At 40.5% G+C, this 72,089-nt stretch overlaps 2 protein-coding genes and 1 long non-coding RNA gene across 6 annotated transcripts; 1 reads left to right on the top strand and 2 right to left on the bottom strand.

Annotated features, from left to right (window-relative positions):
• Positions 1 to 3,219: 3,219 nt before the first annotated feature.
• Positions 3,220 to 9,112, bottom strand: LOC306663220 (nucleolar RNA helicase 2-like). The gene is given in 2 exon segments (XM_079143623.1): positions 3,220 to 7,935; positions 7,937 to 9,112. Coding segments are annotated over 2 exon segments (2,355 nt in total). The 5' UTR covers positions 9,062 to 9,112; the 3' UTR covers positions 3,220 to 6,705.
• A 19,879-nt stretch (positions 9,113 to 28,991) lies between these two features.
• On the top strand, positions 28,992 to 35,424 carry LOC306663298. The gene is made up of 2 exons (XR_013764442.1): positions 28,992 to 33,044; positions 34,933 to 35,424. It is a non-coding gene; the product is annotated as an uncharacterized lncRNA (long non-coding RNA).
• A 7,026-nt stretch (positions 35,425 to 42,450) lies between these two features.
• On the bottom strand, positions 42,451 to 58,112 carry LOC306663218 (putative KRAB domain-containing protein ZNF788). 4 transcript variants are annotated; one of them, XM_079143614.1, is made up of 5 exons: positions 57,491 to 58,011; positions 55,562 to 55,624; positions 46,120 to 46,246; positions 45,795 to 45,855; positions 42,451 to 45,247 (listed from the first exon to the last, which is right to left on the bottom strand). In XM_079143614.1, exons 1-5 carry the CDS (start codon positions 57,518 to 57,520, stop codon positions 42,913 to 42,915), a joined length of 2,616 nt encoding a protein of 871 aa, XP_078999740.1. In that variant the 5' UTR covers positions 57,521 to 58,011; the 3' UTR covers positions 42,451 to 42,912. The 4 variants fall into 4 exon arrangements, with proteins under 4 accessions (XP_078999740.1, XP_078999742.1, XP_078999741.1 ...); XM_079143617.1 differs by having other exon boundaries at positions 45,091 to 45,189; positions 45,767 to 45,855; positions 57,491 to 58,112; XM_079143616.1 differs by lacking the exon at positions 55,562 to 55,624 and having other exon boundaries at positions 46,120 to 46,385; positions 57,491 to 58,006.
• Positions 58,113 to 72,089: the final 13,977 nt, after the last annotated feature.

The following is a 72,089-nucleotide window of genomic DNA, read 5'->3' as shown; positions in this document are numbered from 1 at the left end:
GATAAAGGCTCCTCTTTTAGACTCTTGTGCATCTGGGTCCACAGGCAGGCCCAGCCATGCTGGTAGCAGAAGTGGCCATGTCAGGAGGCCTCACGAGTTACTTCTGCTTGTACCAGCCCCAGTGAAATCTCTGCCTCACAAGCGAGGTTTGAAGCCATGCCAAAGGGAGCTGCATATCACTCCTTCTTTCACTCAGGAAGTGGGCCCCTGAGGTGCCACGATTGGTTAACAAGACAAGGGCTCCCCAGGGCTTTGGGTGGCAGCACTTTGCTTCTTGATTAATGTAGAAGGATCTGAGAACTGGTCTGGAAGTATCCCCAGAAATTCATGTCTACCCACAAACATTCCTCCCAAGCTGTCAGAAGCATATGTCCCAGTTAATAGGGCACCAGGGTAAGAACTCTATAATGGATTGAACAGCACTGTGAGAAGAGGTACAATGGGGAATCAGCAAGCACACACATCTCCAGGCGACTCACAAGGCTGTGTGGTAGATTCGATCACCTAGGCCCTGGGAGGCCTGTGTACCCCAACCCATGGCACAGGCAGGGTGCCCCTGCACCTGGATGGCAGTGCAGGCAGTCACAGGGTAGGTACCTGACATCTGGAAGTCTTGCTGGGTCATTTGCAGAGGGAAGGAAGACCTACTTACCACAGCCAATCAAGTTGCTAGAGGAGCTGTGTGGCCACAGGACGGCCACCAGTCTTGGAGTTACCTGCCCAGCAAACTTGACAGCGGTCCAGCATGAATACACCCCATCCCAGGCCTTCTGCCCTCTAACACTCCCACTGACTGAGGGACAAACAGATCTCTCTTTCTGTTCGTGCAGACGATACACCTACACTTGTTAAACTTTCAGTGAGAAGAAAAAAAAAAACTGGCTGAACCGCGGACCCCCTTCAAACCTCACCTTCTCCTTCCCTACCAAACCCTTCATACCTTCCCTTCTCCAGCTTCCACTTTACCCAGATGAGCAGGCTCAAGCTTGGTGCATGCCATTCTCACACAGATCTCGAAATTTGGGAAGATTATCTTTTGAAAGGTGAAGTGAGGAAGGATAAATTGGAAATAATAGAGAAGTGTGTGAGTACTAATCACCTTCCCTGTTTTTCATTTTTTGGCACTGGGGGATCAAACCCAGTGATGCTTGACTACCTTTTTATTTCTTTTTCTTTTTTTCCTATATTTTTTAAACTGGGGCAATATATTTGTGCATAATGGTGGAAACTGTTAAATATTCATACATGCATACAATCTAAAGATGTAATTGGGCAAATATCTTTCCCCAATAGTTCCCCTTTCCCTCCCACCTCTCCTCCCTGGTCCCCTTCCTCTACTCTTCTGATTTCCCTTTGATATCCATGGGATCCCCCAACCCTTTTTCCACTCTTTAGCTTCCACGTGAGAAAAAAACATACAGATGGTCGATTTTCTGAGTTTGGCTTATTTTGCTTAACATGATGTTCCATTCATTCATTCTCAATTTCCATTCATTTTCCTGTAAATGGCATAATTTCAGTTTCCTTTATGGCTGAATAAAATTCCATTGTGTATGTACCACATTTTCTTTCTTCATTTATCTGTTGATGGGCACCTGGGCTGGTTTCATAACTTGGATATTGTGAATTGTGCTGCTATAAATACTGATGTGGCTATATCACTACAGAATGCTGCTTTTAGATCTTTTGGATAAATACAAAGGAGTAGGATAGCTGGGTCATATGATGGTTCTATTGCTAGTGTTTTGAGGCATCTCCATACTGTTTTCCAGAGTGGTCTATTAATTTGCAGTCCAACCAACAATGTATGAGTGTACCTTTTTCCCCACATCCTCACCTGCATTTATTATTTGTATTATTTTCTTTAAGTTTGAATCAGTTTTTTTAAGTGTTGAAATAAAGCTACACATAGTAGAACATTTCAGAGACTACATAAAACTCATCTTTCAGTCTGACTGATGAAATGCAGCCCATCCTCTTAGAAGCTCTAATCTTATTTTATCTGTCACACTATCATGTAGGCAGCTTATGGCAGCTGTATTCCACAACTGTTAAAGTGCTTTGGGTTCAGGATTGTTTCTGATACCAAGTGCATAGACAGAACTTGATCGTTTCCAAATACAGGATGTATTATTGACAATTACTAGTCTGACTGGAGTGAGATGAAATCTCAATGTAGTTTTGATTTCCATTTCCCCGATTCCTAGGGTTGAACATTTTTTCATACATCTGTTGGCCATTATATTTCTTCTCTTGAGAAATGTCTGTTTAGTTCATTTGCCCATTTATTAATGAAGGTTGTTTTTTGGTTTTAAGTTTTTCTTTGTGTGTGTGTGTTTTATATATTATGGATATTAATCCCTGGTGAAGGAGCATCTGGCGAAGATCTCCCATTCTGTAGGCTCTCTCAAAACATTCTTAATTATTTTCTTTGCTGTGTAGAAGTCTTTTGACTTGATGTTGTCCTACTTATTGGTTCTAGGTTTTTATTATGCTTTAGAAGTCTTACTAAGAAAGTTGGTGCATGGGCCAATGTGTACAGGTGTTAAGCCTGATTTCTTCAAAAAGTTGGCAAGTTGCTCAGTAATTCCTAGGTTTTTGACTCACTTTGATTTTTGTGCAGGGATCAAGTTTCATTCTTTTACACATGGATTTCCAGTTTTCCCTGCACAATTTGTTTAAAATGCTATCTTTTCTCCAATGTATGATTATTGCCTCTGTCAAATATCAGATATCTATGTAGATTTGTTTGTGTCTTCAATTCTTTTCCATTGGTCCCCATGTCCTTTCTTGTGCCAACACCATGCTGTTTGTGCTACTGGAGCTCTGTAGTATGATTTGAAGTCTGGTAATATGATGCCTCCTGCATGTCTTCTTGCTCAGGATTGCATTAGCTATTTTAGTTCTCTTATTCCAAAGCCAGTCTCAGCAATTTGGCAAGGCCCTAAGCAACTCAGCAAGATTCTGTCTCTAAATAAAATACAAATAAGGGCTGTGGCTGTAGCTCAGTGATTATGTGCCCCTGGGTTTAATGTCCAGCACCAAAAAGCAAACAAAAAACTATTTTGAATAAAGTGGTGAGTGGATATCCTTGTCTTGTTCCTTTAGAGGAATTGCTTTCGTTTTTTTCCCTCTATTCAGTATGATGTTGGCCTTGTGTTTGTCTTACATAGTCCTTATAATGTTGAGGTAAGTTCCTTCTTTTTTTTTTTTTCAATTATGAGCAAGTGAAGCTAGAGGGTTTATTTAGGCATTTTCTTGGTAATAAAAACAATAAAAGACTGGTTACATTAGCATAAAAACAAAGTTCCGTGTAAAAACACTTCAGTTAAAATACAAATGAAAATCTGAAAATGGTATGTTACATGTTAATAATAAAGAATTCTTATCAAGAAGACAGCTCCCAATTTAAGTGTATAATACAAATTATAGCCATTGTGAGATGTTAATCCTTAATTAAAAGACACAAAAACAATGCAATTTTACTTGGTGCCTTGCAAACCGAGAAAGACAAGATAAAATTCAGTTGTGCAGTGCTGTGGAGAACCAGGTTCTCAGAGACAATGGTTGAAGTGTAAATTGATACTAATTTGGAGAGCAGTTTACACCAAAATCTCACGTACATTCACTTTCATTCTGCAATTCTTTTAGAAAACATATCCTAAAATGACAGCCAAGTATACAGATATAAAGGAGGATATTAACTTTAGGGTTGCTATGATATTGAAAAATGAGGAAAAACCAATGTGGCTAGCCAGTCTGAGTTAAATGTATAGTGGCATTATCTATTTGAGACAAGTTTTCAAAAATATCACAGGAGTAGGGAAGGGTGGCACATATCTGTAATCCCAGCTACTTGAGAGACTAAGGTAGGAGGAGCCCAAGTTTGAGGACAGGCTCAGCAATGCAGTAAGACCACCACAAATTAAAAACATTAAAAAAATAAAGGCTGGGGATATATAGCTCAGAGGTAAAGGTAAAGTACTCAAGTTCAATCCCCTGTGCCAAAAAACTAAAAAACAGTCATTGTAGATCTGTATTTACAGAAAGGTATATATAGAATGTTGGGGGTAAGGGAACAATTCCAGATGAGTCACAAAACAGGATGAGTCTAATTTTATAAATGAATATATGGAAAATTGCTCACCAAAATATTAGATATGGGGTGACTTTGTTTTATTCAAGATTTGGGGGTATTTTCATTTTAGAAAACAAAGTCACCCAAACCATATAGTACTAACATCTTTTTTTATTATGGCTTAAAGCAGCATGTTATATCAATTAATTTACAGTAAAAACATAAATTTTATGTACAGTGCAGAGGAAATAACACAGGGCTCAAACACAAAAATGGGTTGTAATTTTTAAGTCCATTGAATTATTTGACACATAGCTCTGAAAATATTTTCTTTGTAGAAAATAGTAAAAATGGTAACATTTCCCAGGCTAGCCCAACAAGTTCATTTAAACCGAATAATAGCTCAATTATACATTTACAAATATGATTTGAACTCTGGAATCCAAAAAAAAATGTTAGCTTTGTTTATTGAAAGAGCCATGCTTTTCTTAAAATTAAGTTGTATAGAGTGAAATTTCTAGTAATCTTCCTTTTCATTCTTGATTTATGCCTGATCATTTTTCTAATTCAGGCTAACCCATAATAAAAAGTTTTAGCTGTTACTTCCTGAAAGACAGCTACCATATTTTTTTAGTACTGGGATAAAACCCAAGGTCTCACACAAGCTAGACAAGTGCTCTACCACTAAACTACACTCCAGCTACTTTTATTTTAATTTTATTTTGAACAAGTATTACTAATTTGTCCAGGCTGGTCTCAAACTTGTGATACTCCTGCCTTAGCTCCAGTGTAATTGGGATTACAGATGTGTACCACTATGCAGTTACTATATTCTTTGAAACTGCCTGATATCCATTTGTATCCAAATTGTGAAATGTTTAGTTGTTTTTTTAAGCATGTTCAGTATATGGACAAAACCAGAATCTAATAAATTATAACCCTCAAGGCACATGTGGACTGTCATCAAATACCTTCTAATTCTCTGTGGCTTAATAGAAATTCAGGAATATAAACAAAGGAATATAAACAAAGTGATAAAAGTTGACAAATGGTTCAAAGAATAAAAGTCAAGAGAATTCTGAGACAGCAAGAAACACCTGGTCCCAGGCTTAAGGATAAAACTGAAGCTCAAACAGAAGAAGGATGTTTTCAGTGGTCAGGAGCTGAAGTTAAAGAGTAAGAGGCAGTCAGAGGAAAAAAAACATATCAAAGATAATTTCTGGAAATTAATGCAAGAGGACAATGCCACTCTTAAGCTCCCATGTTAAGTAGATGTTTCCAACAAATACTGGAGTTCTCAGGTATAGTTATCTGATGAGGAGCAATATTAAGAATTCAGTTCCCACAAAGGAACAACTTAAAAATAACCATACAATTTATCTTAAAAGGAAGTCTCTAAACAGTGAAAACGTTTCAACAGATAATCAGTTTTACAGAAACAGGTCCTACTTTGTGGTTTTAAAATCTAGGCCATTGAGAAACTAAATTGGACCATTCTCCCTAAAAACCCTAGCTTGCCCATTAGAAGTTAACCTCTTGAAATACTCATGAATCATTAAATTGTCACCATTAAAATAATGCTTTATCATGCATCTTCACTTGTTCTCTTTGCTTTCCAGTTAATTTCCTTCTCACATGTGAAGAATATTTTCATTGAGAATTTTTTAGACATACTCCACACAAACCTGTGCCCCCTACTCCCTTAATTTCTTCTTGAAAAATAATGTTGATCTTCCAATAGGAAGAAGTGGCATACAATCATTTAAACAGTATTTATCCAGCCTCCTTATCACAAGGAAAGATATGGAGCCATTTTATACATTTGGAATTCCTTAAAGACACTACCTTTCTATCAAAATGTACTTCTATATATATATATCTGTGAAGAATTTACTGAAGCATGACTCACCTTATGTGAGAAGCTAAAAGCGTTTAAAAATGAACACAGTCATGGGTAATCTATATTGAATGTATTTCATCCTCCAAATCTACAGCATATACACAGGCATAAACCATCACAACCCAGCTAAGTTTGAAACCTCATTTTAAAACATTGTTCAGTATAAATTCTCAGAAGACAAGTTATAGGACCACACAAGTAAATGTCTGGCAGAAGGCTGAAAAATGCCAATCACGAAACGAAGCTTTCACTTTTGAAGGCTAACATGGTCCTCCAGAGATTGCTGCATTCCCTTAGGTATTTACTTTAGGGAAACATACTATTAAGAGACACTTTCGGGGACTGGGGATGTAGCTTAGTGATAGAGCACATGCTTAGCATGTGGAAGGCCCTGGGTTCAATCCCTAACACACACACAAAAAAAGATAGATCAAGTTACAAGTATAGACATACATGCTTGATTTTATCTTGTATCTACAGAAAGTATATCAGAATAAAAGTGTAATGAATTCTTTACTTTTCAAAAGGAAAACCCAATAAAAGCAATAAAATTAGAAATTATAATGATCAGATGAAATAATTTAGATTAAGCCTGTCTCTTTTCAAGGAATGAGAACTGGCCAAGTGGTCAAAAGAATACAACAAGCTTTCAATTTTGTGTGAAAAATACCACTCAGTTCCATGGTGCCACAGTCCTGTTTCTGCCATATAAATCCTTTATTTCTAATCACTGACCGAATGCTTTACTAAAACTCCGCTTTTGGCCTTTGTTTTGGGATCTGTTGCTTTTGTTTCCACCTCCTGATCCTCCTCTGAAGTTTCTATTTCCTCCTCGCTGGCCCCTAAAGCCTCTTTTTCCTTCCCGCTGTCCTCTGAAACCACGGTTGCCTTCTCGCTGACCCCTGAAGCCTCGATATCCTTCCCGTGGTCCTTCCAGCTCAGGTTGCTCTGTGGCTACAGTGAGCTGCCAGCGACGTGAATCATGCCATTTCTCCTGTATGTCTGTGACTGCTGCAGTAGGGACATCAAAACAAACACCCAGCTTTCCTTTGAGAAAGACCATTCCCTTCACTTTGGAATCAATATCTTCGCCCAGTTGCTCTTTAAGTTCTTTCCAAGCATAACTAATGTTCGGCATTTCAATTGAGCACCGCAAGATCATGGTCACAAAACCCGCTTCTAAGTTGATCAAGGAGCATTGATCTACCGATGTGGCACCTGAAATATGAGCCAACGCAGCTGCTAAGGCCTTCACGGCTCCCTTCTCCTCTATCAGCTTCTCGGCTGACTCCTTGAAGTGGTTAATGGCAGTGGGAGGCACAGAGTCCAAAAGCCTGATGGCATCTTTGCTGGAAGCTTTTATTATTTCTGTTGCAGAAGGAACACCTATTCGTTTAAATTTAATTCCCGCTTTTTGCTCCACTTGTGCTAACTGGTATTCTTCCTTGTGCTGATAAAAGCAGATGCAAACCCCTGTCCTTCCAGCTCTACCCGTCCGCCCGGAACGATGAATGTAAGACTCTACATCCTTTGGTGGAGAGCTTTGTACAACCAAATCAACCTCAGGGATGTCTAACCCACGTGCAGCAACATTGGTTGCCACTAAAACTCCAAAATCACCATTTCTAAAACCCTTCAGGGTGATTTCCCTTTGCTTCTGTGGAATGTCTCCATGCAATGACTGGGCATCCTGCTTTATAGATGCATTCTGTGACAGCTCCTGGGCTTCTTTCTTGGTTTCACAAAAGATGATAGTACGCCCTTGGTGACCACTATACACTCGGATGACATCCCCAATAACTGCTGCCCTCTGAGTCCAGTGGCACTTGATGGCCAGATGCTCCACAGTTATTGCTGTTTTCTGAGTCTTTTTACCAATCAGGTCCACCTGTTCATATGTAGATTTCATGTATTTCTTAGCAACATTAAATACCCAATGAGGGCAAGTTGCAGAAAAAAAGCAATGTTTGGGGATTGTCTTCAGAATCTTTCTTGTATGCCACACATAAAATCTCTTCTACTTCATCAGCAAAACCCATATCCAACATCTGGTCAACTTCATCCAGGACAACATGTTTAAGTTTGGAGAGATCTAGCTTGCCATTCTGTAGGTGGTCTTTGATACGACCTGGCGTCCCAAACAGGATATCAATCCCATTCCGCATTCTTTCAATTTGACCTCCATAGGGAGTTCCACCATAAAAACAAGCCACTGCCAGCTTTTTCGTGATGTCACTGAAGTCTCTGCTTACTTGACTTGCCAACTCCCTTGTAGGTGCAAGAACCAGTACCTGAGGGGGACGGCCTCTCTTCCTATCTTGCAGCTCACCCTGAAGTTTCTCAATCAAAGGGATGGCAAAGGAGAATGTCTTCCCAGTTCCTGTCCGTGCCTGTGCAATTAAGTCCTTCCCACTATAGACATGGTGAAATGTCTTTGCTTGTATAGGAAACAGGAAGGTCACTCCACGGGCTTTGAGAAGTTTAATAGTCTCTTCAGATATGGGGAAATTAGAGAAAGCGCCTTCTTTTTGTTCCACAGGTATTTCCTGCTCTATTTCACTGTTACTTTCTTCACTGGCTGCTTCATTGGAGTTAGAGTCAGGTTCAGAATGAGAGAATCCATTCTTTAGTTTGGGACTCTTCTCTCCAATATCTCCGTTCACTTCCTTCTCTTTTTTCATCTTCTTGGGTTTAGGAGCATCCACATCTTCTTCAGAAGGTTCCTCATTTTTTATTGATTTTTTGGTTTTAGGAGAGACAACTTTCTTTTCAAGGGGTTCCTTTTTCTTTCTGGCACTTTTGGTTTTAGGAGAAATAATGCCATCTTGAGTAGGTTCCTCTTGCTTTTTTGCCTTTTTGGATTTAGGAGAATTTGTGTCAGCTTCAGAAGGCCCTGCTTTCTTTTTAACATTTTTAGTTTTGGAAGAAATAGTTTCTTCCTTTCCTTCTGCAGATTCTTCAGTCTTATTAGACTTTGGCTTCTCTTTTCTATCTTTCTTCACGTTTTGCTTTCGCAGGGTCTCCAACTTTTCCATGGCCGCGTCTGATTCCAAACTGGCGTCACTACGGAGTTTTCCCGGCATTATTCGGCACACCTTGCCTAGGCCTACCGGTCTCCTCAACCGCGTGCAGAGGAAGAGCGAGGTAAGTTCCTTCTATCTCTAGTTTCTCATTTGAAAGATGAATGGGTGCTGGATTTTGTCAAATGCTTTTCCTGCATCTATTGAGATAATAATGTGATTCCCATTCTAACACTATTTATGTGACAAATTACATTTATTGACTTACGCATGTTGAACTGACATTGCATCACTGAACTGAAACCCATTTGATCATGGTGTATTATCTTCTTAATGTGTTTTTTAATGCAGTTTGCCATTGTTTTATTAAGGATTTTTTTTATCTATATTCATCTTGGATATTGGTCTGTAGTTTTCTTTCCTTGATGTGTCTTTGCTTGGTTTTAGCTTCACAGAATGAATTTGGCAGTATTCCTTCCCTTTCTATTTCATGCAATAATTTGAGGAACGTTGATATTAGCTCTTCTTCAATGGCATTGTAGAACTCAGCTGAGAATTTGTCTAGCTCCGGGCTTTTTTTGTTGAAAGGCTTTTGACTGTTGTTTCAAACTTATTATTTGATATTGGTCAATTCCTTTTCTGTCTATTCAAGGTTCAATTTGGGCAGTTCATATGTAGCTAGAAATTTGATTGTATGAAATTTGAAATCTGATTGTATGTAAGGAATTCTATCTTTCTTGTATTTGTTGAGACTTTGTGCCCTAAAATATAATACATTTTAGGGAAACTTCCATGTGCTGCTGAAAAGAAAGTAAATTCAATTTTGATGAATAAAATACTCTATAATGTCTGTTATGTCCATTTGATTAATAGTATATTTTAGACTGGAATCCCCAGCAACTCAGGCGACTGAAGCAGGAGGATTGCAAGTTCAAGACCAGCCTCAGCAACTTAGTGAGGCCCTAAGCAACTTAGCAAGACCATGTATCAAAATAAAAAACAAAAGGGCTCAGTGGTAAAGAACCCTTGGGTTCAATCTCCAGTACCCAACGCCCAAAACAGTATTTTTTATTTTTGAAGTTTATGTCTGGATGACCTATCTAATGGTGAGAGAGGTGTGTTGAAACCATCATTATTGTATTGTAACCTACTTAATTCTTTATGAGAAGGGGTTCCACCAATGTTTGTAGCATAAACATTTACAATCATTATATCTTCTTTGATGATTCCCTTAACTAGAATGAAGTAACTTTGTCTCTTCTGATTAATTTTGGCTGAGTCTACTTTCATGATACAAGAGTACCCCTGCTTCTTTCAGTGTCCATTGAACTGTTATGTTTTTCCATCCTTTTACCTTCAACATGTTAGTGTCTTTGCCTGTAATGTGAGACTCTGGTAAACAATGTCTGAGTCTTGGTTTTAATCCATTCTAACAAGCTATGTCTTTTGATTGCAGTTATACCATTCGTATTCAGTGTTATTATAGATGCTTTTTATTTCCTGCCATTTCTTTTTAAATATATTTTTTAGCTGCAAATGGACACAATAACCTTATTTTTGTGTGGTGCTGAGGGTAGGCAAGTGCTCTACCACTGAGGTACAACCCTCTAATACAGATTTTATTCTCTATTAATTGACTATTTTAGTTCAGTTTATCCCTAAACAGGTTCCTATTTTATTTCTTCTACATGAAATATTTCATTGAAGATGTGTGTTGTGCAAATTTAGTTATGAATTCTTTTAGCTTCTGCTTATCATGAAAGGTTTTTATCTCATCTTCAATTCTGAAGGATAGTTTTTCTGGACAGAGTAATTTTGGTTAGCAACCACTTTCTTTCAGAGCTTGATACATATTCCAAGCCCTCCTGGCTTTTAGGGCAGGGGTGAGAAAGCAGTTGAAATCCTGATTGGTTTACCTCTAAATGTGCATTTTCTCTTGTAGTATTTAAAATTCTGTCCTTATTCTGTATATTATACACTTTCATTATAATGTCCATTTTTGATCGTGCCTATGTAAGGTTGTAAATGCCTCTTGTTCGATTTCCATTTCATTTCTAAGGTTTGCAAATTTTTCTGTTATATTTCACTGGATAATAGTATTCCCTTCATTTGTATTTCAGTACCCTATGCCAATAATTCTTATATTTGATCTATTAATGTTGTCTCAGATTTATCAAATGTTCTGGTCATTATCTCAACTTTTTTTTCTTTATTGTCACTTTGCTTCTAATATATACTTTGTCTCCAAAGCCTGAGAATGTATATTCAAAGTGGTATAATCTATTGGTGATGCCTTCCACTAAAATTTTAATTTGACTTATTGTCTTTTATTTCCAGATTTTCCATTTGGTTCTTTTTCAGAATCTCCATCTCTTTATTGAAATGATCTTTTATCTTCCTGCATTTCCTAGGTTCTTTCCTTATATTTTCTTCTAGCTCATTGAACATTGTAATTATGAAATTTCCAAATTATTTCTCTGACATACATTTTCTGCACTGTGGTACCAATGGAATCAGTTGTTGAAGTGTTGTGGACTGTTTGGGATGGTTTGTTCTTTCTTTTTCATACAGTTTGTATGTTTACCCATTTACTAGGATGATTATTGCTTCTACTTTTATACAAGGGACTTTATAGTGAACTTCATTCTCTTAAGCACTCTGGGCTAGGTAAATATCCAGGCATCAACACTTTCACTCAATATGTGTCTTCTGATGTTGCCAGTATTGAGAGAAGACACTAAAACCCAATTTACTACAATCACCTCAGAACAATGTCACACAAATTAACCTTTGTAAAAAACAAAAACTTGTTGGAAATGTTCTCAAAAGCTCCTCCAATTCAGGCATAAGATTATAGTAGTGTTCTGGAATAGACTGAAAAATTAGTTATTAAAGATAGTAAAATTACTCTTATATTATATAGGGGCTGATAAGGGGAGAAGAGAAAAGTTGAGAAAAGTACATGAAGAAAATATACAACAGGGGCTGGGGAGATAGCTCAGTCGGTAGAGTGCTTGCCTTGTAAGCACAAGGCCCTGGGTTCGATCCCCAGCACCCCCCCCCAAAAAAAAAAAAAAAAGAAAATATACAACAGAAAAATATAAACTGAGATAAGAAGAAAAAGACTGATGGGGCAGAGGGATTAAGGAAGTAGCAGGTCATGTAAGAGGAGCTTAGAGGAGAAAGTGTAAACCTGCATGAGGAAAACAAAGATGATTCCAGTTAATGCTTTAAAACATTAAAGAAATACAACCCAATGGGTTAAAGGTGCAGTACTTAAAAGGGGAACATCTCTTGATTTGAAATGGAGAATAATACATGTAAAGTCAAAATTGACATTCGACCTATTTATAACTATCCATACCGATGTGGATAAATTTCTTGAATCCTCATGGTTTGAATTTTGTCAGGATTTGGGATCTTTAGAAGTTGTCCATGACTCTTCAGTTTTTGATCTTCCTATAGGTGCTGAGGCACCTCTAGGAAGCTACCTCCTTGGTTGCTATGGATTGCTTATCACTGGCTCTTGTCAGTTCAGGGTCCTGAAACTGCTTGTTTGAAGGGTGCTGTGCTGCATCTGCTGGCTGTTTTTATTGGGTGCAGGACTCAGGACTGTTGTGTTGGCTATGGGGCTCTGTGCATTCATTCCCCTCCAAAGGGCCTTCTTTAAAGCAACATAGAGCCTGGTGGCTTCCTATAACTGTGAGACCTGTGGATGCAGGCTCCCTGTGGGTCATCCTTGCCATAGTAGCCTCTGCCCAGGGACAATCATTTGGCCCACCTGCATCTGAACTCATTGTTCACAGTTGTGAATCACAGGTACCTAACCCTCTCTTCTGGGACGTTTTTAGACCTCGTTGGTTGTTAAGTTTAGGACCTGTGGATGAGGGCTCTGTGGGCGGTCTGTGACACAGAAACCTCCATCTGGGCTGGTGCTATTCACTGTGATTTTATGTGATTATCATGATGGAGGTAGGATGCCAGTTGTCCCACCTTTGTCTGGGATCCTTGGAGGTTGTGGAGAACACTGGGTTAGGGTTACCACTCCCCAAAAGTGATAAGCTCTCAGGGCAGCTCCACTCCACTCCCTTGTCCATAGTAAGGGAGAACTTGTTTTGTGTATTTCCGCTGGCCATGATCCCTATACAAGTTCCTGCTACATGGATTACTAAGGTGACCCATTTCAGAATATTCCCTCTGATTGTATTTCTTGCTAGCTTATCAGCCTCTAGGGAGGCTGGCTAACTGTGCACTCTACAAAGTGACTTTCATGCCTGGTATAGCTTTCAGTCCACAATCTGTGCTAAACTGCCTAATGTCCTTACTCTCTTTGCTGTTCCTCCCTTCTTTTTACTTGATCATCCTTTCACTCTGTGGCTCTCCAGACAGTGGCAAACCTTGCCCAACAGAACTAGTACAGACTGTTGTGTGCCTTGGCTTCCCACTAACATTCTTTTCTCAATGGGAAGGTGTCCTACAATCATGGACACCAGAACCATGGAGCACTCAGAGTCCTGAGTGCTCTTTGTGAAGAGATTGTCCATCATAACCCCAACTCTGGGAACTGAGGTGCTGTGGATGGGATGGGTTGATGTGGAATGGACAAGAGGTGAACACTGAATGTGCTGAGGATAGGTCTCTCTGATGCCATCTTGGTTCCTGTCTCTCCTTCCTATGGAGTGGGTCAAGGACCCCATCCACAGCTCTCTTTGACCTGTTTCCTAGTACAAGTCAAGTCCCAAGACCTCAGCTTTCTCATGGGAAATGAAAGGTTAAGATTCAGGGTCCTGCCTGACAGTGATTGCCAAGCTACAGTCTACATATATCTCCCACATGTCACATGTAGACAACTCACAATGCTAGAGATGAAGAACTTCAAGGAGTGGAAGGTAGCATGGGATAAACTGACCACCCTGGTTCCAACTGTGTGATCTTGGACAGATCACTTCCCTTCTGGGCCTTATTTTCCATTTTGCATCAGTGAGATCTAGGTTTAAATTAGATGAAATATAGATATTGGCATACTCTAGCAATAAAATGCCTAGTGTATCCCCCTATATTTACAATCTGACACATGTGTCTCATTGCAGCCTGTAGGCAGCCTCCTCAATCCCAATGGCTCATTTCACCAAGTGGTTAGTGATTCACTTCTCAACAGCACAAATGCTGAGGTATCACTTTGGTCTTAGTTGACTTATGCTGCTCAAACCAGATGCTATAGCCCACATGGTTTACACACATTTATTTCACAGTTTCGGAGCCCTTAAGCACTCTGGCAATCTGTTTCACCAGAGCCTCACTCTTTCAGGGAATCAGAACAGTGGGTTCTCAATGTAGAAAAGTGGTCCTCACTTAATGATCATGTGACACCCATGTAGCAATCCACTCCAGTTTATAAAGGAGGCAACTACAGCTTCGTCTCCTGTAGCCCTATCTACACCATGGTGGGTATGCTCATCTTAGTTTCAGGTATCCATAGATGTAGACAGTGGAAACCCACTTCTGTTCTCTTTTGCAAGGGCACAAGAAGCCTGGGAACCTTGTGGATCCAATGCTCATGTTAGCATCCTCTGAGAATGTAGCTAGAATGGATGAACTAGTCCTTGGCAGGGTTGCCCCCAATCTCTTTTCTTATTCTCTTGTTATTTAACTTTTGCTTCCACTTCTCTATTTCATCTTTATTGTTCCCGTCTATAAACGAGTGTTCTCCCATGTGAACGTGGAGAAGAAAATGGACCCATATGAGGGAGTGAATAGGGGGACCCAGGATATTAAGGACTATCAATTCAAAATCAAACCTGATGGGACATAATGGAACATGTACCCCAGCTTTCTTCTGAATAAGAAATAACAAACAGTAAGAAAAACATAGACAATTCTTAGAAAATGGGCAAATATTAGACCACATACTTTGTGAAAAGAAAAAAAAAAATGGCCAAGAATGATATGGAAACATATTGTACATTGTTACTCATGAGTAGAATCCAAATTCAAACTGGCATTTGATGCTATTCTGCAATGGCTAATGTAAAATCCACTGACAACATTAAATGCTGGGAGGATATAGAGCACAGGGAACCCTCATGCACACCTGTGTGCATACTGCCAAAACCATCTTCACAACTCCTTGTCAGTGAGTCCTAGAGATGGGCATCTACACCAGGCACCAATGGTTCCACTGAGCTATATATAACCAGCAAAAATGCCTCCACATATTCACCATGCAAAAGAAATCTCACAACATTATTTGGTACTTTTCTAAATAGAAAACAAAAAATGAATGTTAGAAAATAAACAAGATGCATTATATTTTTATATCTCTCTAAATGAAATACACTACAACAATCACATTAAAAAACGTGGGGATGTAGCTCAGTGGCAAAGCATCTGCCTTGCATTCACAAAGTCTTGGGTTCAACCCCCAGGTCCCCCCCCCAAAAAAAAAAGACAAAAAGGTATAAAACATAAACATAATAAACCAACAAGAGAATATTCTGCACAATTTTATCCAAATCTTTAAAAAGAAGCAATGCTCACCCAAAAGTTAGAAAATGTATGCATTTGAGGACAGGAAAGTCACTTGGAAAAGGACATCACAAGGAAACCTAGGAGGTTGGTGGTGTTCTCCTTGTTATTAGGTGTCTTCTCTTTCAATAATTGATATATACATACTGCTCTTTGCTGTAGAACAAGTTCTTTCAACTAGAGCCACAGGATTTTTTTTCCCCTGTTGCAGTTGTTTGCTTGTCCTATTATTACTAAGGACAGTAGACATTAGTTCAAGACTTTGGAATTTCAGGGTCAATATTCACATTCTGGTTTTACAATATTCTATCTGAAATAATGGTCACTTTATAAACACTTGGTTCTCCACTATTTTTTTTTTTTCCGGTGCTGGGGATTGAACCCAGGGCCTTGTGCTTGCAAGGCAAGCACTCTACCAACTGAGCTATATCCCCAGCCCCAGTTCTTCACTATTTTAAGGAGTTAATACTGCTTCCCTTTTCACAGTGACTAATGAGATTTAGCCCTCTCAAATATCATTCCTATGGTGGTCCCTGGTGCTCTGAGCTATGGAAAAGACAGATGATGACATGAGGTAGAGGAAAGAGGATGAGTTTCAAATCAAGAGGTATTTTCAAGATGATGTGATGATGCTAGGGTGCAAGAAGGAAGTGCAAATGCCTTTCATTTGTGATCTCTTATTATTTCCAGATATGGTGATTATATATAAATGTGTGTGGTTATAGCAGGGTTTGGGCAAGGTTGTGGTCCTGGCAGTTTCTCATTACAGTTATTGTTATCAGATAAAAGTGCATGAGCCTCCTAACATTATTTATTTTGAGAGGGATTGAGACAAATGACTCCATTTTAAGTGGACAACATTCATATATTCCCCTTTGATAGAGTTTTCTGTAAAATCATTGTCTGACAGTAATGTTAGGTTCTGGTGGTCTCTCAGTGCCAGGATGGACCTAACCAGGTGATGGTCTGGTCCTATTTCAGAGAGAAATTCACTGTCAACTAGGACTTGGTGCCTAAATCCAAGCAACACCTGCACAACAAGAGGCTTAGAAGGAGTGCCCCTCAGGCTGCTTACCTGGAGACCAAGGCCACATTCAGAGTTGTCTGACAGGCACTGGCTCTCACCTCAGGACCTTGCCTAGAAGTATGCTGTTAGCAGTTGAACTTCTGCAGACAAAGTTTTAAAAGAAAAAATGCAGAGTAAAACCTAATGGAGTACAACAGTTCAGTCAGTGTAGCTGTTCCGAATCAAGGCAGCCTAAGCAAACCGAAAGATTTGCTTAGGTGACAAAGTAAGAGGAGATGAGAAAAATTTCAGGTTAGGCAAACAAATACATATGTATTATAAAAACAATGAGCAGTACTACTAACCACAATGGTGCTGTAGTTTTTCTTTAGAAACAATTTTTTTTCTAAATCATCAATACAGTATTTTACAAAAGAATTAGAAAAATCAATTTGCAAAGTTCGTTTTACCTAATCATTTACATAGAGGCTTGGAGAATACCTACATATAATATCATATTTGTCTTGAAAAAAACATCTTCAGCCTTAGGAGTTATGATACCAAGGCAAATTTTAGATTTGTCTGAACACCTATAATTTAAATGACATCCCATTGAAAATTTTAGTAAAATAATTGTTTTAAATTTTATCCCATTACACAAGGGAAATTCTCTTGTAACTGCATTGCCAAATAAAAGAATACTTTAAATTTTTTTTATTTTTTGAGGTTTGCACATCAAGTATGGTGGAAAAGTAAATGTTTCCACCTCTGTTCACAATCACACCTCCCTGAAGAGGACTTTTTTCACAGCTGTGATAAAATGCCCTACGCAGGCTGAGATAAAGAGGTTGGATATTGCAGGTTCTGAGGTAAGGCACTCCACACAGCTTAGTTCTGGCGAGGACTGTTGGCTGCAGAACGTCATAGTGGGAGGGGATGGGAGCACACGTGAGTGCAGTGGAAAGTAAACGTTTCCACTTTGGGTCACAATCAGTTACTGCTGGACAGCTATAAAATGCCTACGCGAGCTAACTTGGCAGGAAAAAGGGTTTGTTAGGTCAGTTTCTCGGGTTTGGAGAGGCCCTGGCAATGCTTAGCTCTGCTGAGGGCTCTGGGCTGCAGAACGTCACCGTGGATTGTGACGGTGGGTCCATGTGCAGAGTGAGAGCTGAGCTCACCAGACAGAAAGTGTGAGGAGGGTGCAGCCCGCCAGAGGCAACACCACCCTCTCAGGAGAACACACTGAGCATCAAAAGAAAACACCCACTCCCTTCTGAGGACAGCGCCCCAGGAATCTGTGGCCACCCATGGGAACCATCCCTTAAAATTCCCAACAACTCCCGCACTGCTGCACTGGAGAGCAAGCCTCAGCACATGAGTTTTGGGGGATACACTTAAACATACCCAAGCCACTGTTTTTAGTCCCTTGCCACAGGCTCATGTCTGCCTCACAATTTCAAAGTTCAAGTCCAACATCTCCAGTGAGAATTAACAAGGATGCTTCACGTATGAGCCTCCTTTAAAATCATTCCTTATTTCCAAAAAAATAGAATGGCACAGGATAAACACTCCTATTCCAAAGGGAAGAACTAGAGTAGAGAGGAAGAATCAGCTCCAAGCAAGACCAAAATCCAGCAGGGTAGAATTCAACCCCAAAGCTCCACATCCAGGCTCTTGTGCGCACTGTGAGGTTCACCTTCCCAAGGCCTGGGGCAGCCCTGTCCCTGTGGCTCTCCTGGTTCCTTGGCTGCTAGCAAAGCTAATGCAGTGGCTTTCCTAGGCTGGCATATCCCTGCACCCTGACCCATGGCAATGTTGGGAGCTCTTGTGGAAAACAGGTCCCTTCAACAGCCAGGAAACCAGACAAGTTGGGTGCGGCCGGGCTCTAGCTTCTGTAGCAGTCCCCTCATGAGCACAAACCAGGGTCCCACATGGAAAACCACATCCCTCCAAGGGCACAGGCCCAGGGTCTAAGCACCTCTTACCAGCACTCAGCCCTAAAGGTTTCACCACCTCCCACTTCATAACACTGAACCAAGAGGCCAAAATGTGGACATTAGGGATACACCTACTCCACATCCTAAAGATTTATCCCTCGCCCCCCTGCCCCACATCACAACACTGGATCAAGAGGCCAAAATGGGGACCTTCAGGGTTTCTCTCCTGTATGAGTTTGCTCATGTGTGTGGAGGCGACTGGACTTGGTGAAGGCTTTCCCACATTGTTTACACTGATAGGGCTTCTCTCCAGTATGAATTCGTTTATGTATCTGAAGGTAAGCAGAAGTAATGAAGGCTTTTCCACACTGCTTACATTCATAGGGCTTCTCCCTGTATGGGTTTGTTCATGTATTGGAAGGTAAGAAGAACTAGTGAAGGCTTTCCCACATTGTTTACATCCATATGGCTTCTCTCCACTGTGAAATTGTCCATGTTTTCAAAAAGACCTGGAACAACTGAACTCTTTTCCACATGTCAAACACTTATAAAGTCCACTTACAGTGTGCACTGCTGCTTGTCTTTGAACACTTGTGTGAGAAATTAAATATTTTCTTTTCTGTTTAAGTTCAGATAGCTTCGTTCTACTCTCCTCATTATCAGATGGAATGATGTGCCTATTAAGGAAAAATGACATGAAGACGTGTCCACACATGCTGCTTTCACATGGACTTAGTTTAGTAGGAATGTGCCTTTTAAGAGTAAGATTTGGAATCTCACTGAAGGTTTTTCTGCACGAGTAGCACACTCCTACAATATGTGGATGAACTCCTCCTATGCAGCCCATTCCTCAAGGCCTCCCAGACTCACACTGCCCAGCTCCTTAACTTCCTGGGGTCTCGAGACTATCGACTCTCTCCAACCAAAGCCCAACTTACCATCCTTTCAGTCACATATTTGGGCATACTCCTCACTCGTACCTCTAAGAGTCTCACAACAGATAGAATCCAAGCCCTGGGTGATTTACAGCCATCAGAAATGGCAGATTATGTTCTTTCCTTCCTGGGTTTAGCTGTTTTTTTTCAGACATGGGGTCCCTAATTTTGCACTCCTTGCCAAACCCCTATATCAGGCAGTGAGAACCTCATTTTAGTTTTTCGGAGCCTACCATGATTTCTGTAAAAAGTTACAAGCAAAATTAATGGTTGGCTATTTAATGCTTTTGTATTTATTAGTAGGTCTTAGACTTACATTATTACTAATATCAGGGAGTTTGGATTTACAGTCATATCTAAAATTTGAAAGTAAATGCACTGATTACTTTGCAACACTGATTTCCCACAGGTATTGAAAGAGTGGTATCATGAATGCACTAACTTAGTACTTGCAGCTCATCAATTATATTGAAAATACTAAACTTCTAACCTATTCATTGAAATTCATATTTCCAATAACACATTGCCAGGAATAAATATACTTCATATTCTACTTATTTGCTTTGTTAGCTTGTTTTAAAAATTACATGACATGCAAAGTTCCCTCAAGGGATTCTGCTTCCTCTTGGGAACATAAATTACCTTAGATCTCTCCCAGGATTTTTGTTCTGATCTTTAACATTTTGGTCCTCCCATTTGTTTCCTAAAATGTTGACCCAGAGCAATCATTATAAATTAATATAATTGAAGAATAAATGACAGGATTCATACTGCTGAGTGCAAATGACATCAGGCCTGATTTGCTCCCCAGAGTACTCCCTTTACATATTCTTAATTTGTGAAGTGAAAAATAAATGTCCACTATATCTGCATTGGATTATGTAAATAAATGTTATCATTCTTACCTATAGAAGCCAAATTTCTAAGGACTTCCTGCGTCACATCTCTGTGGAGACTCTTCTGAGAAGGATCCAGCAAAGCCCACGCTTCCTGGGTGAAGTTCACAGCCACATCCTCAAAGGCAACTGAATTCTAAAATATTCCATAAATGTGTAGTGCAGGCCAGGAGAGACTGACAAATAAAGAATCTACTCTCTACATATAGATGTTCACATGATTTTGTGTCCTCCAATATTTATTCCATGATTTGGTCAGCAAAACTTGTATTCTCTATCTGCACTCACTTCCTCAAACAGAGATTCTTATATAAGAACTAAACTACTCAGGAAGACAAGAGCAGAACAAAAACAACCTTGTCATTGCTGAGTCCAGGGAGTAATTCATGCTCCTGGGTCACCCGTGTCTTTGAAGGGTGCATGTCTAATAATAACAAAGCCCTACTACTTGTGTACAGAAGAGAGCTAATATTAGTCCTGATAGCACGTACTGTTAGAAAAGCCTGCTGACAAAGTTGCATCTTTGCCAGGAGGGGAACTAAGGATTTGGGAGGAATCCCAATAAACTAAGCAGTAAGGCTGAATCATGGTGCTGAAAGTGTATGTATGTAAACAATATGGTATTTACTAAACCTTTATTTTCCTTTGGAAATTCTATTATTTTGTTCCACTCTTACATTAGAACCTAAAGGATCAAAGTCCCTTCCACCAAAAAAAGAACCCTCTAAGCAAAGAGTCTAGGAGCTTCCCTAGTAGACATTTCATTGAGGTGGTAACAGCATGGTAACTGAGGATTGAACTCATCCTGTATAACTACACCAAGAGAACAAGTAGAATTGGTAGGAGCTTCATTTCAGATCAAATTTAACCAACTGGTAAACAAGAACAGTGATCAATAAACAAGTTGATAATTTCTTCTGATTAATATCAAAATACAGTTGGATAAGTGTCAAATACTTTTTCTGACATTTAAAAACAATTCCAAGTCATCAACAGAAAGTCCTTTTCCAAATTCAACAGGAATAAGACATGTATAACACCTATCAATATATTCTAGATAAAAGACTGTTGAATTATATCATGTGCAGTTATGTACCACATAACAATGCTTTGGTCAAAGACATTTTTGGTTAATAATGGGCTACATACACATGGTTATCTGTAGTACAGTGATTATTAATGTGTTTGCAGGGATGGGTGTACAAACAAACCTAATGCATGATCACTTTGGTATCTTGTAAAGTGAAATGCTGTGAAAGGCTGATAGCCTAGGAAGTACCGTCACCATAGAGAGGAAGTAATAGGCTATTCCTTCTAGGACTGTGTAAAAGCACTACGGCATTTGTGCAGTGGTGAGGCAGCCTAAAAAAGAACTTCCAGAATGTTTAAGTGACACCTGACTATAAATGACTATCTTTTAAATTCTACTATTGGAAACAGCACAGGATTAATAGGGGGAAGAACCAAGAGATAGAACAAAAGAAAGAAAATTCTCAGTGCCTTGGAATTCATATAGAAAGTTGAGTAATAGAATAATATTCGTGGTATAGCAGTGGAAACATTCATAAGCAATTTAAAAGATGAATCAAGACAAACTGGTATCTAATTGAAAAAAATGCATTATTTCCCTCAAGTCCATGGACAAATATTAATTCATTATAGATTCTGATGTAAAATACAAAACTAAAACAGTTTCACAAGTTTACAGAGAATACTTTTCTAGAAGAATAAGAAAAATATTTTTACATTAGAAGAGTAAGCAATAATGAAGAAGAAGAAGAAATTCAAATATATTAAAAGAGGGAAATTAAAAGATGGAAATGAGTGGAGGAGAAGCCAGGAACACATGGGACATCACAGAGCCAGGGTGCCAAGTGTGGCTGAGGCTGGGGCAGGACAATCACAAAGTCTAGCCAGCCTCCGACACAGCAAGGCCCTAGGCAAATCAGCAAGAACCTGGTTCTAAATAAAATGTTAGAAAGGGCTGGGGATGTGATTCAGTGGCAAAGTACCCCTGAGTTCAGTCCCTGCTACGAGAGAGAGAGAGAAAGAGAGAGGAGAGAGAGAGAGTGTGTGTGTGTGTGTGTGTGTGTGTCAGGGCAGAGTGAGAGGAATGATCCAGGACTGAAAGGGGAAAGAGCCAGGATGTGGAGCAGAGGGGAAAGCCACCTACGGGGAAGGACCACCTCCTGGTGAAGAGGAAAGCCTAGGGGATGCCAAGCAGAGGACCCTGAAACCCACTGCAGGCCCAGCACCCGCCAGTCAGGGAGCAGCAGTGGGGACAGCAGGACAGCTGCCACTGCCACTGCAGTCACTTGCCTCTTACCTGAAACTGACAATGACCTGCAGCCCAGGGATTTTTCTTATTGTTCCTACATATTTACCATGTTTTACCTCCACAAACACTGCCAGTATATCACAGTGAAGATCTCACCCATACACACACACACACACACACACACACACACACACACACACACACACCATAAAGCACAGGGAGAAGAAAGATGGCAGTTTCCAGTATGCCCAGAGAACACCATCCTTCCTCCTTCCTGAGCCCTGCATTCAGAAGAACTATCTCCCAAAGGCTGAATCACTTGAGACGTTATGGAGCAAACTTCCTGGGGAAAGAGGAACACCCAGCTCTATGTTCCCGCAATCTTCCTGCCTGGGTCAGGGAGGAGAAAGGGCTGAAGGTACTTAGGAATGAAGCCATGAAATGATCTCATAGGTAGAAAATTCTAAACTGTGCATGCACTGGAGAAGAAAATGCAACTATACAACACAATAAACACAAATCAGTTACATTTACATACACTAAAAATGAGTAACCTGAAAAAGACATCACAAAATATCAATAGTAAACAATGTTTAAAAATTACCCAAGACTTAACAAAACTACAAGATATTTCTCAAAGAAACGACACATAAAGGTATCTAGAGTTTGTGAACCCAAAGATTTGTAAATCTACCTCTGAATTAACAATGAAATCAAATGTCTTTCAAACTACCAATGACATTTTAATACAAAAATAAGAAATATCATTATAACATTCACATGGAATAGCAAGAAACTTAAAAATGGAGGAAAAAAATAAAGTACAAGGTGATTTCAAAACCTGCTTAAAACTAGTGACAAAGACAGTGTAGCTCTGGTTAAAGGCAGACATGTACAGCAGAGGAGAACGGGGCCTCAGGACAATGCTGACCCACGGAAGGAAAGGATGTGCCACAAGGGGTCAGGGTTATTCCAGGGGAACCGGACCTCTGGGAAATGAAAGGCTAGCAAACTGGATATTCTTGTCGACACCTGAAGTCAGACCCTCACCTCACAGCACATGTGCACAGGAAATCCATGGGGACCAAAGTCCTAAAGTAAGATGTAAACCTCACCAATTCTTAGAACAAAATGCAGATGCAAGTCTCACAACATGGATTTGGGAATGGTTTCTGGGATATCATACCATCTTCAAGAGTCAGGACAGTAATAAATACAATTTCACAAAAAACAGCTTTCAGTCCTGTTCTGCAGCAATGAGTCTGGAACTGAAGGACACCAGCTAAGTGAAATACGCCAGGCACAGACACAGACACACCATGTGCTCTCACTCACATGGGAGCTGCAAGCTGACTTCAAAGTACAGAGTAGTTACCAGAGGTGAGGAAGACAGGGGAGGGAGGAGAAGATGGGATGGGGAGGAGGCTGGACATCAGGGACCAGAATGCACTCAGCAGGAGCCAGCAGGGGGACCACAGTGCACTGCATGTCACTGTGCATTTCAAATGAGCTGAGGGAGCAGTCCACAGACACCAGTTAGGAGACAGAAGAGCTGATGCCCTGATCTGATCAGACGCACTGGGACAGGTATGCAGCTAGCTCACTGCACCTCATCAGCATGTGAATCTAACAGTGAATCAACACCAAAAAGTGAAAACCCTGTCCTTGTGGGACACCATCAGCAAAGTGAATGGAACCCTGGAGAACTGTAGAAAATAGCTGGCCATCAGGTTTCTGGAAAGGTGATGGATTCCTAGAAAGAATGAAGAGAAAGCAGCTGACAGATCACAATAAACACCCACAACATAAAATCTCAAAACAACAACAACAAGAACAAAATGTAGACATTATACAGAGAGACTGAATAAGACACTTCAATAAACAGTGGGCCACAGAGAAACTCTAAAGGGACATTTTTAAAATTTATTCAAAAATTTAAGTGGAAACAGGCTCTAACTTGTGTAGCAGTGCCCTCATGAGCACTATCCAGGGGCCTGCATGGAAGACATAATCCCACCAAGGTCATAAAAAAAATCAGAAACCTGTATTCAAGGATACTTGTCAGAGTCATTTCCATGCATCCAACTGTGAAGCTTCAGAGAAAAGTCAAAATAGTCATTGTTTATGGGTAACAAGGACTTAGAATACATATGGTTAAAAATCTCTTGAAATTTTAGTAACTGAAAAATTCGATTATTTCAGACAGCATTTTAAGATAACCCAAATCATGACTGATGGCATCATCTCAGGACAATTACAAATTCCATATGCTAGCATACAATGGCAACCATACCAATATAACTTTTCAAGAATTTAGAATTACTGTTAATTGTCAATGTTCCCATAGAATTCAACATTGCAAATTAGCCTGAAGAGCTTAATATCTCCTTTTTGTAAAATAACATATGAAAAGTTCTGGGGTTCTTTGAAGTATCCAAAATTTACCTTCAGTTTGAAGAAATTTAATTTAGAACTCTGATCCTGGGGAGGCCTGCCAAAGATGTTGAAACAGGTTTAAAGCATCTGATTGAAACAGAATTGAAGTCGGGTGTGGTGGCACAGGCCTGTAATTCCAGCAACTTGGGAGGCTGAGGCATGAGGATCACAGGTTAAAAGCCAGCCTCAGGCACTTAGCAATATGCTAGTCCAGTCTGGAAAACTTGGTCAACCCTATCTCAAAGGTGAAAAACAAACCAACACACAAACACTGTGATGATCACTGTGAAATCATATTCAATCAGAGACAGTATCAAATGAAAACAAAAAACCCTGAGCTTTAGTTTTTAAAGTCTTGGATTTCTACAACATAGAAAATCACATAAAGTCAGCACAGACAACAAGATGTCATCTTGACAAAACACAAAATTTTGGTTTTCCTAGGCCAGGTATCAAAGGTGAAGAAAAGCTTTCTGTACTATGGTTGATTTTCCTGACATGGAGGTCACTGAGATAACCTGGAATTTAAATCAGATGAAGTTATTTAAATTTAATTATATACTACAATTGTGTGTGCCCAAGTTTATGAGGGATGTAAGAATAAGGAAATCAGTGCTATGAATAGGGGCATACGTGACTCAGAAAAAAATAAAAATGCATAGAGTTGTCATTACCCGGAACAAGCAGAGACATCCAGAAAAATCAATCAGGTTACACTGGAGGAATATAATGCTCCAAAGAGTAAAACTGCAGTCCAGAACATGGCTGAACATTCCAAGAAACTGGTTTCAGAGTTGAAAAAAAAAAAAATATATATATATATATACACTAACTGTCTTCCAACTGTTTTTCCCTAATACTAGGTCAAAATTTTAAAAAAACTTTGTCTCTTTAATATAGTGAACTAGATACTGATTTGTGTGAAATATCAATGCTCAATAATTAGAAAAAAATTAGAAAAGATTTCACATTACTTTGAGTCAATGTGGATACTCACAAAATTCTTCTTATAAAATTCTTGTTACATGAATGCTTTGAAGGTTCCTCTGAAGTATTATGACTTGTTTAGACATACAATTTGCTTCTTATGCAGCAGTTTTGACTCATACTGCCTTCTGCCCATTCAAAGTTGATTGAGATTTTTATTCTACCACATTATAACATCACTGTGATCATCAATTTCATACACAATTTAAATAGACCAATTTCAAGTACTGAAATAGAAGAAGTCATCAAAAGCCTACCCACAAAGAAAAGTCCGGGACCAGATGGGTTCTCAGCCAAGTTCTACAAAACCTTTAAAGAAGAGCTCATTCCAATATTTCTCAAAGTATTCCATAAAATAGAAGAGGAGGGAACCCTCCCAAACTCATTCTATGAAGCCAATATCACACGGATACCTAAACCAGACAGAGACTCATGGAGGAAAGAAAATTTCAGACCAATATCCTTAATGAACATCGACGCAGAAATTCTCAACAAAATTTTAGCAATTCGCATACAAAAACGTATTAAACAGATAGTGCACCATGATCAAGTGGGTTTCATCCCAGGGATGCAAGGTTGGTTCAATATCAGAAAATCAATAAATGTCATTCACCATATCAATAGACTTAAAGTCAAGAATCACATGATTATTTCAATAGATGCAGAAAAAGCATTTGATAAAATACAGCACCCCTTCATGCTCAAAACACTAGAAAAAATAGGGATAGTGGGAACATTCCTTAACATTGTAAAGGCCATTTATGCTAAGCTCATGGCTAATATCATTCTAAATGGTGAAAAACTGAAAGCATTCCCCCTAAAAACTGGAACAAGGCAGGGATGCCCTCTTTCACCACTTCTATTCAACATCGTTTTTGAGACTCTAGCCAGAGCAATTAGACAAACCAAAGTAATTAAAGGGTTACGAATTGTAAAAGAAGAACTCAAACTATCCCTGTTCACTGATGACATGATTATATATTTAGAGGAACCTGGAAATTCCACCAGAAAACTCTTAGAACTCATAAGTGAATTCAGTAAAGAAGCAGGTTACAAGATCAATGCTCACAAATCCAACGCATTTTTGTACATAAGTGATGAATCTTCAGAAAGAGAAATTAGGAAAACTACCCCATTCACAATAGCCTCAAAAAAAAATAAAATACTTGGGAATCAATCTCACAAAAGAGGTGAAAGACCTCTACAATGAAAACTACAGAACACTAAAGAAAGAAATTAAAGAAAACCTTAGAAGATGGAAAGATCTCCCATGTTCTTGGATAGGCAGAATTAATATTGTCAAAATGGCCATACTACCTAAAGTGCTATACAAATTCAATGCAATTCCAATTAAAATCCCAATGACATACCTTACAGAAATAGAGCAAGCAATTATGAAATTCATTTGGAAGAATAAGAAACCCAGAATAGCTAAAGCAATCCTTAGCAGGAAGAGTGGAACAGGCAGTATTGCAATACCAGATCTTCAACTCTACTACAAAGCAATAGTAACAAAAATGGCATGGTATTGGTACCAAAATAGAAAGGTAGATCAATGGTACAGAATAGAGGACATGGACACAAACCCAAATAAATACAATTTTCTCATACTAGACAAAGGTGCCAAAAATATGCAATGGAGAAAAGATAGCCTCTTCAACAAATGGTGCTGGAGAATTGGAAATCCATATGCAACAGAATGAAACTAAACCCATATCTTTGACCATGCATGAAACTAAACTCAAAATGGATTAAGGACCTCGGAATCAGTCCAGAGACCCTGCAGATTATAGAAGAAAAAGTAGGTCCAGTTCTTCAATATGTCGGCTTAGGACCAGACTTCCTTAACAGGACTCCCATAGTACAAGAAATAAAAGCAAGAATCAATAACTGGGATAGATTCAAACTAAAAGCTTTCTCTCAGCAAAGGAAACTATCAGCAATGCGAAGAAAGAGCCTACAGAGTGGGAGAATATCTTTGCCAATCATACTTCAGATAGAGCACTAACTTCCAGAATCTATAAAGAACTCAAAAAACTGTACTCCAAGAATATAAATAATCCAGTGGACAAATGGGCTAAGGAAATGAATAGACACGTCACAGAAGAAGATCTACAAGCAATCAACAAACATATGGAAAAATGTTCAACATCTCTAGTAATAGGAGAAATGCAAACCAAAATCACCCTAAGATTCCATCTCACTCCAATTAGAATGGCGATTATCAAGAATACAAGCAACAAAGGTGTTGGTGAGGATGTGGGGAGAAAGGTACACTCATACATTGCTGGTGGGGTTGCAAATTAGTGCAGCCACTCTGGAAAGCAGTGTGGAGATTCCTTAGAAAACTTGGAATGGAACCACCATTTGACCCAGCTATCCCACTCCTTGGCCTATACCCAGAGGACTTAAAATAGCATACTACAGAGATACAGCCACATCATTGTTCATAGCTGCTCAATTCACAATAGCCAGACTGTGTAACCAACCTAGATGTCCTTCAATTGATGAATGGATAAAGAAACTGTGGTATACATATATATATATATATATATATATATATATATATATATATATATATATATATATATATATATACACAATGGAATATTAGCCATAAAGAATGATAAAATTATGGCATTTGCAGGCAAATGGAAGAAATTGGAAAATATCATGCTAAGTGAGATAAGCCAATCTCAAAAAACCAAAGTACGAATGATATCGCTAATAAGTGGATGATGACACATAATGGGGGGAGGGAAGGGTTAGAGTTAGGGTTACGGAGGGGGGCAAGTATGGAGGAAGGAAGGACTGTATAGAGGGAAAAGAGGGGTGGGAGAGGTGGGGGGAAGAGAAAAAATAACAGAATGAATCAAACAACATTACTCTATGTAAATTTATGATTACACAAATGGTATTCCTTTATGCCATGTACAGAGAAACAACATGTATCCCATTTGTTTACAATAAAAAAAATAGATTATAAAAAAAAGTCAGAATGGGTAAATCCGACCTCATGATAGTTAAACATTCAGTATTTTAACTCAGACATAGCTGCATGGCATTTAGATTACTTATTGTAACGACTCTCAGACCACAGGTCACATTCATATCTACCTAATTTATTGAGACCTGTTGTACTAAGATGACATGAAAGCAGTGATCTTAAACAAAACAGGTTTCTGGTTGCTGGCCAGTTCCTCTCTCTCCTTATCCCTTGCTGCTGCCATCATGTGAACTGCCCTTCTCTGTTCATTCACCATGATGGTGTAAGTGACCTCAGACCACCCCAAAGAGCCACCCAGTTTTGGAGAGGATCGCATGATCGTCTTTCCTCCCATAGGTTGATTTATGTTGTGTTCTGACACAGCAATGGAAATCTGGGTAGTATATGAAGAGAACTGGAACACTGGAATCCTGTATAATACTTATTATTGCATAGGGTTTTTTACCTTTGTGAACACTTTTTGTGTCTTTCAAAGGAACTGGGAAAACTGGAAGCTTTCCCATAAACCTTACATTCACAAGTCACTTCATGCATAGAAAGGAAAATGAAACATCACACATTCAGGCTTTGTATTCCCCATTAAGGAAAAGCTTTGAAGACTATAGAGAACACTCAATGATTTTATACACACACACACACATATATGTATATTTCTTCCTTCCTTCAACTCAACTTTTCACGAGTCCTTTCATGTATTTGGAGGTGAAAGAATATTAGATGATTTGTCATTTCTTTGCATTCAGTGGGCTTTTGTCCAACAGAACTACTTTCAGGTTTAAAAGGGAATTGCAATAATGGATGGCATTTCCTTCTCTTTATTAACAGGGCTTCACTCAAGTATGAGTTTTTTATGTTTCAGAACGTAACTGTGACAAGTGAAGGCTTTCCCACATCGTTTGTGTTCACAGGGCTTCTCTCCACTATGCATTTTTCATGTCAGTGAGGTAAGCAGACCCAGTGAAGACTTTATCACATTTCTGACATTGAAAGACTTTCTCTTCAGTATGATGTATGTATTGTAGGGATTTCAGGCTAGGGAATATACAGAGGAGTGTTGTCCTTGAGTTGTGCAAACTCCTCAGGACACAACAGGCACCCAGTTTGAATGAATTAGAAATGCTCTGCAGCTCCTCTGTCCTGAGGTCTGGAGACATTACATTAATATAACAACATTTGGTATTAGTGGACTCTGAGAGGCAAGCAAATTATGTGATTTGCACTTGTGCAAAGCTAACCACACTATGTAACCTAGTGTAACTTGATATGACCCTAGAATAGATAATAAAACCAAACTGGATTTCCCACAGAAGCCATTTCTTGCTGTTCACCATTCTGTTTGCTTGCCTCTTTATTGCTCTCCCCTTTACCTTTTTAGCTGGACCCCAATTAACCTTTACAGCTGGTGCCCAAGCACGAACCCTTCTGGACATGTTGACAGAAGGGGATAGCTTACAGCCTGGAACAGGCTTTGAAATGTGTCTCTCATTGACTGGTACTGATCCTACTGGTAATCTATGGGGAATTCCCTGTCTGACGCTCAACACTGTCATCAGGCTGAACTTCCTTATTTGCATTGTAAGGCTAAGCATACCATAAGTAATGCTGATCTTGCTGCTTTGCTGTCTGAAATAGATTCTTGCTGCCCATGGTGTCTGAAGAGTGGGTCCTTAAGACCCAAGGGTTGGGAAGGTATAAGTAAAAAATAGCACGAGGAGCCAAGGGCTCCTACCTGTGTTACATGCTTGGTAGTCGTGTCGAGATGCTATCTCAAAAATAGCCTTGACAGAGCCACAAACTTCTCTGGTTGTCTCTAAGACTCAAGTTTTTTTTTTTTTTTTCCCTCATGCCTCTCCTTACATTCCTACTCCTCTCCCTCCCCTTTTTCCTCCATTCTCATTTATCTAACTGTCTCAGGTAGGCAGCTACAGAGGGAGAACCTCACACCTTGGCTGTCTGTCCCATTAGATTAAACAATGTTAATCAGCCAAAATATGAACAATTGCCTTTTGCTGTGCTTAAAGAATTGAGGAGGACCATATTGGAGAGTGGAATTAATAGAAATTTCACTCTTAATATGATAAAGGGGCTGGGAATGGGTTATGCCTTGGTTCCCAATGATTGGAAAGCATTGGTAAAAATGGTTTCTTATCCTGCTCAAAATAGTGTTTTTACAAGAATACTCTGATTTAACCCATGCTCAAGCTGAGAATAATGCTCAGGAAAATGTTAATATTGATTATGACAATTTATTTGGCATGGATCAAAGAAGGACATTACAACAAGCTCATTTTCCCACAGCCATTTTGCACATAAGAACCTAACTCTGTAAAGCATGGAGAAGGATCCCAGACACTCGGGATCCTTCCAAGTCCTTTGCTGTAATTCAACAAGCCTCAGGGGAGCCTTTCGTTGATTTTGTTAACCAAATGACTAAAGTTATTGAAAGATAAGTAGACAATTTGGAGACTACCAATAGTCTGACCAAACAGCTGGAAGTAATGAAATCTATTTACCATGAAGTGGGTACTACACTTTCTGATTTAATAAAGGAATGTCAGAATGTTGGAAGTGAAACTCATAAAGTGGCTTTACTGGCTGCTGCTTTAATGCCCCCTGATAAAATCTGTTACAATTGTAAAAAGCCTTGTCATCTTCAAAAGGACTGTAAGATTAAAAAAAAAAAAGGGCCACAAAAGTGGCCGAAACATATTCAATCTGTCATAAAAGATTTCATTGGGCTAAGCAATGCAGATCTAAAACAGACATGTTGGGAAACTCAATTATGGGTTATCTCCCAACCCAGGGCCAAAGGGGGAGGAATCCTTTTTACCTGCATATATAGATGTCTCCTTCACAACTGTTTCCAATTCAAACAAAAGCTCATTCCACAAATTCTTTGATGCCACTAGAGGGAGCACAGAAATAGGTTTGATTACTAGTGAGGATGCTCAAGTATGTCTCCCTGGGGTAGTATTTAAAATTGCTACGCAAATTCAAGGACCTCTACCCAAAGGTACCTTTGGTTTAATTTTGCCCTGCTCACATAGTAGTAAAAAAAGGAAAATTTGTAATTCCTGGAGTAATTGATTCTGATTACACTGGTGTAATATATATTAAAGTGTGGTCTCATATACCCTTATATCTCCCCAAAGGATCCTCCATAGCTCAATTGTCATGACTTATATTACTGCACAACAACCCCTAAATGAAAGAGCGAATGCAGGGTTTGGTTCCATTATTATTGGAGCATGTTTACCTATTACTGAAAATAGACCCAAAGTTAGCCCTTTGTTTAAGTGGTCAGTCAATCACAGGGTTGCTGGACACCCTTACTGATGTTACAGTTACACCCCTCTCAATGTGATCTCATGCATGGCCCTTACAAAGGGCCACCCCAGTTTGGGGCATAGGAGGCAATAATAAACGTGTTTAAGAGCTCTCTATGGCTGCAATGCTCCACCCCTTCTAACCAATGGCAAGCAAGTTATTATTGATATTCAACCATACATTATGGCAGTTCCCTTTCCTATATGGGGCAGAGACATCTTGCACAAGTTATGAATGTCTATGGAATCACCTTTTTAATAGGGGCCTCTGAGGATTTGACCACCTTGCCATTAAAATGGAAGGTCACCAGTCCTGTCTGGGGAGAACAATGGCCATTGTCTAAGGAGACTGTGGCAACTGCAGAGGCCCTCATTCAAGAACAGTTTCAATTGGGACAGACACATTGGACCTTATACTAGTCCATGGAATATGCCCATTTTTATCATGAAGAAGATATCAGGGAGATGGAAATTACAAGATTTAAGAGAAATAAATGCTTATAACCCTATGGATCCACTTCACTGTGGATTGCCTAACACTAACACTAAACTAATTCCACAGGATGTTTTCTCATGTGTAATAGGCCTGTTTTTTTTTTTAATTATTACTATTCCTGTCTTTCTTGATGATCGAGAAAAATGTGCACTCACAATTCCTGATTTCAATCATCATAATCCTGTTAATAGATATCAGTGGAATGTTCTTCCTCAAGGTATGTTAAATAGTCCCACATTATGTCAACATTTTGTAAATAAGGCTCTTTGACCTTTCCAACAATTACTCCACATATTCTTGTGTATCATTATATGGATTATATTTTGATCGCTGAGCCAAAACTTACAGAAGATACTTTAACTAAATTGCAGCACATTCTATTACAATCTGGCTTCCATGTGGCCACAGAGAAAATTCAATGACAACTCCCTATTAACTATTTAGAACACAAAATACTCCAACATTATTCCATTCCATATTCCAAAATTGACTCTCCTTCCAAATTTTCCTTTGTTCATTTACAATTTTTAGGACATTTAAATTGGGCCTGACCTTATATTTCTTTAACTATTGATTCACTGTCACTTTTTTGAGTTATTAAAAAAAAATAATCCCACCAGTTTTATCTAGTTAACTATTGCACTGCTCTTCAGCATCTTAATGAAAAATTATCTACAGTTCTTATAGACTTCCAACAATCAATGTTCCTTTATCTGTAATAATCTTAACTGGAAAGCCTCATGCCTTTGCTGCAGTTGTTGCCATTTATAATCAAGACTTGTAAGTAATAAAGTGGATATGTTCTCCTCATTTTTCAGGGAGTGTTCTCCTTTATGCTGATATGTATGCACAATTGATCTCAGATGTACACAATTGTATTTTCTCTCTTACAGGAAGAGATATTCATGTACTTTTATCTTATGTATGGAAAGATTTTACACTCGCAATGTTTACAATTTTCTTCATATTCTCAAGCTATCTTAACTGAGTTTTTTTAGCTCCTATTGCTTTCCATGCAACTCATGATAAATGTTTCCTTTTGTGTCAAGTCTTTCATGCTCCTTCTTCCATAATCTCCCCCATTCCACTTTCCAGTGGGATTACTGTCTACACTGATGGAGGAAACAACATGGTGCAGTATCTATATTCACTGATAAAAAATGGACTGATTACTGCACATTGCCTCAAACCTCCTCAGGGAGCAGAATTAAATACAATTATTTTGGCTTTTACGTTTCCCACCACCTTAAACATCATTACAGATTCTCAGTATATAGAAAAACTGATGCCTCATATTTCCCCTACAATTTTGTCACCTCATTTGGACTCTAATTTGTTATCCCTGTTTATCACTCTTCAATCTCTTTAATAGGCACATACAGCTTCAATATTTCTTGCTCACATACATAGCAACATTCCTGGACCACTCACTAAGGGAAATGCTCATGTTCATGCTGCTATAAAATTATTTTAGTCTCTCTTTTCATATGCCATTTTTTTTCATCAAAATGCTCACTCTTTAATGAAAACCTTTTATATTTCTTCTCAACAGGACTTTTTCATTTTTAATAATTGCTCTCATTACATACCCTTCCAATACCCTACTTGGGAAACTGTAAACCCTCAAAGTTTACATTCTAATGACTTTAGCAGATGGATGTAACTCATTTCCCTCCTTTTCATCCCTATTCCTTCTTACATGTCACCATATATATGTCCTCAGGCCTTATATGGGCCAGTGCATGTTGTTCAGAGAAGGTCTCAGTCCTACTAGGCAGGCCTTAGTTGAACATGCATATCACAGCTAAAAAAAGAGCCTTTTAAAACAACAATAAAAAGGACAACCTAGCCTAACTCATGTTAATAATGTTCTTGATATTGCCTTGTTCACAACAAATGCTCTTAATGTACAAAATAAAGATAGTACACATCACTGGTCCTCTGCCTTAGACAGACACTTTACCCCTAAGGAACCACTCATTGTTTTGTGTAAAATAACAAGTTCCACCAGATTTCATATGGCAGGAACCTGTACCTTCAATTGTATGGGAGAGCGTATATGCTGCTGTTCTTACTCCTGTAAGTCCTGTTTGGATTCCTGCCAGGTGTATGAGACCCACCAATCATCATGAGTTGCCATCAAGGACTTCACAATTCGATTCCCAAATTCCATTTCATCCTGGATGAAGAGGACACTGATTCAAAGAAGGAACCTCCAGGAAGAAAAAGAGGCCCAAGGAAACCCTGGTCTTCAAATCATCTAGTAACTTTGGGGACATAAAAAGAGTTTAACAACATCTGCTAAACAATTGCTAGTATAGATGAGTTTAAATTGTACCCCAGAAAATTTGGTTATGGATCTGCCAAACTAACTCAAAATGCCACAACTATTTTCACTATTGTGTTATTCCTCTATTGTTGTATCCTCATTGGTAGTGCCCCGTACTTAGCAGAAATTGTTAATTCTTCTGAAATTTGTAAACATCATACTATTCTTGAAAATAGGGCTGCTATTGATTATCTGCTGTTGTTACATCATAAGAGATGCCAGGTATTTTGTAATGTGTGGTTGCTTCCATTTAACTGATAACAGTAATCCCATTCAAAAAATTGGATCATCTTGAAGACATTGTAAAGAAGGTGCAATAGATGACAGAGGTTGGGATTTACTAGACTGGTTAACCTCATGACTACCAAATTTTACATGGATCAAACAGCTTTACAGTGGAGGATGTTTATTGACACTTGCCTTATTATGCTGTGCTTGTTTTTCCCAATGTCTGTCTTGCTTTCTCCTTCCACCTTCCTTAAACAGAAGTTATTTAAGGCCATACAAAACAGAAAAGGGGAGTTGTAGAGATTTGAGGCCAGTGAAAGTACAAAGGAGTGATGTCCTTGAGTTGAGCAATCTCCATAAGACAATAGACCCCCTGTTTGAATGGTTTAGAAATGCTCTGCAACTCCTCTGTTCTTGAGGCCTGGAGACATTACCTTATTATAAAAATATTTGTTACTAGTGAACTCTGAGAAGTGAGCAAGTTATATGAGCTGCATATGTGCACAGCTAACTGCACTATATAACCTAATGTAATTGATATGACCCTGGAATAGTTAATAAAACTGAACTGGCTTCTCCAAGGAAGCCATCCTGTGTGCTTGCCTCTTTATTGCTTTCCCCTTCACCTTTATAGCTGGACCCCAATTAATCTTCACAATGAATTTAAAGGCAATTTGAACTACTGAAGGGTGTCTCATATTTATATCTGTGAGGTTTCTCTCTAGTATGAGACAGTTCATTTATATGAAAGTAAGATTTAGTTACTGAAGGCTTTCGCCCACTCTTTACATTCACTTTCTCTCCAGTATGACCTATTTTGTGCCTATTAACATGAGCAAAATTAGTGAATGTTGTCCCACATTTCTTACATTCAAAGTGCTTCTCTCCAGTTTGAGTTTGTTCATGTGTGTGAAGGTGACTGGACCTAGTGAAGGCTTTGCAATATTGCTTACATTTGTAAGTCTTCTCTCAATAAATCATTCATGTCTGTGAAGATAATCAGAGATAATGAAGGATTTATCACATTGTTAACAGCCATTATTTCTCCCCAGTATGAATTTGTTCATGTAAGTCAAGGTAACTGGGCTGAGTGAAGGCTTTGCCACATTGCTTACATGTATAAGGCTTCTCTCCAATATGAATTGATTTATGTCTGTCAAGGCAAGAAGGAAAAATGGAGGCTTTCCAACACTGGACATCTGTAACACTTCTCTCCAGTATGAATTAGGACATGTATTTGAAAATGACTAGAACAAGTGAAGGCTTTTTCATATTGTTTGCATTCATAGGGCTTGTTTTAGTCAGCTATTTTCACTGCTGTGACTAAATGACTCAACCAGCAAAATTGTAGATGTGGAAAAGATTACTTAAGGGCTCATGGTTTCAGAGGTCTTAATCCATAGACAGCAGGCTCTATTTCTCAGGGCTTGAGGTGAGGCAGAACATATGGCAGAAGAGTGTGCCAGAGAGAAGCAGCTCACACCAGGATCAGGAAGCAGAGGTCTCCACTGGCTAAACACAAATATATACCCAAAGTCACATCCCAAATTCCCACCTGCTCCAGCAACACCCTACAAATTCAGTTAATGAGAGTGGTGACAGAGGATAGGAGAGCAGTGGCTAAGACTAGGGGTGTCTGATGACCTCATGGCTGTGGCATGCCTGGGAATGTTCCCGTGCAACAGCACAGGATGCTTAGCTGCTTTGACAATGCCCTGCATGAGAAGGCTCTGTGCAAAAGTCCTATCACCTCTGACCTTGATCGCACACAGTCCCTGGGAATAGAGGAATTCTTATGCTGGAAAACCACAGTGTTCTACCACCTGCACTTCTGCTCCTGGCCACTTAACAGTAACTTTAAGTAATGGACTTTCTTGAGAGCTACACAAAGCTTTCAACATTGCACTTTGCAACTGTGGATTTCAACTGTGGAAAAGCTACAGAGATGTCCTAGTTTCTGTAACTTTCCTGAATACAAACAATAAGGCTTGCACAGTCTTTAACCTGATCATGAGACACATATAAATAAAACTTGCTGGCGTAACTCTTTAGAGCTTCTTTCCATCAAAAAGCAGCACTCCACCTCCTTTAAAATCTACATTTGTGAGTCTTTATTTTTCTAATCCCCCATTGCCCCTCACCAGAATCACAGGTTTGGTGGTGTTGGATTGGGCAAGTTACCACTCAGTTAATCCCTATCAGGGAATTAATTCACTGGTTGGGTTAATACTCTCACAGCAAAATAATTTCTCCTCAGAACCTTCTTGCATTGACTCATGTCGCCATTCAGCAAGACATAAAGACATGTACACCTCAGATTGTCATGAAGGAGCTTTTTTTTTTTTTTCTTTTTTTAATTCGGATAACACCCTCTCTATATAAGCAGTCTCATGCATAAGAAATTTCGATCAGATATGTCCACCCAATCCTGTTAAAGGTCAAGCAATCAGGAGCTCGAGCATACATGTAGCCAATTGTAACAGCTTCCTGTTTTTCTTCAGGCATACCAAGCACACACTTTGGCTCGCTGCCAGCCCACATCTCCCCCTGTTTGTCTATAAAATACCGTGCCTGTCTTAGGTTGTCCATGTCAGAGCAACATCCTTACCTGTCATCAGAATATGAAGCTTATATCTTCGTTCCCTGTCTTAGGTTGGTATGAGCTCTTCAGGAATCTTAACCGTCTCTGACTACCAGTCTAGCATAGCCAAACGTGGGGGGAAGTTCCCACATAATCTGCTAAGTCATAGGAGCCATTTGGGAAGGGTGCTAAGTCAGGAGAAAAGGGTACAGTAGGTAACCCTAATGTGGAATTAGCTCCTCCATTAACATGGTGAGGGATCATCAACAACAGCAGTTGGAGGAACTTCCACATCTTCTTATTCTTGGTTTTCTATTGAGGAAACCTTGACCAATCTTTCAGGCACCCAAACTGGCAATTGTGCGTTCTGCGGGAAAACACAAACAGATCCTCGGGTCCAGATTAATACCGGATCCAGCCCTTTCCACTGTCCCGATAGAATGTCCTTCCAGAGCACTTGAGGTAAATATTTTTTATTGGGCTCTGAATGATGGTCAGCAGCCGATCGGCCCTCAGAAATGAGATTTAAAAAATTTAAGATGAACAAGGCAACAGATAATTTGTCTTTTGGGGATCTGTATGATGTCCTTATTCCCCCTTTTTGTTTTTAAAGCATGTTTTTAAGTGTTAAATGGGCACACTCAACAATGCTTTGTCCAGTAGGATTATAGGGAATTCCTGTGACATGTTGAATACCAAAGGTGGAACAAAATCGTTTAAAGGCCTGGGATGTATATCCAGGACCATTATCTGTTTTAATTTGTTTGGGGACCCCTAGGATGGAGAAAGAATGTAAACAGTGTGTTATTACATCTTTGGTTTTCTTCTCCAGCATGAGCAGAGGCCATAATAAATCCTGAAAAGGTATCTATTGACACATGGATGAATTGTAGTTTTCCAAATTCTGAATAATGAGTTACATCCATTTGCCAAATATGATTGTGCTGAAGCCCTTTTGAATTTACTCCTAACGAGGGTTTAGGAATAAGTGTAGCACATTTAGTACAAGACTTGACTATGTCCCGAGCTGTCACCTTAGTAATCTGATAGCGTAAACGTAGAGTAGAAGCATTTACGTGAAATTTGGAATGAAAATTTTTTGCATTTTCAAGGGCATCAAAGATGTGTGGGTCTCTGGTGGCCGTTTGTTAAGTCATTGTGTAAACTTAAAGGACCTGGAAGGCCAGTATGAGCCCAAACATGCCCAATAAAAAAATGTCTTTTTCTATCCCAAATAAGTTTTTGTAGGTTGTAAATACTTAGTGATGGTGGAAGTGAGGGAGAGCAGACCCGTTAATTCTAAATTTTGAATAGCATTAACAACGTATTTGCTATCAGAGAATAGGTTAAAGGGCTCATGGTGGGTTCTGAATACTTCTATAGCTACTAATAGTTCTGTTTGTTGTGCAGATAGAGTATTAAACAGCAATGTTTCTATAACATTATTTACAGTAATAGCACCCGTACCATTTTTTGATCCATCAGTAAATATAAGGGTAGCTCGTATAAGAGGTTCTTTTTGAGTGACTTTGGGGAAAATTATAGGATGTTGACTCCAAAATTGGAGAAGAGGATCAGATGGCAAATGATTTGTCAAACACAGCAGAAGTACTAAAATTATTAATAAGATATTGTATCTGATCAGTAGTATAAGGAGTAGTTATTGTCGAGGGATGTAACCCAAAGGTGGAAAGGGATACTTTTAATGCCCTAAGGATTAATTCTGCCACAGATTCAGTAAACAAGGATAAGACCTTGTTAGGGGTATAATTGATGTGAACCCATAGAATAGGACCCTTTTGCCAAAACACTCCTGTGGATAACTTATTTGTAGCCAAGACAATGAATGATAAAGGCTTAGCTAGGTCAATACGATCAAGATGAACCTTTTCCATAGCTGTTTCAACAAGCTTGAGAGCTGTTCGAGCCACTTAGAAAGGGGATCAGAATCCATGATATCTCTCCCCAACAAGTTTACCGGGAGATGTTCAAGGACGTAAGGTTGGACGGTACCACTATGACCCTCTTCATCCTTCCATTTTAATATGGCTGCACTTTTGTTAGGACTGGAAGCCATACCCAATCCCCTTAAAGTCTGATCTGCCTGTTGAAGCAGCCAGGCTTTGGGCCATTCTGTAATTTTGATAATACTTTTGTCAGCCCCAGTATCTAATAAACCCTCAAAACTTTTGCCTTCTATCATTAACTTTGTCATAGGTCTATCTTTTAAATCCAATGTTAACATGACCATATTTTGGCCAGTAAAACCTAATCCTTTATTTCCCCTAATAGTCTTTGATGGATATTGATCATGGCAGCTGGGTAAGACCAACAATTGTGCTATGTGATCACCCTGAGCTATTATTGCTACACCTCTTGAAGAAACAAGGATTTTTATTTCTCCTGTAAAATCAGGGTCTATAACTCCAGGGACAATATTTAATCCTTTTAAAGCAGAACTCCTCCCCAGAACTAGTTCCACTGTTCCTTTAGGTAATGGGCCGACAACTGAAGTTGGTATTGGTTGTACTCCCATCTCTGGAGTTAATACTGCTCTGGCAGAGGCACAGAGGTCCAATCCTGTGCTTCCTCTTGTCTAGTTGGGGAGTCAAGGGGTAATGGGTCCTAGGTACAGACTGGATAGCCCCATATATTTGTGGGTCCTGATTCCCATTTTTTGGAGGTAAAGGGTTACCATCTTTGTCTCTAGTTGATTTACAGTCACTTGTCCAATGTTTCCCTTTTTTACACCAGGGACATAATTTTGACACAGGACCCTGGAGGCAGTCCTTTTTTATGTGTCCATATTGCTTACACCGATAACACTGTTGGCCTGGGCAGGAGTTGACATTGCCTCTAAGACCCTGTGCAAGCGCTGCAGCCATCACCTGACCTTGAATAAAAGCCTCATTAATATTCCTACAAGCCTTTAAATAGGTTCCAAGATCTTTGTTTTTCCAAGGTCTTAATGCTTCTTTACACCATTTATTTGCTTGCTCATATGCAAGCTATTTGACTAAAGGCATAGCCTGGTCTACATCTCCAAATATACGTCCTGCTGTTTGAATCAATTTGTCTAAAAAATCGGCATAGGGTTCATTGTTGCCTTGAATAACCTTAGATAACTGTCCTTGAAGATTGCCAGCACCTGAAGCGTTTTCCAAGCTTTAGTGGCAGCAGGCACTAATTTGTTGATACACACTGGGGTGGAAATTAATCTGATTACCTTGCCCTTCATATGGTCCTTGGCCTGTTAGCATGTCTAGATTCCATTGAGGATTGCCAGCAACTTCATTATGTCGGGCAGTATCAGAACATAACTCCTGGTTGGCTACCTTCCACATAAGATATTGTCCCCCAGATAAACGTGCTTTTGCTAAATTACCCCAATCAGCTGGAGTAAGATTTTGACTTGCAACATTCTCTAATAAAGAAATGGTAAATGCAGCTTGCACTCCATTGAACACAACTGCCTCTTTTAACTGTTTCACTAATTTTATATCTAATATTTGATGATTATCTCTGATTGTTTTGATCTTCAAATACAGGGAATATTGGGAACACTGACTGAAATTCTACATCAGCCCACTGTCTGGGGGTTGACCCTGTGCAGCAAGTACATGCGCCCCTACAACTTGGAAAAGAGTGGTGACCTAGATTATATGCCAGAGGGCACGGCGCGGTAGGGGCTAAATGCCACTGAGAGGACTTCTTTTCTAGCTCTGTCTCAGATAGTTCCTGTTCTTCAGAGTCACATCCCTGTTCTGAGTCTGAACATCTACTTTCTCTTTCAGAAGCTCAACTTGATTGTTCTTCTTTTACAGTTTCTAATCTCTCTTCCCCTTCTCTTTGTTGTTCTTGAAATTTTGGTTTTTTGGAAGTCAGACAGAAACAAACTAATGTGCATATAGGCAAAGTACCAAGAGGGAGAGGCGTTTTTTCATTTTGTTTATGGAGGTCCTTTCCCAAATGCTCCCACTGAGGGACAGTAAGGAGCCCTTCTAAGAACCAAGGACAGGCTTCTTCTATAGTTTTAAGAAACATCCACACAGTTTTAGACTTTAATGGAGTTCCATTTTCTCTTAACAATGCCTTAAGAGAGCCTTCCATGCGAATCCGTGAAATTTCCAATCCCATGGCTATAATATGGCCTCTCTGATAACCATAACAACAACAAACAGAAATCAAACAAGAAAAAGTAACAAAAATATTAACACAACTAACACCTTACACACATTCATTTATTACAGGACATCCTTTGCTGTCTCTTGGGACAGCCTTCTGTTAAGTTCCCTCACTAGGGGAGCCTTCTGTTAGTACCTTAAGGCCACTGTTTCCTCGAATAGGGAAACCTGCTAGTTGGCTGCTAGTTGACTGTGCTAGTGAAAAATTTTCTCCTTTATTACTTACCTGAGTGCTCACTGTTCCCTGTAAAGGGCCACCAAATGTCGCTGTCCAGCGGGACATAAAGACACGTACACCTCAGATTGTCATGAGGAACTTTTTTTTAATTCGGATAACACCCTCTATACATAAGCAGTCTCATGCATAAGCAATTTCGATCAGATATGTCCACCCAATCCTATTAAAGATCAAGCAATCACGAGCTCGAGCATACATGTAGCCAATTGTAATAGCTTCCTGTTTTTCTCCAGGCATACCAAGAATGCCCTTTGGCTCCCTGCCAGCCCACAGACTCACACATGAAGATATGGGGGACACCTCACATACAAACTGTAACATTTCTACCCTGGCCCACAAAAGCCCACCACCATCTCCAATGCAAAGTACATTTTGTCCAATTCCAACACTGCCCAAAATTCAACTACAGCCCCCTCTCAGACTCAGAATTTCCCACAGTCCTTACATTCATAGGGCTTCTTTCCAGTATGAGTTCATTTATGTACTTGAAGGTAAAAGGAAGTAGTAAAGGCTTTTTCACATTGCTTATTTATAGGACTTCTCTCCAGTATGTGATCGTTCATGTATTTGAAGAGAAGAGGAACTACAGAAGGCTTTCCCACATTGTTTACATTCATAGGGCTTCTTTCCTGTATGAGTTCTTTCATGTGAATGAAGACGACTGGATGAAGCAAAGGCTTTCCCACATTGGTCACATTCATAGGGCTTCTCTCCAGTATGAGTTCGCTTATGTACTTGAAGGTAAAATGAAGTAGTAAAGGCTTTTTCACATTGCTTACATTTATAGGGCTTCTCTCCAGTATGAATTCGTTTATGTATTTGAAGGTAAAAGGAAGTAGTAAAGGCTTTTTCACATTGCTTACATTTATAGGGTTTCTCTCCAGTATGTGTTCGTTCATGTATTTGAAGAGAAGAGGAACTACAGAAGGCTTTTCCACATTGTTTACATTCATAGGGCTTCTTTCCTGTATGAGTTCTTTTATGTGAGTGAAGGTTACTGGATGAAGTAAAGGATTTCCCACAGTCCTTACATTCATAGGGCTTCTCTCCAGTATGAGTTCGCTTATGTATTTGAAGGTAAGAGGACCTAGTGAAGGCTTTCCCACATTGGTCACATTCATAATGTTTCTTTCCTGTATGGGTTTGCTCATGTGAGTGAAGTTGAATGGACTGAGTGAAGGCTTTTCCACACTGCTTACATACATAGGGCTTTTCTCCGGTATGAGTTCGATTATGTATTTGAAGGTAAGAGGACGTAGTGAAGGCTTTCCCACATTGGTCACATTCATAGGGCTTCTCTCCAGTATGAATTCGTTTATGTATTTGAAGGTAAGAGGACCTACTGAAGGCTTTCCCACATTGGTCACATTCATAGGGCTTCTCTCCAGTATGAATTCGTTTATGTACTTGAAGGTAAAAGGAAGTAGTAAAGGCTTTTTCACATTGCTTACATTTATAGGGTTTCTCTCCAGTATGTGATCGTTCATGTATTTTAAGAGAAGAGGAACTACAGAAGGCTTTTCCACATTGTTTACATTCATAGGGCTTCTTTCCTGTATGAGTTCTTTTATGTGAGTGAAGGTTACTGGATGAAGTAAAGGATTTCCCACAGTCCTTACATTCATAGGGCTTCTCTCCAGTATGAGTTCGCTTATGTATTTGAAGGTAAGAGGACCTAGTGAAGGCTTTCCCACATTGTTTACATCCATAGGGTTTCTTTCCTGTATGGGTTTGCTCATGTGAGTGAAGTTGAATGGACTGAGTGAAGGCTTTTCCACACTGCTTACATTCATAGGGCTTCTCTCCGGTATGAGTTCGTTTATGTATTTGAAGGTAAAAGGACCTACTGAAGGCTTTCCCACATTGTTTACATTCATAGGGTTTCTTTCCTGTAGGAGTTCTTTCATGTGAATGAAGGTGACTGGATGAAGTAAAGGATTTCCCACAGTCCTTACATTCATAGGGCTTCTCTCCAGTATGAGTTCGTTCATGTATTTGAAGTGTGTATGAATAAATGTAGGTTTTCCCACAGTGTTTACATTTATAGGGCTTCTCTCCAGTATGAGTTCGTTTATGTATTTGAAGGTAAGAGGATCTAGTGAAGGCTTTCCCACATTGTTTACATTCATAGGGCTTCTTTCCTGTAAGAGTTCTTTCATGTGAGTGAAGGTTTTTGGATGAAACAAAGGATTTTCCATGCTGCTTACATTCACAGAGCTTCTCTCCTGTATGACTTCGATTATGTATTTTAAGTGTGTATGAAAAAGTGTAGGTTTTTCCACATTGTTTACATTTATAGGGCTTCTCTCCAGTATGAGTTCGATTATGTAGTTTAAGGGAAGAGGAAGTAGTGAAGGCTTTCCCACACTGTTTACATTCATAGGGCTTCTCTCCAGTATGAATTCGTTTATGTATTTGAAGGTAAGAGGAAGTAGTGAAGGCTTTTCCACATTGTTTACATTCATAGGGCTTCTTCCCTGTATGGGTTTCTTCATGTAATTGAAGGCTAGCTGAACTAATGAAGGCTTCCCTACTTTGTTTCCATTTGTTAGCCGTCTCTCCAATATGAGTTTGTACATCTATTTGAAAGTAATTTGAATCTGAGAAGACTTTTCCACATTCCTTACATCCACATAGATTCTTGCCAGTATGAGATCCTCCATATTCTTCAAAACACCTGGAACTCAACTCTCTTCCCCACGTCAAATATCCATAAGGCCCATTTACAGTGTGCTCTGATGCTTGTCTCTGATCACTTGTGAGAGGAAGGAAGGATTTTCTGTTCTGTTTAAGTTCATATGTCTTCCCTCCAGTCTCATGATTCTTATATGCCTTGTTTGCAGAGTGAGATATAAAGGACCTATTAAAGAAAAATTGATATATGAAGATCTTCCCACATATACTGCTTTCAAATGAACTTTCTAGCAGGAATTCCTTTTAAGACTGGACTTGAAATATCACTGAAAGTTTTCCCACACTGAGTATCTTTTTAAATTTTTACAGAGACTACCACATAATTTCTGTAAAAAAATTACAAGTGGAATTTATGGTTGGTTAATTATACTTTTGCATTTTTTAATAGGCATTGGAATTACACTATAACCAAGGTCAGGGAAACTACTGGTTTTCTGTCATGTCTAAACTGTTTGAAAGATAGTATCATGATCATTTTGCAACAATGTTTCTCCATAGCTACTACAAAAACAGTGCTATCATAAATGCAGTTTGTTAGTACTGTCAAAAATCCATTATTTTGAAAGTATGAAACGTACCTTATATTAAAGTTCATGTCTGGTAAAAAAATAATAAAGATAATTCATATCATGTTTCTTTGCTTGTTTGTAAAATTATAAAACATGCTAGAATTCCCTCAAGGCACTCTGTTTCCTCTTATGACTATAAATTACCTTACATCTCTCCTGGGATTTGTGTTCTGATCTTCAATGTTCTGGAACTCCCATCTGTCTCCTAAAATATAGACCCAGAACAGTCATTATGAATGATCACGATTTCAGAAAGAATTATGAGAATTACAATTTGGGCAACTATAATGCACCCATATAAAAGATGAAAAGGGAGGAAAAATTCTAGTTATTTATGCTGCACAGTTCAATGATATTAGCCCAAATTTATTCCCCAAAGTACTCCCTTTCCACATTCCAAATTCATGAGGAGAAAAAAAATACTCCCAGGGGATCTGTCTTTTACTATGTAATGAAACATCATTCTTACCTAGAGAAGCCAGATTTCTAAGGACCTCCTGCATCACATCTGTGTAGAGATTCTTCTGGGAAGGATCCAGCAAAGCCCACTCTTCCTCAGTGAAGTTCACAGCCACATCCTCAAAGGCCACTGAGTTCTAAAATATCCCACAAAAATGTAGTGCATGCCAGGAGAGACTGACAACATGAGGGCTGCATTCTCAACATGTGAGATGTTCTCATGTTTTTGTGATCTCCAAATATTTAGTCCATGATTTGATCATCAAAACTTGTACTCTTAACCAGAGCATTAGACAAGTCAAAGAAATTAAAGGGGTATCAATAGGAAAAGAAGAACTCAATCTACCACTATTTGCTGATGCCATGATTCTATATTTAGAAGATTCAAAAAATTCCAACAGAAAACTTCTAGGGCTGGGAAGATAGCTCACTTGGTAGAGTTCTTGCCTTGCAAGCAAATGGCCTTGGGTTCAATCCCCAGCACCGCAAAAAAAAAAAAAAAAAAAAAAAAAAAAAAAAAAAACTTTCTAGAACTCACAAATGAATCCAACAAAGTAGCAGGATATAAAAAATATACAGAAATCAACTGAATTTCTATATATAAGTGACTAACCCACTGAAAGAGAAAATTAGGTGAAAAACCACAGTTAAAATAGCCTCAACAATAAAATACTTGGGAATCAATCTAACAAAAGAGATGAAAGACCTCTACAATTAAAACTACAGAACACTAAAGAAAGAAATTGAAAAAGACCTTGGAAGAAGAAAGATCTTCCATGTTCTTGGATAGGTAGAATTAATATTGTCAAAATGCCCATACTACAAAAAGTGTTACACAGATTCAATGCAATTCCTACTACAATTCCAATGACATTCTTCATAGAAACAGAAAAAGCAATCATGAAATTCATTTGGAAGAATAAGAGATACAGAGTAGCAAAGGCAATCCTTAGTAATAAGAGTGAAGCAGGACACAACACCAAACCATTAAACTATACTACAGAGCAACAATAACAAAACCGGCATGATATTGGCACCAAAACAAACATGTAGACCAACGGTACAAAATAGAAGACACAGAGATAAACCTACATAAATACAGTCATCTCAAACTAGATAAAGGTTCCAAAAATATACGTTGGAAAAAAGCCTATTCAACAAATGGTATTAGGAAAACTGGAAATCTATTTGTAACAAAATGAAGTTAAACCTCTATCTCTCACCCTGCCTTAAACTCAACTCAACGTGGATCAAAGACATGCAAACAAACAGACAGCCTTGTGCCTAACATGAGAAAAATCAGGCCCAAATCTTCATCGTGTTGGTTTAGGACCTGACTTCCTTAACAAGATTCCTAAAATGCAAGAAGTAAAATTAAGAATTAATTAATGAATGGATTTGAACTATAAAGCTTCTCAGCAAAGGAAACAATTGATAATGTGAAGAAAGAGCCTACAGAATGGGAGAAAATCTCTACCACATGCATTTCAGATACAGCACCAATCTCCAGGATATATAAAGAATTTGAAAAACTTAAAAAAGAAAATAATCCAATCAATGGAAGGGCTAAGGAACTGAGCAACACTTCACAGAAGATATACATTTGAACAACAAACATGAAAAAACGTTCATCATCTCTTACAATTAGAGAAATGCAAATCAAAACTACCCTAAGATTTCATCACACTTTAGCCAGAAAGGAAATTACCAAGAGTACAAGCAACCAGAAGTGTTGGTTTGAAGATGTAGGTAAGAAGGTACACTCATACATTGTTGGTGGAACTACAGATTAGTGCAACCACTTTGGAAAGCTGTATGGAGATTCCTCGGAAAACTGGGAATAGAACCACCATTTGACTCAGCTATCCCACTCCTTGGTTTACACCCAAAGGACTTAAAATCTGCACACTACAATGATGCAGCCACACCAATGTTTACAGCGGCTCAATTCACAATAGCTAAACTATGAAAGCAACCTAGATTCCCTTCAACAGATGAATGGATAAAGAAAATGTGGTAAATATACACAATGGAACACTACTCAGCTTTGAAGAAGAATTAATTTATGGCATTTTCAGGTAAATGGATGGAACTAGAAAATATCATGCTAAGTGAAATAAACCAATCCCAAAAAACTAAAGGCTGAATATTTTCTCTGATAAGGGGATGATGATCCATAGTAAAGGGTGGGTATGGAAGAATGAAATAACTGTGGATTATGCAGACAGGAGTGAAGGAAGGAGTGGGGTGGTGGGGATGGGAAGGACAGAATGACACATGCATACCCTATATGCATGTATAAAAATTTTTAAAAAAAGATTTCCTTGTTTTAAGTTGCTATATAGTACAATGTATCTCTTGGGGGAAGGTGAATGAACAGTTCATGAGTTTTCCTATATTATTTGTACAACTTTGTGTAAATCTACAATTACTTCAAAGTAAAAAAAAAAAAACAAAAAAACTTGTACACTTTGTGTGTACTCACTTCCTGAAACAGAGGCATTCCAATATAAGACTGGAACTATCCAGAAAAGCATCAGCAGAATAAAAACACCCTTCTCACTGATGAGTCCAGGGAGTGAGGTATGCTCCCAGGTTACCCTTAATGTCTTTGTAGGGTGCATGTCTAACACATGGAATCATGAAGCCATACTACCTAATGTGCAGAAGAGAGCTACTATTAGTTCTCCTGAGAGTACCTATCATTAGAAATCCCTGTTGACAAAGTTGGACATTAGCTGACAGGAGGAGCTAAGGATTTAGGAGGGATCCCACCAAACTCAGCATTTACACTGACTCGTAGTGATTGAGAGTATATGGAAACAAAATGGTATTTACTAAATAAACATCTGATTTACTATAGAAATCCATTCTTATGTTAGAACCTAAAGGATCAAAGTACCCCCGTGTCTAAAAACTATAATAAAAAGAAAAAGAACTCCCTGAACAAAAGTCTAAGAGCTTGCCTACTAGACAACATTTCATTGATGTGGTCACAACATGGTAGCTGGGAATTGAGCTCACCCTGATTGACTACACCAAGAGAATAAGAAGAGTTTGTAGGTTCACTCCAGATCAACTTTAACCACCTAATAAAAAAGAACACTTATAAAGAAACAATTTGATGATATCTTCCAATTAATACCAACATACAATGGGATAAATATCAAATACCTCTTCTGACATTTAACAAACAGAATTCCAGTCATCAACAGAAAGTATTTTTCCAAACCCAATAAGAATTAAGAAATGTGTAACACCTATCAATATGTTCTAGACAGCTGACTGTTGGCTTATCCAATATAAAGTCATGTACCACAGAATAATGTTTTGCTCAAAGACACTTTTGATTAACAATGGGCTACATACATAGTTGTCCACAGTAAAGGAAGTACTGATGTGTTGAGAGGGATGGTTGTACAGACAAACCTAATACATGACCACTTTGGTATCTTGCAAAGTAAATGCTGTGCAGGGCTATAGTCTAGGAAGCACTGGTGCCAGAGAGCCTAGCTATATAATATGCTATTCCTTCTAGGACTGGGTAAATACACTATGGTGTTTTGTGTAATGGGGAGGAAGCCTAAAAATGCATATCCAGAGGGCTTAAGTGACCCAGACTATAAATAAAGAACTTTCATATTATCCTATTGGACGCAGCATAGTATTTCCAAGGAGATGAACAAAGAGAAAGAACAAGAGAAGAAAAGTTTTAGTGACTTGAAATTCATAGGGAAAATTGAAAAATGACATAAAAGGTATTGTAGATAAGTGGAAACATGCAATTTAAAAGATGAGTCATGACAAATAGGAATCTAATTTAAAACAGGCATCATTTTCCTCAATTCCAGGGACAATTATTAATTCATTAGATTCTGATGTGAAATACAAAACTAAAACAGTTTCAGAAGTTTGCAATTTTTTTCTAGAGGAACAGGAAAGTATTTTTATATAAGAACAGTAAGCAATAATGAAGAATAAGAAATTCAAATATACTAAAATTAGGGAAAGTAAAAGATGAAAACGAGTGGAGGAGGAGCCTGCAATACACGGGACATCAGAGAGCCAGGGCACAGGGTGAACTGAAATCGAAAATAGCCAGGACATGGACAGAGAGTGACAGCTGCACTAACATGCTTAGAAACGATCTGCCAAGTCTTCAACAACAAAACTACAAAATACTTCTGAAAGAAATGATATGTGTAGAGATACCTGGTATTTGTGAGCATAAGGAATTGTTAATCTACCCAAATCAACCATAATCAGTTCAATCACTTTCAAATTACCAATGACAAAATTTTTGTGGGGAAGTGTCCCAGGGATTGAAATCAGGGGCACTCGATCACTGAGCCACATCACTAACCCCATTTTGTATTTTATTAAGAGACAGGGTCTCACTGAGTGGATGGTGCCTTGTTTTTGCTGATGCTGGCTTTGAACTCTCGATCCTCATACCTCATCATCCTGAGTAACTGGGATTAGAAGTGTGTGCCACCACGCTCACAACCAATGACCTCTTTATACAAAAATAAGAAGTATCATTCTAATGTTCACAAGGAATCACAAGAAACTCAAAAATGGAAGAAAAAAAATAAAGTGAAAAGCATCATATTGCCTGATTTCAAAACCTGCTCAAAATACAGTAACAGAGACAGTGTAGCTCTGGTTAAAGGCAGACACATACAGCAGTGGAGGAGAATGGGGGCCCAGGACAATGCTGACCCACAGAAGGAAAGGATGTGCCACAAGGGGCCAGGGTCACTACAGGTGAACCAGACCTCTGGGGAATGAATGGCTGGCAAACTTGATGTTCTTGTCGACACCTGAAGTCAGACCCTCACCTCACAGCACATGTGCACAGGAAATCCATGGGGACCAAAGTCCTGAAGATGTAAACCTCACCAATTCTTAGAACAAAATGCAGACATTAGTCTTATAACATGGATCTGGGGATGGTTTCTGGGATATGATACCATCCTCAAGATTCAGGAAAATACTATACAAATGATTTCACCAAAAACAGCTTTCAGTCCTGTTCTGCAGCAATGAGTCTGGAACTGAAGGACACCAGCTAAGTGAAATAAGCCAGGCACAGACACACCATGTGCTCTACTCACATGGGAGCTGCAAGCTGACTTCACAGCAAGTACAGAGTAGTTACCAGAGGTGAGGAAGACAGTGGAGGGAGGAGATGGGACGGGGAGGAGGCTGGGCATCAGGGACCAGAATACACTCAGGAGGAGCCAGCAGGACTGCTCTCCAGCACAGCAGAGGGATCATGGTACATAGCATGTCACTATGCATTTCAAATGAGCTGGGGGAGCAGTCCACAGACACCAAGAAAGGACAAATGTTAGGAGACAAAGAGCTGATGCCCTGATCTGATCAGACACACTGGGACAGGTATGCAGCTAGCTCACTGCACCTCATCAGCATGTGAATTTAACAGTGAACCAACACCAAAAAGTGAAAACTCTGTCCTTGTGGGACACCATCAGCAGAGTGAACGGAACCCCAGAGAACTGTAGAAATACCTGTGCATCAGGCTTCAGGAGAGGTGGCAATACCTGGAAAGAATGAAAAAGCAGCTGACAGATCACGATAAACACCCACAACATAAAATCTCAACATAAACACCCACACACCTGGAAAAGAAGGAAACATCCTAAAAGGCTGCACGGATCTACAAAACCTGAGAATATGCTGAAGGACAAAAGGCTCTCTCCATGACGACAAAAAGAAATGTGTCAAGGATGCCTGCTCTCACCACTTATAGACAGCATAGCAAGAAGGTGCTACCAGGGAAACCAGGAAGAAAGTCAGGGTGTTTCTGGACCCAGGACAAACTCACATAGTCCCAGACATTGAGGCAAAATTAAGGACTTTAAGCAGACTCAGACTCACCTGCAGAGACAGCAGCCACAGGCAGCAAGACGGGAGAAGAAAGCACAGACTCTGCACCTTCACCACCTCTCTGCCCAACAGCGACCACCTCACACAGTGCACATTTGACTTGAATTTCTGGCTTCCTGCTCCCTAGAGTCTACTGCAAGTGGACAGGGCATTTAATGAGGTTTCACCATGGTTGTACCTACCAGGGCTGCATCCTGGCTTGTAAATGGTGGGACACGAGCACTCACAGATACACACAGGTCTCACACAGACCTCCTCACAGGCCCAAGACCACTTGACTTTCACAGGCTGAAGTGCTCAACCCCAACTCATGAGTCACAGTGGTAGCTCTTGGTCTCTAGCCATTTCCAAAAGTTGGGGTAACTAAAATGAATTCACAATGCAGGTCCACAAAATTCTATACTGCAACATGTACAGCAGCAGTATGCATTATTTTCAGAAACTGGAAGCACCCCAGAGGAAGATGTGTTCCAAGATCAGCAGTGAAAAATTAATACAGAAAACTCAATGAAAATCAGGAGCTGGGTTGTGGCTTAGTGGTACAGTGCTTGCCTAGCATGTGTGAGGAACTTTTTTGGATTCTCAGCACCATATATAAATAAGTGAATTAAATAAGGTCTATCAACATCTAAATATATATATATATATATATATAAATAAAAATCAACAATCAACTTCTATATATATGAATTGAAATACTGAAATGCAATTAAAAATTCATCTACAATGGAACCCCCAAAATACAGAATAAAAACCAATAATATATAATACAAGATACATATACATAATAAAATATAAGACAGCAGCCTGAGGGTCCAGTGTGGTGCCCTGGTCACTGACAACCAAGGGGACTGGGGAGGATTTACCTGTGAATTACTGCATTTCATATCACAGTGGATCTACTGCTATCTGAAAGTCTGTATAAAGATTCTGACAATTTTGCCTAAGTCAGAAGACAACTGGTGTAGAAAATTAGTGCAAAATGCTTAAACATGTTTAAAGGAAACAAAGTCCTACATCTGAATGGATGTTTAAACAAAAAAAAATGACAATGCGAAATATGACAGAAAAAGGAACAATATAAACTCTCCTCAGAAATTACAGTGCTCACGCCCAGTGTGGTGGTGCATGGTTCTAATACCAGTGATTTGTATCAGGATCAGAAGTTCAAAGCCAACCTTAGAACCTAAGCAACTTAGTAAGAACCAGTCACTAAAAAATAAAGAGACCTGGGGATATGGCTTAGTGGTTATGTGTCACCAGGTACATTCCCTGGAACAACAACAACAAAAAAAGGTATTCAGTGGGGCACAGTGGTACATGGTTCAAATCCCAGGGATTTAAGAGGCTGAGGTGGGACGATCACACAAAGCAGTCTCTACTAGAGTACATAGTGAGAATCTGTCTCAAAATAAAAAATACAAAGATCTGGGGATATAGCTCAGTGGTACAGCATCCCTGGTTTCAAACCCTAGTACAGAAAAAAGGAGAAATGAGAGTATTCACCAACACCCAGTGGACCCAGGTGATTCTGCTCAGATCTGCAGAGAACAGGCTGAAGCAGAGTTTCAAACAGCATGACCATGTGTTAAACCAGCAGCCCCAGCACAACTACCCACAGAAACTGGAGAAGCTGAGCTCTCACTATTGCTTCTGTTTACTTTCCACCTATTTCCTCATGGGACTCAGTCAAAACTCTGCCTCAACACAGCTGAGAGAGACCCACTAAGAATAATGAACAGCTAAACTACATCTCCAAAATTACTCTGGAAAGTCACTACACACAAGACTACAGTCAACACACAAAAGCACTCTCAATATAGGAGAAACTGATTTCAGAGGAACCCATTATAATATTCAAATACCCACTTCTCAAAAGAAACTGAATACAGAATGCACAGAAATAGGGAAATACATCAGTGCAAAATGCATCAATGGAAAAAACACCTGACTTCAAGCACCACTGAGAAAACACAGACACTAGACTCACTAACAAGACCCAAACCTACTGTCTTAAGTCTTTCAGATGCATGACCTACATCAGGTGAGAACACCTGATGAACACCTGAGACTCACAAGGAAACCATGATGAAATCCAGTGACTGGGAGACAGCAGCAACCGTCTAACAGTGGGTGAGAGATGGAGCACACAGAGAGCACACAAGGTGAGGGTGACTCAACAGCACACCCACCACAGGGACGTCATGCACTGCCAGGCACTCCAACCTTCTCCACACCACAGGGAAGGTGCCAAGAGCAGCCATATGCAGCCACGACAGGCATGAGTGTAAAAGGCTGACGAATTCCAGCACCTGCACCAGGAGAACTGGAGTCACACCGACATCAGTACCAGAAGCACAGCCGGGTGACCTCCAGGTGAGTGCAGATCACATCCCAGAGTTCCACACAGCTCACGGGCCAAGGAAGGCTCAAGATGGGGCTGAACACGTCAGAGGAAAAGATCTGAAACCGCATCCTAGGAAACTGGAACACAGCACAGGCAGTGCTTAGGGGAATCAAAGGTGCTGAAAGCTTACATGAGAAAGGAAGGACGAAAACCACCCATAAAAACTTCCACTATAGGAATGAAAGGACAAAGAGCAAGGAGAACCTACACCTGACACTGCCACAGAATTAAAGACATCAATGGAACTGTGATCAGGAAATCAAGAGAATCAAAATCAAAAGCAGGTTCTTCATGGGGCTGGGAATATAGCTCAGATGGTAGAGTGCTTGCCTTGCAAACACAAGGTCCTGGGTTCAATCCCCAGCACCGCAAAAACAAAACAAAACAAAACAAAACAGGTTCTTCATGGACATGCTTGTAACAGACACACCACAGCTCAGTTAAGAAAAGAGACACAAAACTAACTCAGCAGACGTGAAAGACACCATTATTAATCCTACGGAGAGTAAAAGAACTGGACAGGAATATTATAAGTGTTTGACCACAATCTGAGAGCTCAGATAAACTGGATCAACTCCTGGGACAAACAATCGAGCACAACTCACACACAAGGAGGAACACATGTGAACAGGCTCGTGAAGTGATAATAACCGTCAACAAAGGACAGGCATGGCCCAGTGGTGTCCTGGTGGATTCTGCACCACACTAGGAGGAAAAGAAAATTCTCCTTAATCTCCTCTAAAAGGAAGCAGGTAACACTCCAATTCATTCCTCCAGGCGTAGCCTGTGTGACATGCTGTGATGTGAACAGTTTCTGGCAGCCAAGCCAGGGAACCTGCCTGGACCACAGGTGGCTGGCTTCAGCACCCCGGTTAAATGGGAAATAATCCGCAAGGAAAAGAAGAGAAATGAATTGCATGCAGCTTGACTGAATGGCAGAGGGGCAGCTTGGTTGGTTCTCTGGCTTCATTTCTTAAATTCCGTGAAGTCCAAGACCAGGATTGCTTTGTTCAGCAACTTCAGAAAACTTCTATAAGTGCAAATAGTACAAAAAGCTCTAACAGTAGTCAAAATGTCCAGGAGTCTCCAAAAGCTTGTTAGAGAACACTGTCAGGTAGTATTTATACACTACCTGAAGGTCTACATAAACCCCAAACTTCACAAGGTACAATGTGGACTCACAGTGTGACTGCATCTGGGAGAAAAGGGCATTAGATGGTGAAAGATGCTCATAAATTATTGGTAATCACATGAAAACCTGTTCCGTTCATTCAATAGAGTTGTCATTAAATAACCTTTTCCAGGATACTAAATCAATTTGGAAGCAAATGATCACATTTTGATATATGTGGCAATTGCCATGTTTGTCCCATGAAATATGGTGTTAATAAAGTAAAAAGGAGGTATCCACTCTCACAAGATTTTCATTATACAAAGGAACCTACATGGTCATGAATTCTTGGACTCCAAATACCTTCCACACATTTTGTGGAAATGTAGCCCTTTTGTGCACCAACAATGACAGATTTATTTTTCTCCTTTCACTAGGAGCATTCTTCAACCTAGCACACAAAAATTTGTTTCAAATCAAATTTTTAAAAAGGTGAGGTTTAGGAAATATTCTACACATGCTAAGATTAATCAAAAAGATGAAAATTGTTATCAAATGGAAAAAAAAGTCAAACTAGGTACTTCTTTGAAATATACTTCTTTTTACTCTTTTAGAATATTTTACTTTGCTCATGTCTGAATAAATATATTTCACATTTGAGGAAACCTGGGTCTCAAATAAATGAGTAGCTCATTTCAGAAGAGAAACACAGGAAGAGCTGGTGTGGAGGCAGCACAGACGTGTCAGGAAGGACCAGGGAAGGCCCCTGCCAGCTGGGCCTCCTCCCACCTGGTCCTGCTCACTGAAATACTCCCTGGCCGCCCTCCCAGGAGACCTGCACCAGGACTCCATCTGTGGGGCTTTTCAGGTTTGCACAGCACTGCACTGGGGTGTGTGGTTCTCTTGCTCTGGAGAGTTCTTGCTCCTTGACATTTGTGAGACATGCAAGGAGCACGAATCACTGCTGACCTGACCTCAGCACCAGCATCCACAGGCTGTTGCCCACCTGTCTCCAAGGAAGGGAAACAGGGCTTGGGAAGACCATGTCTAGGAGGCCGCTGTCTAGATGAGGCCTGTTCCAGGAGATTCTCAGCCCCGGGGCCTCCAGCTGCTCCCCTGGCTTTCCTCAGGCTCTCCTCTAGAAGGAGCTGACTCAGGGCCTGAAATTGCCTACACCCTGCAGGACAAAGAGCAGCCTTGAGCAGCTTGTGGCAGCCCCAGGGAAGGACAGTGCCTGAGGACACAGGATCCTGTGGGGTGTGCAATGGACACCTGTGTACAAGTTGTTCTGATGAGGTGTCTGTGCCTGGGAAGGTAAAGGAAGAGAAGCACAAAGAGCAGTAACAGTAGAGTTCCAGGTGACTGCTCTCTGCTTTCCCATCATGGCTAATTCACGAACAGACAATCAATCTTTCATGCTCTGCCCACTTGAATTCAATATGAGGCTAAGGGGCTGAGAATGCTGGAAACTGAAGGGGAAATCAGAGTCTGGAAATGTGAACAGCTGGAATTCTGAGGATCAACTGAGAGCCTGGCAGTGGCTAGGTGGGGAAAGCAAGGTGGCAGTGGCTAGGTGGGGAAAGCAAGGTGGCATCCCCGAGAAGAAAGGAAAGTGACCACTCAGCATCCTCCACACAGGAGCCCACACCTCAGTCAGGAGTCCCTGAGGCCCTCTGCCTTCACTGCACACTCAGAGCCTAGGGCAGGGGTCCAGCTGTGCACAGAGGGCTCTGCCAAAGTGGCTGCAGACCAGGCAGCACACCGGGAACCACCCTGGACCAGCCCACACCAAGGCCTGAAGGCAGCAGGGCTGAGCTGGAGCAGCATCAGACTCAGCTCTGGGTGGGCAGACTCTGGAGCTGACAGAGGGAGGCCAGAGTCCAGCCACCCCTGGCTCCCACCAGTTCTAACCAGTCCACCTCCCCCAGGAGTCCTGGCCCCACCACTCACCATTTCCTGCCTTCTGGGGAGTCCAGACATCCTTCCTGGGGATCTCACAGCACCTGCAGCTCACAGGGAGACAGTCTCAGCCAGAGCCACTGGGGCCTCACACAGCAGAGGAGACACAGTCCTGGAGATGGATTCTGAGCTGCACAGGGTGAGAAATCAAGGCCTGTGACTGGGGAAGGCCACCCCCTCCCACCAGCTGCCTGCTGACTGCCCAGGGCTGCACAAGACCCCTCTCTCACCCCAGCCACACATGCACACTGTGGGGCCATGAGTGACAGGGGATGGATCAGACTCCTGGATAAGTGAGGGCAGAAGGACAGGTTCTTGGCAAAAGCCCTTTTGATCAGAACTTCCTCCCTCCAAAGGGACCTGCTCCATCAGGGGAACATTTCCAGTAAGGCAGTTAAGATCTTTCTCAAGTAGGCCCTGTCGTCATCTCCTCTCAGGAGCCTCTTCCTGCATCTTCTGCCTGAGCACAGAGTCACAAGCAAGTATGAGGAATTACACACTCAGGGTCCAACGTAGCTGATCCCGACCTCGGAGAAGGTGGGATCCAGGTCAGGCCAGACTGGAGAGGAGGGACACAGGCAGCTTTCACTTGGGAAGAGCCTGGGGCTGCATGGCCAAGGCCTCCTCACACTAACTCTCTCAACTCACTTCCAGCCAAGAAAATAAAAAGACAACAATACAATTATTGAATGCTTTACATGGCAATAAATGGAAATAAAAAGAAAGAAGAGCAAACTTTTGAACCACCTCAGGTAAGGAGCCTGATTCACCCACAGAATGAAAACTGCTGTTGGATCACACCTGTAATCCTCGTGGCTCGGGAGGCTGAGACAGCAGGATCACAAGTCCAAAGCCAGCCTCAGCACAAGTGAGTGAGACCCTCTCTCTGAATAATAAAAAAATAGGGCTGGGGATGTGGCTCAGTGGTAGAGTGTCCCTAAGCTCAAACCCTGAAAAAAAAAAAAAGAAAAGAAAAGAAAAGAAAACACACCTGTAGAGAGATAAACCATTCCCATAGTTGGGAGCCCGACTCTGACTGATGAAATGCAACCCCAGGAAGGCTTAGTCCTTGGTGACCAGGAGGGGACACCTGGATTTACCTCTGAGAGCCCAACATGTCCCTGTTCTGTAGGTTTTCTTAATAAGAAGCTCAAGAAAATTCAAAGGAATAGAATGATAAACCCAAGACAATTAAGAATGAGGCCACTCCATCAAACTGCAATAGGGTGCAGAGAAAGCTGCCCCACCTCAGAGGAAATGTCTGCCATCTTACAATAGAAAATGAATTCATGTGCAGGTATGTGAAATGAGAAATAACCTCACAAATGAATTAAACATGAGAAAATAGACTGAAAACCATTTCCATGAGCATGGAGCTACACAGAAAACTGCTCATGCAAATGGTATTAATTGAAAAGCATTCTGTAGCCACGTGGAGGTAAAGAAGATAGACGTGTGCAGGGTATTAACACACATGGATGAACAGACAGAGCTCATCCACACACTGCACTGGAATTTGCCAGTAATCTGAATTCATCCATAATCTATAACCTGACAAAGATCTGCCAATGTGAAAACACTGCACACGTGGGGACCAATTTAAAAAAAAAAAAAGAATAAAATTGTTAAGAACATTAAAAAAAAAAAAAAAAAGTTGTCAGGTTCCTGAAGCAGGAACAGGTGGGGGAACTGGGAGACTCACGGCCTCACACAGCAAACCCAGTCTAAGGTACTGAGGCCGAGGAACCACCTTACACGTGACAGCACCACAGTGACAGAGGACTAATGCAGCACTAAGTTAGTGAAAACTCAGTAAGACAGAAGCAAGGAACATTCTGCCTCCTCACAGATGGTTAAACTACAGGGAATGACTGGCACTGAGCTCACCTCCAGTGAGCTTGATCCTGAAATCCCTCCCCTCTTTGTTCCCTCAAAAGTAATTAGCTCAACACACTTCTCTTCAGGAATCAGAACAAACACTTGTTAATCAAACTTGCCTCCAGTTTCTCTCCCTCCTCCAGGACCCTGAACTCTGACCCACTGGCCCTTGGAGCCAGCACAGGACCCCTCTTCCTGCCCCCTCCTGAGAACAGGCTGACTTCTGGTGAAACACTCTGATCTGGGATCTGACCCTGCCCCTCCTTGCTGCCCTCCCCTCCAGCTTCTTCCTAACCCTGCCTGCCCTCCCTGGGGAAGCAGCCCTGTTCTGCAGGAGCTGTGGGTGCCTGCAGAGCTTACCTGGGGTTCTCGCCCCCGAGTGCACTACTCCTTCAGAATAGGGGTGCTGCTTGCCCCAACCTGCACTTGTTTCATTGCACACTCTGGGGACAGCCCTGGACAACATCAACTGCATCCGCAGGAAGGGCATCCCTAAGCCTTCCCATCCTGTCCCCCACCACATCTGCCTGAGGACCCCAGCTTTCCAGAGCTCTGGGGCTTCTCAGCCTAAAGGGATCCTTCCAGGGTTGGTGTGAGCAGCCTGGGCCTCTGCAGGGAGGCTGCCCAGAAAGCTCTGACTGGACCTTCAATGGCCTCCTTTTGCAGGATCACGTCTGGCCTTGGATTACAGCCACTGGGATCAAAATCTCTACTTCTCAGTCAAGTTTTCGATTAGAAGTGACTGAGGGTTTAAAGAACCCAAAAAAATCAAACACAGTGTTTTTGTTTTCAGGAGGAAAAATTTTAAGACACTTAACATTTAATAATTCAGCAGGAAAATCAAATTTATGCCCTTTTGGACAATAAACATGTTATTTAATTGGTATTTCCAAGACAACGTATTTGGTGATCAATCACCACAGGGGACTACTATTTGGAATTTTTAGTTCTGATGAATAAAATCAGTGTTAAACATTCACCTGTAGTTCACAGGATACAGAGCACAAACATCCAGTGCTAAAACTCTGCAAAATACAGGAGTTGATGTCTTGGTGAATCTTTGTCATGAACCAATTCATCTAACAGATGTATTGGGGAAATGTACTCACTTTCTGCATCCACATTGGTACAAGATCTTCCCTATTTCTTTTCCCAGGTAGCATTCCCCAAGCAAACTCCTGGAATTCTGTTTTAAACCACTCCCCTCATCCCAGACGCCTCCAAAAGAAAAAAAAAAAAAAAAAAAAGAACACATCTCATAGGTTTAATATTCTCACCCTGGGGGAGACAAAAGATACATAAGAATTTTTAACTAGACAGGTCTGGTGGTGCAGACCTAAAATCCCAGTGACCTGGGAGGATGACACAGGAGGAACACAAGTTCAAAACTAGCCTCAGCAATTTAGCAAGGCCCTCAGCAACTTGGTGAGGCTGAATCTTTCTAATAAAGAAACCAACTTATCTATCACACTCTGTTCTGGGAACGCAATAATTTCTGCAAACACACTGAAACTGGGATTTCCCCTATTTCTTTTCCCAGATGGTATTCCCAAAGCAAAGCCCAGGAATTCTATATTAAATTAGCAACCCCTGTCCTTTCGCGCGCGCGCACACGCACACACACACACACACACGCGCACACACACACACACACACACAAAGAGAACACACCTGAGAAACTCAGTGAACTCACTCTGGGGAAGAAAAACAGTACATAAGAATTTTTAAGGTACAGACTATAATAACAAATGTTTTTTCTTTTCTTTTTCTTTATTTTTTCCCCTGACTTGTACCTCCATCTTGCCCTTCAGGAATATTTTCTCATTTTTCAGATCTACTAATAAATTACATTGCACAATTAATGAAAAACTGAAGCTAAAATAAGGGAGCAAGTCTTTCCAAGACAACTAACCCAGGGAGGGGCAGCACCACTGGACACTGACATGTCAGACTTGAGCTTCAGGTCAGACATCTGTCACCAGGAACATTCTCCCACCCCTCCTGCTGCTCAAGAGCTTAGCAGGGTTTTGCTGCACCTTGCTGAGGTCAGTTTTCCCTGATCATCATGGTGACTGTTCTTCCTTCCCAACTCTGCAAGAATCCAGAGGGCAGGAACCATGTCTGTCATGTTCCCTCAACAACAGCATCTCATCCTGACCTTGGTATCTCCAGCTGCTCCACTGAGAGGCTGCACCCCACACCTTAGGCTGCCCTAGGAGGAGCGAACTTAGGGCCTAAAATTGGCTGCACCCTGCAGGACACAGTACAACCCCAGGAAAGGAAGGTCAGCAGCTGAAGATCCAGCATCCTGTGTAGTGGCCAATAACACCTCCACCCAAAGGAGTCTGTATCTGGGCAAGATAAAGAGGCATAAGTACTTTTAAATACAATTGCCAGGTCATTTCTCTCTGCTTGACACTCACGGCAAATGTTTGCCTACATTAAAAAAAAAAAAAAAAAAAAAAAATTACTTAAAAGTGTCATCCATTGTTGTTAAACTACAATTTTAAAATACTGTCTACTTGAATGTACACTGTGGAACAAATAGTTGATAAAATTGTTCACTAGAGAGTACAGTTGTCATCTGGGAATGCGGGGTGGGAATTGGAATTTTAGGGGTCTGCTGCCAGCCCTAGGAGGAGCGAGGCTTCCACATGGAAAATGGATTTGATAACCAGCTTCCTGCACATTTAGAATTCTGTCTGTGGGGTGCACAGGTTAATCCCAGGTGAAAGGACGGACAAGTGGGGACTCCTAGGGTCAACTGTCGCACTCAGAACACACTCCAGTCCAGGTTCCCTGACACCTTCCTCTGCTCACCCACAACCGGAATCTTCAGGCTGCAAAAGCTGCCCAGTCCGCCCCTGGGAAAGGTGACCAGGGCGACCGCGCAAGCTGGGATTGGGTCGCACGGTCCGAAGCCGAGCTCGGGGTCCCGCTCCCAGACCACCCCGGGGGCCCAGGGCTCAGGGGTTCAGGGCCACTCGCCAGTAGGATTCGCCACGTTCCGCGGCCCACTTCGGGGACCCGCGCCCAGCCCACCCCGCGGGACCAGGGGACAGGCCCCAGGGCCACCCTCCAGCGGGGATTCCGCCGCCCTAGGCAGCCGCCCTCGGGGACCCCGCCCAGCCCACCCCCGGGACCAGGGGACAGGCCCCAGGGCCACCGCAGCCGGGACTCGGCCACGCTCCGCAGCTCACATGCCGGGTCCCCAGCCCCGGCCGCACACGCACCTTGCTTCCTCCGGGGTGACCCGTCGACCTCCCGAGGGACCTCCGGGGCTCGCGGGGCGCACAGGTTGCTCAGAATCAGCGGAGACGCCGGAGCACAGGCCGCCCGGCGGGAGGAAGGAGCTGAGCGCTGAGCAAGGAAAGCGCGCGAGACCGCGGAAGCCCGCCCCGCCCCTCCGTCCGCGCCTGATTGGACAGCTCCGCCCCTGACGGACGCCTCCAGGCACCGCCCCAGCCCCGAGTGACAGCTAATGCCACCCAGTCCCTGGCTGAAGTCGGCAGAGTGACAGGCGCTTGCCCCGCCCTCTGCAGCAGGACTCCCTGCCCGCTGGGACCTGACCCTGGCGGGAAGGGTGTGTATTTCTCCTGGTGTAGAAGGTGGTGTCTGAATGGGAGCCATAGACGCCAGCGCTGCATGGAAACAAATGTGCGGTCAGATCGGAAGCAATATGAGAATACATTAAAATTTCAGATTGCAAGACCTGCTCACCTGTGTTCACTGCAGGGAATATTCCTAAAAGTGTCACTCCTTGACAGGCTAACTAATGCCCAGGTATGTGCATAGTCCCCTCCACATCCAGTACTTCATGGGCCTTCCAGCAGAAATGGAATTGTTGAAATTGGCGTTTAAGATGTTATGTCACCCTAATGGAGCAAATTTCCGTAGTCTTTTCTGTCATTTAGAGTATTTAAAAAGTTTTTTGGTGTAAGTTTTGTACATTTCCTTTCAAATTTACTTTGGATATATTTGTTTTATGTTAAAAATTGTGTTTGTTCCTCAAATAGAATTTGCAAAATTGTAATTTGTTTTATGTATGAAAGATCATTTGTTATGATTTAGTAAAGGGGTATCCTTCAAGAATTCATGAGTGAGACAATGCAAGAAAGTTTAATTATTTTTTTAATTTATATTTTTAGGACCAGGGACTGAACTCAGGGTTGCTTTGCCACTGAGCCACATCCCCAGCCCTTTTTTATATTTTATTTAGAGACAGGGTCTCCCTGAGTTGCTTAGGGACTCTATAAATTGCTGAGGCTCGAAATCATCCTGCTTCATCCTCCCTAGCCACTAGGATTACAGGAATGTACCACCACACCTACCAAGAAAGTTTAGAGGTAAAATGGTTGGGTTAGGAAAGCCTTAACCTATTTTGTGCATTAATGTCCTGATAGGGAGTAACTGGGTGGTAACTATAGGAAGGTAGGGTGTGGCTGGAGCAGATGGGTCTCTGGGGGCATGACTTGGAGGGTTATATCTTGTCCCTGGTGAGCTGATCTTTGCTTCTCTCTGCTTCCTTGTTGTCACGTCCTGAAATGCTTTCCTCCACCACACCCCTCCATCTCCATGTTGGATCTCACCTTGGGCCCAGACCAATGGAGCCAGCCGTCTATGGACTCTGAAACCATGAGCCCAAATATACTTTTCCTCCTATAAAACTGTTCTTGTCAGGTCTTTTGGTCACACTGGTGGGAAAACTGACTAAAACACCATTCTTTTAGTTTTTTCATTTTATTATTGGGGCTCTAATAATATAATATAATATGACGTCGTGCATAATGATAATGCTTCTGATAGAGCAGCACAGCACTTTCTGTAAGCCAAACACTGTTGTTCTGAGAAGGAAGTGAGCATTAGTGGGTGCAGTTCTCACAAGGTTCTACAGGGGACAACACCATCCCCATTTTACAGAAACTTTGAAGACTCACCCAGGCTCAGTTTTCAGGAAGTTACGGAGTCATGAACCTCCACATTCTGGAAAGTTCAGCATGTTCTGATCATGCCCAGAACATTCGAAAATGAAAATGACTTCCATTCACCATGAACATTTTCTATTATCCTTCTCTTTCTGCCTTGGAACTGCTTTCTTGAAGCCTCTCAGCTTATCTTTCCACTGCTTAAGTAATAATATGTGCCAATTTTCAACTGAACTGCTATTTTTCCTTCTTTTTAAATTTGTAGGAAAATTTGCATTTAAAATAAAACTCATTTCCTCTCATTTAAACCATTCTTGTTTTAAGGGCACTGGATTTTCAATTCTGAAACTTTATTTACACATTTCTTACAGTAATTATAATATAATATAATTTAAAGCTGCTTCCTGGCCCTTTATGCTGCAGTCATTTCCCTGCCTCCCAGCTTCTTGTCAGTCTGTGAACATCCTAGCTAGCTATTGGTTCATCAGTCAGCTTGCAAGTATCCTTCTCCATTATTGGTCCCCTGTTAACCCGTGGAATTAGACCGCTTAAGAATATCTCCCCTGTCACTCTCTCTCTCCTCCTCGCTTTCATGCACTCGCCTCTATTTCACTCTTTTGTTCTTTCTCTCTCTCTCTTCCCTGCAGGGAGATACTGTGTTTGCTTAATAAACCCTCTTAAGTGAGTTCCTGTGTCCAGAGTGGTTTCTGGGTTCTTACATTGGTGCCGTGACTCGGATGGGCTCTTCCACTGTCGCTTAAGCAAGTGGAACCCCATCTGATGCCCCAGTGACTCCCGGACACGGCCTCACCTTCCATTAGCCCTGATGCTCTGCTCTGCATCCATCACCGGACTTCAGATTGGTGAGTTCCCTAGGCGGGTTTCCCTAGGCTGACTTAAACACTCCTCTGCTGACCTGAGAAGCGACTGTTGAGTGGGGCCCTCGAGGTGGCTGAGAGGTGGGGGTACCCCCATCCATGACTTTTATAGTTATAGCTGGTCCCCTTAGCCGGTCTTATCTGCCAGGTGGGTTCCTGATATTATGGTGGAGATTCTCTCCCAGGGTTGAGGCCCCTCTTCACACTCACTTTCTCTTGAAAACCCTGATGTCGGGTCCTCAACTCTCTTGGCTTTTGCCCAGCACACAGACTGATGCTTGTGTGATGACACCATCGATGTGCTGCCTTCTCATCTCCAGTCAAATAGTCTCTGACCCGGAATGCCGGGGCACAGACTTGGCTGTTTATCCGTCTCCATCATGGGATCTGGGTCCTCCATTCCAGCAGATTCACCCCTGGGATGTCTATTAGACAACTTTAGAACCCTTCGCCTGACCCCTGGCTTAAAGCCATCAAAACTTAATGATATTTGGCCATGGTACCCTTTAGATAATCAATCCAAAATGGCCACATAATGGCACACAGCTTCTGTGAGCAAGTGGGCAAATGGAAAGGGATTCCTTATCTTCAAGTCTTTTCTTTATTGCACTTCTTTGCTCTTCCTGCAAACTTGAACGCCTCCTTTTGGCTTCTTCTTCTCCTCTTAATCCCTCCTCCTCCGACATCGACTCAGCTAACAAACCATCTTGATACCGGTCCACTGTGACAGAGGCCCCTCTAGCCCCTGCTTCTCCATCTCCTTTACCCCATTCTGTTTCTGCTTCCATTCCCCTGCCCAGCCTACCTAGTCCTCCTGCCATGAGGTCCTGCATACGTATTCTAGTCCCCCCTACGGGAAGTGGCCGGTGTGGAGGGAGTAACCAGCCCAACAGTCAGTGGCATGTCCCAGTCAGGAGTATGATATAGCAGCCCCATTCCTCACAAGTAGTGGGTGAGATAATGTTTCACAATTTTCTGCATCCAAACCTGCATTGATTACTAACCAGGAAAAAGGGTTAAAATGCCCTACACATCAAGTTTTTGCTAGAACCTGTTAGCTCCTTTCAGTTCTCAGTCAAGGCTTACACTGAAATGTAAATGGAGGAAACCAGAAGGTGCAGTAGGAGACCAGTCTAAAACCCAAGAAAAAAAAAGTGTCCATTTTAAATTTCTCCTGGGCTGCAACACAGACACAGAATACTCTATCTCTCCCTCTCACCCCTTCTCTTTGCCCTTCTCTTTCTGACTCTCTCATGCTATAATTAATGGCCATTATCATTTTTCTTCTAGAACTCTTGTTTTTCTTAAATGCTAATATATATATATATATTATATTATTAATATATATATATATATTTTTTTTTTTCAGTACTGGGGATCGAACCCAGGGCCTCATGCTTAATCTCTCCAGCCCAATGCTATATTTTTGAACTCACAATTTTGATCCTACATACCTAGGTTAATGATTTTTGGTCAGTTCTTTTTATCCAACTCTAGAGTTATTTTTGAATATCTGTTACATTGCATTGGAGATAAACATTACAAGGCCTTTGCTTTTGTGTATGTGTTGTCTATGTGCAACTAAATATAAGCATGCATAAAGTTTTAAAAAAATGGATCCAAATACTTTCAATTCATGTGATTTAAAAAGGTTCAATTTAAATTGGGTAAACTAATAGAAGTAAAATGTGTTTAAAATTAACTCACAAGTCTCTAGGTGGTCAAACTAATAAAATGTTGATGTTTATAAAATGTCTAACATCAGTTTTTCTAGGACTTTTCTTCAATAGGAAAGAGATGGCAAATACTGTTGATACGCTTGTCTGACATCTTGTTTTTTTTTTTTTTAACAATAAGATGAGTGAATTAGCGTTGACATGTATGGGATTACTCAAATGTGTATGTTAGAGACATCTGATTAATTTATAAAGTTAAAATGTTAATTATTAAATAACATTGAGTACTTTCAACTCATTAAATTTCATGCAGTAACATACTTAAACATTATGGATGTTTTACTAGGTTTGTGAAAGTACTCTTAGTATGTCTGTTAAGTTCTATTCTTTAGAGCAATTACTCTTAAAAATTGGGGTTTATACAATTATGTTTAAACAACAACTGTTAAAGTATTTACTACATTACAAAGTCTAAATTTTTCTTTAAAAACTAAATTTGGTAATAATTGTGGAATGGTCATTCTTTGTATATTAAATGTGTTCTTATTTTCAAGGTATACAAGCCTTTAAAGCAGAAAATTTATCAAGCTGCTATTCTTCAAATTAAACTTGTCTGTAATGGTAATTTTAAACTTATAAGAAGAATAAATGTTATTGGGGATTTATTTCTATCATTTAATGTTTTATTATAGGACCTGTCGTCAATAGGGTATATGTAAAATTTGTTACTTTTTACACTGAGATAAAAAAAAATTTAAGCCTGATTTGTTTAAAGGTAAATATTGTGACAGAACCAAGCTTCAAGTCCCTGAACCAGGGCGGTGAGTTCCTGCCCGCAGGTTGCTTCAGGGACCAGGACAAGGCAGCCAGGGACTTCCCCAAGCAGCCCGCAGCCCGGCCCCCTCCGGCGGGAAGCACCTTTCCAGGCAGGCTTCTCGGAACAGACTGCCCAGTGAGAGCCTTTCTACACAGAGCCAGCCACAAGTCCCCAAGCCAGCGGTGACCTCTGGCCCACAAGCAGCCTCTGGGACCAGGGCAAGGCAGCCAGAGACCTCTCCAGGTGGACCTGTTCCCCGGCCCCCCCGGCCACAGGCTTTTTCCACAGGGCGATCCAAGATGGCAGACTAGAGGGTGACTGCATCTCCAGTTGCTCCAGAACCCAGGATTCAAGAAGGGGAGGCATTGAGAGACTCAGGCTAAAATAGAGCCACGGGGTGAGTCTCCCCCACCCAGTGAAGCGCTGCACGGGTGGCAAGCCTGGATTCGGGTGGCTTATTAGAGTAGGGTAGGGCAACTAGAGAATTCCCCAGAAGCTCTGTGCACTCCGGCGGTGGGCTCCTCCCACAGGACCAGATTCTCCAGCATCTCGGAGCAGGCCCCCCAGTGAGAGCCTTTCTGCACAGAACCAAGCTTCAAGTCCCTGAACCAGGGTGGTGAGTTCCTGCCCATAGGTTGCTTCAGGGACAAGGACAGGGCAGTCAGGGACTTCCCCAAGCAGCCCGCAGCCTGGCCCCCTCTGGCGGGAAGCACTTTTCCAGGCTAGCTTCTCAGAGCAGGGCCCCCAGTGAGAGTCTTTCCACACAGAGCCAGCTCTAAGTCCTTGCACCAGTAGCGGGCTAGGGGCAGCTTTCCTTAGAAGCACAGCATTATCATGTTACTCCAAGACTTCAGACTACTGAAGGCAGGAAGGTGATACACTGGAAATCTACAGGGACACTATAAGCCAATAGAAGAATTCAGCAATATCACAAAGTCCCACTGACATCTGACCAGTATGAGAAAACAAGGGAAGAAAATGTCCCAAACAAACCTGGATACTATATCAATAAAACCCAATGACAGCACAGCAGAAGAAATGTCAGAAAGGGACTTCAGAATGTACATAATTAAAACAATCAGAGAAGCAAACGAGGAGCTGAAAGAGCAAATGCAGGCATTGAAGGAGGAGATGAAAGAGCAAATGCAGGCATTAAATGATTGCACCAATCAACAGTTAAAGGAGCAAATACAAGAAGCAAGAGATCATTTCAATAAAGAGTTAGAGATATTGAAAAAAAAAAAACCAAACAGAAATCCTTGAAATGAAGGAAACAATAAACCAAGTTAAAAACTCCATAGAAAGCATAACCAATAGGATAGAACACCTGGAAGACAGACCCTCAGATATTGAAGACAAAATATTTAATCTTGCAAACAAAGTTGACCAAACAGAAAAGATGGTAGGAAATCATGAACAGAATCTACAAGAATTATGGGATATCATGAAAAGGCCAAATTTAAGAATTATTGGGATTGAGGAAGGCTTAGAGAAACAAACCAAAGGAATGAACAATCTATTCAATGAAATAATATCAGAAAATTTCCCAAATCTGAAGAATGAAATGGAAAACTAAGTACGAGAAGCTTATATGACTCTAAATGTACAATATTACAACAGACCCACACCAAGGCACATTATTATGAAAATACCTAACATACAAAATAAAAACAGAATTTTAAAGGCCACGAGAGAAAAGAATCAAATAACATTCAGGGGGAAACCAATAAGAATATCAGCAGCTTTTTCACTCCAGACCCTAAAAGCTGGAAGGGCCTGGAACAACATTTAAGAAGCCCTGAAAGAAAATGGAAGACAACCAAGAATCTTATACCCAACAAAACTTACTTTCAGACTGGACAATGAAATAAGATCCTTCCATGATAAACAAAAGCTAAAGGAATTTACAAAAAGAAAGCTAACATTGCAGAACATTCTCAGCAAAATATTCCAAGAGGAAGAGATGAAAAACAATGATGCAAATCAACAATGGGAGGAACTAGCCTAAAGGAATAGCCAAATAAAGGGGAAACAAAATCATGTCAAAAAACAAAAATGAGTCAAATGACTGGGAATACAAATCATATCACAATAATAACCCTGAATGTTAATGGCCTGAACTCATCAATCAAAAGACATAGACTGGCAGAATGGATTAAAAAGAAAAACCCAACAATTTTATGCCTGCAAGAGACTCATCTCATAGAAAGAGATACTCATAGACTAAAGGTGAAAGGATTGGAAAAAACATACCATGCACATGGACACAGCAAAAAAGCTGGAGTATCCATCCTCATTTCAGATAATGTGGACTTCAAGCCAAAATTAGTCAGAAGGGATAAAGAAGGACATTACATACTGCTTAAGGGAAGCATAATTCAGCAAGACATAACAATCATAAATATCTATTTCCCAAACATTGGCTCATCCATGTACGTCAAACAATTCCGTCTCAATTCCACAAATCAAGTAGACCACAACACAATAATACTAGGTGACTTTAACACACCTCTCTCACCGCTGGATAGATCATCCAAACAAAAATTGAACAAAGAAACCATAGATCTCAATAACACAATCAACAATTTAGACTTAACAGACTTACATAGAATATACCATCCAACAAAGAACGAATACACTTTCTTCTCAGCAGCACATGGATCCTTCTCTAGAATAGAACATGTCTTATGCCACAAAGCTACTATTAGCAAATACAAGAAGATAGAGATACTACCTTGTACTCTATCAGATCACAATGGATTGAAATTAGAAATAAATGACAGAATAAAAAAGAGTAATTTCTCCAATACCTGGAGATTAAATAATACACTATTATATGATGAATGGATAACAGAAGACCTCAGGAGGGAAATAAAAAAAAATTAGAAGTAAATGAGAACAAAGACACATCATACCAAAATCTCTGGGACACTATGAAAGCAGTACATAGAAGAAGATTTATTTCATGGGGCGCATTCAACAAAAGTAGAAATCAACAAATAAACAACTTAACACTACAGCACAAAGCCCTAGAAAAAGAAGAGCAGACCAACACCAAAAGTAGTAGAAGACAGGAAATAGTTAAAATCAGAGCTGAAATCAACAAAATTGAAAAAAAAGAAACAATCAGAAAAATCAGAGCCAAAATCAACAAAATTGAAACAAGAGAAACAATCAGAAAAATGAACAAAATAAATAGTTGGTTCTTTGAAAAAATAAACAAAATTGATAAACCCTTAGCCACAGTAACAAAGAGAAAGAGGGAGAAAACTCAAATTACTAAAATTCAGAATGAACAAGGAAATATCACAACAGACACGAGTAAAATACAAAGCATAATTAGAAACTATTTTGAAAATCTATATTCCAACGAAACAGAAAACCTCAAAGACATCAACAAGTTTCTAGAGACATATGAATTACCTAAACTGAACTAGGAGGACATACACAACTTAAATAAATCAATTTCAAGCAATGAAATAGAAGAGGTCATCAAAAGCCTACCAACAATGAAAAGTCCGGGACCGGATGGGTTCTTAGCCGAGTTCTACAAAACCTTTAAAGAAGAGCTCATTCCAATACTTCTCAAAGTATTCCATAAAATAGAAGAGGAGGGAACCCTCCCAAACTCATTCTATGAAGCCAATATCACTCTGATACCTAAACCAGACAGAGACACATCAAGGAAAGTAAATTTCAGACCAGTATCCTTAATGAACATTGGTGCAAAAATTCTCAACAAAATTTTAGCAAATCACATACAAAAATATATTAAAAAGATAGTGCACCACGATCAAGTGGGTTTTATTCCAGGGATGCAAGGTTGGTTCAACATCTGGAAATCAATGAATGTCATTCACCATATCAAAAGACTAAAAGTTAAGAATCACATGATTATTTCAATAGATGCAGAAAATGCATTCGATAAAATACAGCATCCCTTCATGGTCAAAACACTAAAGAAAATCGGGGTAGTGGGAACATTCCTTAACATTGTAAAGGCCATCTACGCTAAGCCCATGGCCAATATCATTCTAAATGGTGAAAAACTGAAAGCATTCCCCCTAAAAACTGGAACAAGTCAAGGATGCCCTCTTTCACCACTTCTATTCAACATCATCCTTGAAACTCTAGCCAGAGCAATTAGACAAACCAAAGAAATTAAAGGGATACGAATTGGAAAAGAAGAACTCAAACTATCCCTGTTCACTGATGACATGATTATATATTTAGAGGAACCTGGAAATTCCACCAGAAAACTCTTAGAACTCATAAGTGAATACAGTAAAGTAGCAGGTTACAAGATCAATACTCATAAATCCAATACATTTTTATACATAAGTGATGAATCTTCAGAAAGAGAAATTAGGAAATCTATCCCATTCACAATAGCATTGAAAAAAATAAAATACTTGG

The sequence above is a fragment of the Sciurus vulgaris genome, assembly GCF_902686455.1.
Source record: "Sciurus vulgaris genome assembly, chromosome: 6".
Classification (NCBI taxonomy): Eukaryota; Metazoa; Chordata; class Mammalia; order Rodentia; family Sciuridae; genus Sciurus; species Sciurus vulgaris.
Note: the sequence above shows the minus strand (reverse complement) of the source record. Positions and strands in the feature narration are given on the sequence as shown.

Coding starts and splice junctions, on each gene's coding strand:
- LOC306663218 (XM_079143614.1), bottom strand. CDS start 57,520: ATGTCTGGACTCCCCAGAAGGCAGGAAATG. Junction 45,856..46,119: donor TAGAAATCTGGCTTCTCTAG/GTAAGAATGATG, acceptor TCTATATTTTAG/GAGACAGATGGGAGTTCCAG. Junction 45,248..45,794: donor AATCCCAGGAGAGATGTAAG/GTAATTTATAGT, acceptor TTTCTTTAATAG/GTCCTTTATATCTCACTCTG.